Below are 71,750 nucleotides of genomic sequence, written 5' to 3'. Positions count from 1 at the left end.
TCACGGACCCTACGTCCATCTATATATACAGTCTATGGTCTGAACCTTGTCCTCTCACTACTGGGGTCCCTCAAGGTTCCGTCCTGGGTCCCCTCCTCTTCTCTCTGTACACCAACTCTCTCGGCTCTGTCATTCACTCACATGGCTTTTCCTACCATAGCTATGCTGATGACACCCAACTAATCCTCTCTTTTCCCCAATCTGAAACACAGGTAGCAGCACGAATCTCTGCCTGTCTGACTGACATCTCTTAGTGGATGTCTGCACACCACCTGAAAATTAACCTTGACAAGCCTGAACTACTTTCCCTTCCAGGGAAAGACTCTCCCACCCATGACCTGACTATTAACTTTGACAACTCTGTGTTAACCCCCACTCAGACTGCTAGGAACCTGGGTGTGACACTCGACAGCCAACTCTCCCTTACTGCCAACATTACTGTAACAACACGTTCCTGTAGATTCATGCTGCACAACATCAGGAGAATACACCCCCTTTTCACTCAGAAGGCAGCGCAGGTTCTGGTCCAGGCCCTGGTCATCTCACGCCTAGACTATTGTAACTCCCTCCTGGCAGGTCTACCTGCTAGTGTCATCCGACCTCTGCAGCTCATCCAGAATGCAGCAGCACGACTGGTCTTTAACCTAAATTCACTCGCACTACTCCGCTCCTCCGCTCCCTTCACTGGTTACCAGTGGCTGCCCGCATCCGTTTCAAAACACTTGTACTTGCATACCGTGCTGCGAACGGATCAGGTCCAGCCTACATCCAGGACATGGTCAAACGTTACACCCCAGCCCGTTCACTCCGCTCTGCATCTGCCAATCGGCTTGTTGCTCCCTCATTGCGAGCTAACCCCTCAACAAAATCTCGACTGTTTGCTGTCCTGGCTCCTAAATGGTGGAATGAGCTCCCCATTGACATCCGGACATCAGAAAGTTTACACATCTTCCGCCGCAAACTAAAAACACACCTCTTCCGACTATACCTTGAATAAAATTTTCAAACTATCAATTTAGTAGCACTTAAATGGCACTTGCTTATAGCACTTTGTAGTTTTGCTTTTTTGAAGAAATTGTACTTTCTTGATTCTTGTTGTTCTGGGTTTGTACCCTCATGGTTGAATGCACTTATTGTAAGTCGCTTTGAATAAAAGCGTCAGCTAAATGAAATGAAAAAAAAAAGTTCAATACCATATTTTATAGATATTTTACTTTTGTTTCTGTCACCCAGTGAAATAGTTCTTCTTTTCTTTCCCTGAAAAGATAAAACTGAAGAGAAAAGATGCCTAAAAACAGTAATGGTCTGAGAAGTCAGATGAGTTTCTATAACACTACCTCTCTTTATTTTACTTGTCCATTTGCTACTCACTGATGTAATTATAGTAGTGGACACATTTACAGTTTGTCAGAATTGCAGTGGGATGGTGTCATGATTACTAGATTTTAAAGCATACTTACATGCATAAAATCTTTAGGTCAACATGAAATCTAAATTGTTATGATTGTTGAAAGATGCAATAGTTTATTTATCTAATTCAGATTTGCATGCTCAATTATAAATTTGACTTCTTTTGGGAGATGCAGCCACCGTCAAATATAACAACCTTCCAGGATTTTCCTTTAGATCTGTAACAAGACATCTGTTTGCAGTGAAGATATAAACGTGCCAGAAATGATCATTATATTATTCATTACTATTGTAATGATCACATTCCAGTGTGTCTATGAACCTGTCAGTGTGTCTCTGAGCTTCATGCTCCTCATTTGGCTGACTGACTGTATTTGTAGTGGTGATGTATAACTGGATACTGAGCGTGAACCGGTGATGTTTGGCTGCCATCTAATGGTTGAGTCAAATCCATTTCAGAAGTGAGCTTCTTCATTATTGATTTGACTTCTTTGCTGTCAGTGAAAGTGTCTTTTCTGTTCACTTGTACACAGATGCCAACTGTCAGGATTTGTGTGACGTTTGTTGACGTGAGCTTTTTGACACGTATCATATTCGATGTTGCTTGTGTGAGCGTGAACAGGGTAAGCTGCAAATGAATTGCCCTACTTGGGATTAATAAAGTTGTCTGAATCTGAATATTTTTAAATGTACCACTTTAGGCTACATATCAGCATTCGAGATTCATCACATTCATATTAGCTGTTTGCTGTTTCATGCCAGACAGCAAGCGTGTACTCGACCTGCCACAGCTTGTCTTCTGAAAACAAATACCTGTGTTTAAATATGAGAGGCGATGATGGGAGTGAGACTCATATTGTGTTGGGCATTGCTTCATACAAATAATCAGCACTATAATTACTAAATATATTTTGCCATGGAACGAAAAATCTAACAATCATAAATATAAACTCCAGAAATGTGCCTGACTTTTCTTTTGTCATGATCCAATAATTAGTCCCTAGGAAATCAGGGAAAATGTCAATAAAACGCCGTATCTCACAATGTTAAAGAAAGTGAAAAGAAAATCCTGGATCTACAGCACATTTTTACAGGGTTTTTCAATGAGACACACCGCATCCTTCCGCCATATTTCGTAGAAATCCGTTCAATTCAATTGTTCAGACAGAGGGGAGTGAAAACAAAACTCACAGTTTAATGCATGCATTTCATGACTCTCTATAATTAGGAGGTTTACTGTTACTCTCCACTGTTGGGGGCTTTCTGCTCAGGTTTTTTTACACATCTTTCAGATTTCTCCTGCCACACCAATATCGGAGGAGAATAAAACGGTTTGCTGCTCATTTAGAAAGATTCAACAGCCATTTATCTTCCTGGAAACAATATCCTACTTGATTTGGATAATCTGCAAACGGCAGTGTGAGCTGTTTTTATTTGTCCCTGTGAGACTCATCCTGCAGTGAACTGTCTGCTCCTCATGTTTTGCGTGCCTGCATCATGTTACTTTCGAGGTCGCGTACAATTCACTCACTGTCGTCCACAGTGGCTCTTTTGTAAATGCAACTGCTGTTGTGGCTGCAAATCTGTGTCTCCAGAGGAATGTTGTTTTTTTGTGTAGACATGACTTGTCCTTCAGTATAAATGTATTAGGGCAAAAGCAAGTGTGCAAATAATACAAATTAAGACGATGAAGAAATGCATGTCAGCCATAATAATTTAATGAAAGTGTATTCAAAGTTTCTACAGGCTGAGCTTCAGGTGCCTTATAGAAGCATAACATTACATTGTCACATTTTGCAAACTAGCAAGGAGTCAAAAATAGTTGTGTTGTTAGTTTTAACCACATTAAGAAGGAGGAACATAACGAAATAGCTCATTAACAAGCTTATTTACAGATGGGAGAATCCAAATGATCACTGTTGAAGCAGCATTCCCTTGTTGGCGGTTTAACATAAATTCACATTCTAAATCCTGTTTGAGAAGCTGGATGATGACCAGAGTAGAAACATCAGTAAAGAGCTTTTTACTTGTCTGCCTAACTTTGAAAACATTTGGCCCAATTAGCACCAGTTTCCTACTCTGACAAATATGTACTGTACATGGCTCTTTCTCCCTCTGCGTCTCTCCTCTGGCTGTGGCTCAGTCCAGACTCCACGGCAGAGAGAAGCTCTCACCCTCCATCTCTTTGCAAATGACTGATGTGAACCGGGCCAGCTGCTCTGAGCTGAAATGTTCTTTCCAGTCTCCAGCAATACCTGACATGAGATGACACACACCAAGAAACACACATTAACACAACAGATCTCCGGTGAGAAACTGTTCAGTAGAAATTCAAATGTAAAGACAGGCAGTTTTATGGAGACTGAAAATCCTCTTACATGAAGGGTTATAACTCAATAAAGATGTCGACCTCAACCAGGTAAGTATTTAAATCCAGTCAGACAGTTTAAATGTAATTCTGAGCAAACTGCATTGGAACTTAAGTTAATGCTTATTTTTTAACATTTCAATTTGCAGAAATTACTCAACTCTACAGTCAGTCAGCAAAAAAAATTGCCATCAGTACATGAGCACAAGCAAAAAGTAGAAAATTAACAGTTGTTCATATAATCAAAATTCTGCCACACCTCTAGCTGTTTATCATGGACACATGGAGCCTCACCTTTCCTGAAGAATGGAGATTTGTCAGAGTCCATGTATTGCTTTGGGACCAGGCTGAAGTTGGACATGTTGTTGGTCTTCATGGTCTTGAAGGTGCAATGCTCTGTGACCTTCTGAATGGTGTCTTCACTCAGGTCAGTGCCCAGGAAACCAGATAAACGCCTGAGAGACGCAGGCAGGTCCTAGAAGGAAAGCACATGGACACATGTACTTTCATTGTGGCTTTTTGAAGCAGCAGTTGTTATTTTTCATCTCAAGATAGAAATTCTCTGACTTTTCTGGATGATTTCTATGATGAAAGATCACCAAAGAGATGGTCTCTGTGACGTCACTCAGACTGGACATTTTACTAAGAACATGAATTACAATAAGTGATTTGGCCCTTTATCCAGTAAAATACCAGACATTTTCTCATTACAAATTATCATATGGAAATATATATGGATATAATATATATTTCATAATATAATAAACTTTAAATATTTAAGGTTTGGGAAATTGTCACTTTTCAAAGAGAGCACTCTGTCATGTTTATTTTTCCATATGTGCAGTATTTTTGGTGTCACCTTTCCTGTTGTACCTTCCTTCCCTTGTGTGTTTATTTTATCAATTTATACAGAGAAGGGTCATTGAGACCAAACTCTCTTTTTCAAGGAAACTCTTAAGACAAAGTCTAGTCTGTCTGTTCCCTTTCCTCTGAGCCAGTTCTTCTTATTTTATTTTTGACAAGTGTACCAGCCTTTTTGTCAATGTTAGTCTTCCTGGTTTTTTGTTCTTTGCCTTGTTCCGTTGACCTCACCTTTCACCTTGCCCCCCAGGGTTTGCCTTGTTTACCAGTAGTTACTTGCAGTTCTTAATTTAAACAACAAAGATAATGTGGAACATTGTGTTTTTAATAATATATCACCATTTACAAAAACTCATAATTCGCTTGTGAGAGTTTTACCTGAACCATTTCTTCATATGAGATGTACATGATTCTGTCTCCCAGCTCTGTGTGTCTCCAGCTCTTCACATGGTCCGTCCATTTTCCAAACATCACTGCAGGTTGTAATACAGTACACATTAAATGTAAACAACCACTGCTCTACCAGAAATGACAATAGTGACTTTGTCTTTCACATTTTTTACCATTTTGCTCATTTGGTAAAACACTGACATGCTAAATTCAATACTTCTGATATTCATACACTTCTCTAAGTAAACTTTTTAGGATGTGACTTCTGACCTCTGCCATCCAGGAATTTCTCTATGAACTCATCAAAAGTTCCTGGATCCTCGAGGAATCCTGCCATCTGGTGGAAGTAGTAGGAAGACACCAGGACATCCTTTGGGTTCCTGACAACATAGATCACCTATGGCAGAGAAACAAGTCAAAAAATGCAAATAACAGAGGAGGGGAAATGTTTACTATAGATGTTTAATAAAGGATTAGATAACGAGAAGTACATAGGGGAATATCTCACTAAGCTTCCACAGGTTTACCTTGGCTTTGGAGGTGTGAAAGGATGCAGGCATGAGGTGATAAGGAAAATGAGTGACTAGTGCTCGCGGAGATGTCAATTGATCCACAATAATGGACAATCTTTTCTCCTCCAGCCAAGGCACCCTGTCCCAGTTCGGAATGGTTTGGATTGGCTTCAGGTCTCCCCCATTAAGCACCAGTGGCAGGATCTCCTGCATCCAGACTGTACCTACAGAACAATACAGAAGAGTGAATACTACATGGCTAAGGAAGCTTTGATTTCTCCTTTCACCTGTCAGTATTGGCTATAAATGGCTGAGAATGAAAAAGCCTTTTGGATATACTCACTAAACACAGTTGAACGACATAGAATAAAGTCTTTCAAGTTATTTGTGATCTATCCCAATAAGCGCAAAGATTCCTTGTACTTAGTCAAAACACCTACTGACAATAAAAGAACCATAAACTGTTCACTAACAGCAGAATTCCAGCTTCAAAAGTTTTGCAAGAGCTGTCAAACGTCCGACTGACCCACTTTGCTTACATAAGCATTCCACAGTGAGGCTAAGTCAGCACAGAGAAACATGAGCCTTTAATTCAAAATTATGTAGTGTGTCTGTTTGGCAATATGGATTCAGGCTCACTTGGTCAGTAAAGTAAAGTTTGTGTCCTAAAGAAAATTTAAATATCTTGAGATTTTATGATCTTTGTCCATATGTTGGCAGATGGTGCATGTATGTTACTTCCAACATACATGTTGCATCACTACAAGGGTTGGAATCAATATTCAAACATTATAAATATTGACTGGTCAAAATCTTTCACAAATACTGGACTACTCCAAACAGAGACTGCCCAGACAAGTGTCCATGAACTCATTTTTTATTTGATAAAGAATTTGTCCTATTTAGAAGTAAGGCCAATAAACAATGCTATGATTATGTGCTGCTTGACTCCAAAGACCACCACAGCTGACGGTGAACCAAACATACAGATGTGTGACACTGACATAAAGGTGATGGGCCTCCAGAACACCAGCTTCCATTCTTCTCAGAGATATTCTCTCACTTGATGTTTTGATGATGGTGGTTAATAGCACAAGTCCGTCTCAATTTTCCCATAGATGATCAATTTGGATTCCCACATGCACGACGTAAAATAAACCGATCTTTATTCAGTATTTTGATTTCACTTCAACCCCCCAGTGTTAAATCTCACAGCTTATTACTCTGCTTGCATTGAAATCACAGTCTCGTGTAAAGCTACAAAACAGAAACACCTCGAACCAACGCATCAGCGACAGTTCGCCAGGACCCGGGCTCCTGTGGTTCATGTTGGATAAGGCTTTTAAATATCTCAGACTATCAGTCAGAAAAAACAGATCCGGGTCTATTGGCAGAAAATGTCTTTAGTAAATTTCAGACACACAGACCTGACTTCGGGTACGTGACAGCCACGACGTCATCGTCTTTAAACCTGAATGTCTCCGCGAACTCCAAGCTCTCTGCGCTATGAGGCTTCGTGGGAAGTATGTATCCACGATAGTCCAAGTACATCTCTTCAGAGGTCATTGTGGTGCGAGGGTTCAAGCAAAGTTCAACAGAGTAGACACACTTCACTTCACGATCCCTCTGAAGGAGGCGCTGTCAGCAGTTGCGCCTGTTGGATGGTCCCTGCGCACTCGTCTCTCTCTTTATATACAGTGTATATGGCAGGGGCGGCTCCTGGCATAGGCGACATAGGAGGTTGCCTAGGAAGCCAAAGTGCCGAGAGGGCGGCACAAGAGGCTGATTTATCATGACGTGATACATGCAATGTTAACCAATGCGTTAACGTCACACCATCATCCGTTAACCCCGGAGACACACCGGAGGCAGAAGCGCTACGAAGCGCCACGAAAAGCTGTCCGCCTCCTTTCCGCGTCCCGTGTTAATCAATTGGGCTATTCACACCAGCAGCGAAGCGCAGGGATGCGACGTGAAGCTCCTGGAAGCGCCGTGGCCGGTTCACGATCTGCAGAGATGGTTTCGGGGTCTGTTCTATTTTTTCCGCTCGCCGCGAGCGAATCGGGCCAGAAGACACACTGAAAATCGATTTTAAACGATATAAGTGATATATTATATGTTATATAAATGATTAAATATGCATCCCATACTTTTGATTTCCCCGCTGTTTTCCTGGAGTTTCAATTTCCCCGATTATTGCCCCCACATGATGAAATTTCCCCATCTTTAATTATGTACTTATTCCACACATTTGTCAGTTGTGTGTAAACAGACAGACACATACAAGCACACAATCTCTTGTGGGAGGAGGGGGGGGTTCACCTTTTTCAAGGACACTCTTAAGACAAAGTCTAGTCTGTCTGTTCCCTTTCCTCTGAGCCAGTTCATCTTAGTTTATTTTTGACAAGTGTACCAGCCTTTTTGTCAATGTTAGTCTTCCTGGTTTTTTGTTCTTTGCCTTGTTCAACTGACCTCACCTTTCACCTTGCCCCCCAGGGTTTGCCTTGTTTTCCAGTTGTTACTTGCAGTTCTTAATTTAAACAACAAAGATAATGTGTAACATTGTGCGTCGTAGTCAAGAGCTCTCTGTGCGGCGGCGGCGGCGGCGGCAGCGGCGGCGGCGGTTACAGCCTTCACAACCGCAGCGGACGCATCCGTGCGGGGGATGCGCTCCCTTCGTGCGATGAACGGAGTCACGAGAGCCTTTCCCAGCTGCTCTAGGAACACCCTCCGCTTGTTCCGCTTGCCCGGCATTCAGTCTGGATTGATCTCTCTCCATATCACGAAGGCGTTGTAGGAAGAGACGTCGAGAATGTTGTGAAAGACGACCAGGGGCCAGACGCCGTTGTCTTCGCCGTCACCATCGTCTAAGTCCTCTCTGTCTTCTTCTCGGTCTGCTTTTCTGTCTGCTTCTCGGTCTGCTTCTCCATCTCCTTGTCCGTCCGCTTCTCGGTCTGGCTCTTTCGCGTCCTCTTCGGGTTCAGAGGATAGTTGCTGGGAGAATAGCTGTTGGAGAACCTGTTCTCTGGTGAAACGCTCCTGACGTGACATCGTGCCATGGTCCGTGAGAGAGTGGCACACTGAGACTTATATGTGGGTCTAATGTACCCCCCTTGATTTCAATTGGAATCAGATGTGGGTCTAAATGACCCCACAGAGCACCACAGCGCCCTCTCTGGGGGTCTAAATGACCCCTCCCATGACAATCGAGAATGACAATCCATTGGTCTCAATTACCCCAGGAGAATTGGATAATGACAATCCTTGGGTCACCCTAACCCTAACCCTGACCGGCCAGGGCTTGCGTATGATCACACGCACGCACTCACGCACGCACACACACACACACACACACACACACACACACACACACACACACACACACACACACACACAGACACACACACACTCTGGGTCAATCCGAAACAGGAACAACACGAGGGTTAAATAATAATCAGTGTTGTGCCAGTTCACACTTAAAATGAACTAGTTCAAAGTTCAGTTCATGCAGATGAAAATGAACTAGTTCACATTCATTTGTTCCATTTTTTATTGGGATGATTTACAGGAGGCGACAAACTTACGAGGCGACAAACTCATGTGTTTAGTTATTAATTGATGGTGTTGGATCATGTCTGCGTGTCGCTCCGCTCACTTTAGTTTATTTTTGACAAGTGTACCAGCCTTTTTGTCAATGTTAGTTTTCCTGGTTTTTTGTTCTTTGCCTCGTTCCGCTGACCTCACCTTTCACCTTGAGTTAGTTATTAGTTCACGTTGTGTTTAGTTATTAATCGATACATGTTTAGTGTTTAGTTGTGTTAAGTTATTAATCGTGTTTAGTTATTAATCGATGGTGTTGGATCAGGTCTGCGTGTCGCTCCGCTCACTTTAACACTGAGTCCTGACTGTGAGCGTCACATCTCGTGTTGTACGGAGCACAAAATGTTGACGAGTCATTTTTCATGATGTTTATAAATATAATTATTCAGCGACGGGACAAAGCTAAAAACAACATGAATCGATTATGTTTTGTCTCTGTCTGATCGATAAAGACTCGTCCACGTCGAGATGTATTTAAGAATGAAGGATTTTTTATTAATCGATGGTGACGAGTCATTTTTCATGATGTTTAAATGCAGTCTCATAAACTCTGGAGCGAATCAAACAAACACTGTGTTACTTCTTGTACTGATCAGGTCCTGATAACTAGTGATGAGTGTTTATTAGTTACAGTGAGAGCAGGTCAGAGTGGAGGAGGAAGGTTATACTACAATACTTAGTTTGAATGAATGTGCTTTTGCATTATTTTGATCACAGTGTTTGATCTGTAACACAATCATTTCCCAATTTGGATTCAATACAGTACATATATCTACCTATCTATGAATATGCAAATATAATGAATGTAGGAATAGAAACTTGGCAATCCTCTTACACTTATAAATGAACAGTACACACGCGGCAGCACAAATATTGAAAGATGGAGTGCATTCTAACCCTAACCCTAACCCAAAGCAAGTGTGCAAATAATACAAATTGAGACGATGAAGAAATGCATGTCAGCCATGATAATTTAATGAAAGTGTATTCAAAGTTTCTACAGGCTGAGCTTCAGGTGCCTTATACAAGCATAACATTACATTGTCACATTTTGCAAACTAGCAAGGAGTCAACAATAGTTGTTAGTTTTAACCACATTAAGAAGGAGGAACATAACGAAATAGCTCATTAACAAGCTTATTTACAGATGGGAGAATCCAAATGATCACTGTTGAAGCAGCATTCCCTTGTTGGTGGTTTAACATAAATTCACATTCTAAATCCTGTTTGAGAAGCTGGATGATGACCAGAGTAGAAACATTAGTAAAGAGCTTTTTACTTGTCTGCCTAACTTTGAAAACATTTGGCCCAATTAGCACCAGTTTCCTACTCTGACAAATATGTACATGGCTCTTTCTCCCTCTGCGTCTCTCCTCTGGCTGTGGCTCAGTCCAGACTCCACGGCAGAGAGAAGCTCTCACCCTCCATCTCTTTGCAAATGACTGATGTGAACCGGGCCAGCTGCTCTGAGCTGAAATGTTCTTTCCAGTCTCCAGCAATACCTGACATGAGATGACACACACCAAGAAACACACATTAACACAACAGATCTCCGGTGAGAAACTGTTCAGTAGAAATTCAAATGTAAAGACAAGCAGTTTTATGGAGACTGAAAATCCTCTTACATGAAGGGTTATAACTCAATAAAGATGTCGACCTCAACCAGGTAAGTATTTAAATCCAGTCAGACAGTTTAAATGTAATTCTGAGCAAACTGCATTGGAACTTAAGTTAATGCTTATTTTTTAACATTTCAATTTGCAGAAATTACTCAACTCTACAGTCAGTCAGCAAAAAAAATTGCCATCAGCACATGAGCACAAGCAAAAAGTAGAAAATTAACAGTTGTTCATATAATCAAAATTCTGCCACACCTCTAGCTGTTTATCATGGACACATGGAGCCTCACCTTTCCTGAAGAATGGAGATTTGTCAGAGTCCATGTATTGCTTTGGGACCAGGCTGAAGTTGGACATGTTGTTGGTCTTCATGGTCTTGAAGGTGCAATGCTCTGCGACCTTCTGAATGGTGTCTTCACTCAGGTTAGTGCCCAGGAAACCAGATAAACGCCTGAGAGACGCAGGCAGGTCCTAGAAGGAAAGCACATGGACACATGTACTTTCATTGTGGCTTTTTGAAGCAGCAGTTGTTATTTTTCATCTCAAGATAGAAATTCTCTGACTTTTCTGGATGATTTCTATGATGAAAGATCACCAAAGAGATGGTCTCTGTGACGTCACTCAGACTGGACATTTTACTAAGAACATGAATTACAATAAGTGATTTGGCCCTTTATCCAGTAAAATACCAGACATTGCCTCATTACAAATTATCATATGGAAACTTTTTGCTTTTTCATATTATAATAAACTGTAAATATTTGAGGTTTGGGAAATTGTCACTATTCAAAGAGAGCACTCTGTCATGTTTTCCTTATTTTTCCTTCCCTTGTTTGTTTTTTGGTTTTTTGTTCTTTGCCTTGTTCAACTGACCTCACCTTTCACCTTGCCCCCCAGGGTTTGCCTTGTTTTCCAGTTGTTACTTGCAGTTCTTAACTTAAACAACAAAGATAATGTGGAACATTGTGTTTTTACACAAAAGTCTGAATTACGGTTCCTGTTTATGTAATAGTGTGTACATTTGATGCAGTTAGTTTTGTGCTGTCTGATTGGTTTATGGACAGCGTGCATCTGACATTGACATGTTGTCAGTTCTGTGTTTAGCACTTTCTGTTTGCATGGAGAAAAAATAATAAACAGATTTATTTTGTTGCCACTATACTGGCATTATGATTGCTTGTTATCGAGCCAAATTACAATGAAATATTTGGTCTCCTCCTCTCCCCACGTGCTACACAGCTTGTAGTTCAACGTGTGATGAGTCTGCCCCAACTTATTGTAAATAGTCAGAAACTGTGAACCATCCAAAAAGTACTTTAACAATACAAATGAACCGAACAATGGTTCTGCTTTTTAAGAACACCTCTTTTGGTCTGAACTAATTTGAGTCCTTTGGTCTGGGCCAGGGACGTGCACAGACATTTTGGGTGGCACGGGCTCAAGTGAGAAAAAGGGCATTTATCATTATTATTTAGAGAAAAAAAAAAAAAGTTAAGTTAAATTATAATCAGTGTTGTGCCAGTTCACACTTAAAATGAACTAGTTCAAAGTTCAGTTCATGCAGATGAAAATTAACTAGTTCACATTCATTTGTTCCATTTTTTATTGGGATGATTTACTGGAGGTGACAAACTTACGATCATGTGTTTAGTTATTAATTGATGGTGTTGGATCATGTCTGCGTGTCGCTCCGCTCACTTTAACACTGAGTCCTGACTGTGAGCGTCACGTCTCGTGTTGTACTGAGTAGAAAATGTTGACGAGTAATTTTTCATGATGTTTAAATACAGCCATTTAAACTCTGGAGCGAATCAAACAAACACTAAGTTACTTCATGTACTGATCAGGTCCTAATAACTAGTGATCAGTGTTTAATAGGTAAAGTGAGAGCAGGTCAGAGTGGAGGAGGACACAGAAACTCCAGCTCGGAACAAACCAACTGCAGCTTCTGCTCCGATCACTGAGCAGCTGATCATGAAGCAAAAACTTGCTGAATTCATATTTATGTTCATGGATAAACGGGACGTCGCTTCTTCTGCAACAATGAAGTAAAAACACTGCGTTGCGTCTCAGCCCTGATGTCCTGACTGTGCACGTCACATTATATCTCATAAACTCTAGAGCACAGGTCTTCCACAGGGGGTCCGCAGAGGTACTGCAGGGGGGTTGCGAAATTTTTGGTTCATTAGACAATTTTTTATATTTTTAAAATGTTTTATTTTTTTATTTTTCAACCAATTTTTTTCCCACATATTTAAATGTCTTTAAATACACATTGACATGAATCCAACATATTGTAGCGAACGTAAGTGGAGGCAGAAGACGTTATCTTTCAGTCAGCAATGCACACATTCAGCGATACACAGGAGCTCTCTCAAGCTGGGCACCGGTTCACTCACAGCAGAGACTAGCCTAGACCTGTCCCTCCAAGCCTCCTGTACACAAAGAGGAGGACCCGCCCCTATCGCTGCTGTGCCAATCACGAGGCCGCATGTTACACGCTGGCTATGTCAGGTTCTCCGTGATTGGCCGAGAGCCTATTCAGTCCCCAGCTGACTAAGATCCCAGGCACAAGGCCGCACGCTGCAATATTATTGAAAAGAAGATACCTTTGTAAAATAAAAAAATAGAACAAATAACAAATAAAAAAACGACAACATTTAGTTCACCCACGAATCCTTTTGCAATCATTTTTGCAAGACATTCCTGGTCTAAAAACACTGCAGCTCCTATCCACAACAGCCAGTACTGAGGCCAGTATATTATTATGCCAAGTGTATGGACATTGTTATTAGCGAAAAATTGATCCTTTTGTAACTCGACCAAAAAACTCCACAAGCACAAGAGAGATACCCTCCACCTCAGAAACCACCGGGGAAAATGCAAGTGGCGAGGCGGCACCTGCTGCTGATGTAGCAGCTGATAAGGGTAAGCGCAAACGAGAGACGACCCGAAAATATACAGATAATTATCTGAAGTTTGGATTTACCTTCAAGGAGACAGATGGCATTGAATTACCAATGTGTGTCATTTGCTCTACTGTGCTGTCAAACGAATCTATGAAGCCATCAAAGCTGCAGCGTCACTTGGAGACAACCCACAACCACTTAAAAGACAAACCTGTTCCAAACTAGTCTCAAATCCCTCCAAGGTCAACAGACATTGATGAGAAAATCAGCCAAAGTTGGTGAGCTAGCTTTGAAATGCTCTTATCAAGTTGCTCTTCGGATTGCCCAGAAGAAACAGCCATACACACTTGGAGAGGATTTAATATTGCCTTCAGCAACTGACATTTGTAAAACAATGTATGGGAATGATATTGACATTAATAAACTGTTCCAGTGTCGGACACACCCATTGCTCGCCGTATTGACGAGATGGCCTCTGATGTGAGGGTGCAACTGATAGAGAAGCTGAGGTTGGCAGATGCATTTGCATTACAATTGGATGAATCAACAGATGTGTCAAAGGACGCCCAGCTTCTGGCGTTTGTGCGCTTTGTCGATCAAAAGGAAATGCAGGAGGAATTTTTGTTTTGCAAGCGGCTTCCTGAACGCACAACTAGTTCTGAAATCTTCAAAGTGATTGATTTTGATTTTTTCAGAGAAAATTATATTCCATGGGCAAAATGTATTGCGCTGTGCACCGACGGTGCAAGAGCCATGGCTGGTTTGAAAAGTGGACTAATCACACTTGTAAGGGATGTGGCTCCCCAAGTGATTTGCTACACAGGGAGTCACTTGTTGCCAAAGACATGAGCGCTGAATGTCTTCTCTAATCTCTGTGCTGCTGAGGGAGAAGAACACACTGCGCTACTGTACCATTCTGAGGTTCGATGGCTTTCACGTGGAACAGTGTTGTCACGTGTGTTGGAATTAGGCACGTCTATTCAGGAGTTTTTACTTCTCCAAAAGCGCACAGAGCTGGCTGCAGTTTTCAGTGACAATGTCTGGGTCACCAAACTTGCATATCTTGCTGACATTTTTGCTGAGCTGAACAAACTTAACAGTTCTATGGAAGGTCGCAATACACATGCCATTCAGCTGTATGACAGAATGGAAGGCTTTCTCAAAAAAATCAGAAGATGGAGGGAGCACGTCGGGGAGGGAATATTTTCCATGTTTCCATCAGTGGATGAGCTGGGAGATTCTGCTGTGCTCTCTAACCCTAACCCTAACCCCCAAGACATGGATACAGTTTCCATTCAGAGACAACGCAGCAGACGGCAAACGCCTGACAGTGACAGAGGAGGATCAGCTCATCGAACTATCCACTGACAGTACGTTCAGAAACATATATGAAACTAAACCACTCACCCAGTTCTGGATCTCTTGCCAGAAAGACTTTCCACAATTGGCAGCAAAAGCTATGATGAGCCTTAAACAAATACAGGTCAAGACTGCAGCCTGAGGCTGATATGACCCTCTGCCTGACAACCTCCATCTGTCCAAGGTTAGATAAGTTGTGTGCTACTCATCAGGGTCAGACATCTCACTAATGTGGGAGTATGTGTGCCATCCACAGATGGCTTGAGGATTCACTGTCCCTTCTACATGTATGTTTAAAATAAAAACATGAATCTGTGAATTATTTTAATAGCTCAGTGTTGTATGCAAGATGTATGTTTATAAATGGCAGTGGCACGGCCACCCTGTACCTTGCACATGTTTAAAATAAAAACATGAATATATGAACCTGTGTATTATTTGAATAGCTTAGTATTGAATGCACAATAACAGGGTAGCTATGTTTATACATTGCACTAGGCCCAGTTTAATATAAAACACAATTTTAAACGATATATATAGTAGGGGGTCCCTGCTCCATCTCACCATCAGTTTGGGGGTCCTTGGCCTGAAAAACGTTGAAGACCCCTGTGTTAGAGTGTAAAGTGAGCGCAGGTCAGAGGAGTGAGGAGGAAACGGACTCCGACAGAGACCCTGACACAGGACGACTGGACCTTTTATGAGCGTCTGTCCTGGAGCAGTGGTGTTATAATTATTCAGCGAAGGGACAAAGCTAAAGACAACATAAATCGATTATGTTCTGTTTCTGTCTGATCGATAAAGACTCGTCCACGTCGAGATGTATCTAAGAATGAAGACATGTCCACAGCTCTAGTGCTCACCACTGTGCAGGAGACGTGGAGGGAGGGAGGGTAGAGAGGGTATCGGAACTCATCAAAGTCTAATCTCCTGACCTGATATTTTGATTGTTAATTCAATCAATATATTTGTTTGACAGGGAAGCTGTTTACAAACAGGAGTATAATATTACTTTTTTTTTTAAAAGAGCATCTCAGAAAAAGGTCACTTTCTATTGAGAAAGAAAAAGGGCAGGGGCTCAAGCCCCCTTTGATGTCTATGTGTGCACGTGCCAGGTCTGGGTTATGATTCAAGGTACCTTTCAAACTGTAGCAGACACTCTATTAACTTATATTGTGAGTTAACCATAAACTCTGGCCTAAGGAAGTAATATATCACCATTTACAAAAACTCATAATTCGCTTGTGAGAGTTTTACCTGAACCATTTCTTCATATGAGATGTACATGATTCTGTCTCCCAGCTCTGTGTGTCTCCAGCTCTTCACATGGTCCGTCCATTTTCCAAACATCACTGCAGGTTGTAATACAGTACACATTAAATGTAAACAACCACTGCTCTGCCAGAAATGACAATAGTGACTTTGTCTTTCACATTTTTTACCATTTTGCTCACTTGGTAAAACCCTGACATGCTAAATTCAATACTTCTGATATTCATACACTTCTCTAAGTAAACTTTTTAGGATGTGACCTCTGACCTCTGCCATCCAGGAATTTCTCTATGAACTCATCAAAAGTTCCTGGATCCTCGAGGAATCCTGCCATCTGGTGGAAGTAGTAGGAAGACACCAGGACATCCTTTGGGTTCCTGACAACATAGATCACCTATGGCAGAGAAACAAGTCACAAAATGCAAATAACAGAGGAGGATAAATGTTTACTATAGATGTTTAATAAAGGATTAGATAACGAGAAGTACATAGGGGAATATCTCACTAAGCTTCCATAGGTTTACCTTGGCTTTGGAGGTGTGAAAGGATGCAGGCATGAGGTGATAAGGAAAATGAGTGACTAGTGCTCGCGGAGATGTCAATTGATCCACAACAATGGACAATCTTTTCTCCTCCAGCCAAGGCACCCTGTCCCAGTTCGGAATGGTTTGGATTGGCTTCAGGTCTCCCCCATTAAGCACCAGTGGCAGGATCTCCTGCATCCAGACTGTACCTACAGAACAATACAGAAGAGTGAATACTACATGGCTAAGGAAGCTTTGATTTCTCCTTTCACCTGTCAGTATTGGCTATAAATGGCTGAGAATGAAAAAGCCTTTTGGATATACTCACTAAACACAGTTGAACGACATAGAATAAAGTCTTTCAAGTTATTTGTGATCTATCCCAATAAGCGCAAAGATTCCTTGTACTTAGTCAAAACACCTACTGACAATAAAAGAACCATAAACTGTTCACTAACAGCAGAATTCCAGCTGTAAAAGTTATGCAAGAGCTGTAAAACGTCCGACTGACCCACTTTGCTTACATAAGCATTCCACAGTGAGGCTAAGTCAGCACAGAGAAACATGAGCCTTTAATTCAAAATTCTGTAGTGTGTCTGTTTGGCAATATGGATTCAGGCTCACTTGGTCAGTAAAGTAAAGTTTGTGTCATAAAGAAAATGTTAATATCTTGAGATTTTATGATCTTTGTCCATATGTTGGCAGATGGTGCATGTATGTTACTTCCAACATACATGTTGCATCACTACAAGGGTTGGAATCAATATTCAAACATTATAAATACTGACTGGTCAAAATCTTTCACAAATACTGGACTACTCCAAACAGAGACTGCCCAGACAAGTGTCCATGAGCTCATTTTTTATTTGATAAAGAATTTGTCCTATTTAGAAGTAAGGCCAATAAACAATGCTATGATTATGTGCTGCTTGACTCCAAAGACCACCACAGCTGACGGTGAACCAAACATACAGATGTGTGACACTGACATAAAGGTGATGGGCCTCCAGAACACCAGCTTCCATTCTTCTCAGAGATATTCTCTCACTTGATGTTTTGATGATGGTGGTTAATAGCACAAGTCCGTCTCAATTTTCCCATAGATGATCAATTTGGATTCCCACATGCACGACGTAAAATAAACCGATCTTTATTCAGTATTTTGATTTCACTTCAACCCCCCAGTGTTAAATCTCACAGCTTATTACTCTGCTTGCATTGAAATCACAGTCTCGTGTAAAGCTACAAAACAGAAACACCTCGAACCAACGCATCAGCGACAGTTCGCCAGGACCCGGGCTCCTGTGGTTCATGTTGGATAAGGCTTTTAAATATCTCAGACTATCAGTCAGAAAAAACAGATCCGGGTCTATTGGCAGAAAATGTCTTTAGTAAATTTCAGACACACAGACCTGACTTCGGGTACGTGACAGCCACGACGTCATCGTCTTTAAACTTGAATTCCTGCGCGAACTCCAAGCTCTCTGCGCTATGAGTCTCCGTGGGAAGTATGTATCCACGATAGTCCAAGTACATCTCTTCAGAGGACATTGTGGTGCGAGGGTTCAAGCAAAGTCCAACAGAGTAGACACACTTCCCTGATCGATCCCTCTGAAGGAGGCGCTGTCAGCAGTTGCGCTTGTTGGGCGGTCCCTGCGCACTCGTCTCTCTATACAGTCTATTGTGACTCTCAGCCGACAGCTGCACACAGACCAGTGTTGTGCCAGTTCCCTCAAAATGAACTAGTTCACGTTCCTAGTGGATTTTGTATTGGGAGGATTTTTAATAATCGATGGTGTTGGGTCATGTCTGCGTGTCGCTGCCCTCACTTTAACACTGAGTCCTGACTGTTCACGTCACGTCTGGTGTTGTACCGAGTTGTTTAAATGCAGTCTCATGAACTCTGGAGCGAATCAAACAAACACCGAGTTACTTCATGTACCGATCTGGTCCTGATAACTAGTGATGAGTGTTTATTAGTTACAGTGAGAGCAGGTCAGAGTGGAGGAGGATGGTTATACTACAATACTTAGTTTGAATGAATGTGCTTTTGCATTATTTTGATCACAGTGGGATGGAGGGCATTTTGCACACAACCCCTCTGTTTCTGCTGAACCTGTGACCTCTGAGCCCGGCAAAGATACCCCTTGTATTGTGAGTTGTGCAACAGCCCTAACTAAAGAGGCTATAGGTGAGTTTGGCTAACTCCTACCAGATATAGGAGGGTTTAGGTCTGGAAAATGTAGGGATCCGAAACTGCAAAATGCAACAATAAACTGAGTTAAACCCACTTTTCAACTACTGACCACTGGGAAAGGCTCCTAAACCAAACTTCAATCCTTCTCAGAAGAACTAGTTGAGATGGATAAGATGGCCTGTGTGTTTGAGTCAGTACTGTACGTCTATTCGTGAAAGTAGGGCACCTTCTTACATGGCTTCAATGTCAGAGACCTTCCGGTTAAAATTAAGCAAAGTTAAGCAAAAAAATCTTAAAAATCGATGTGGTTTTGCATAACCACCAAAGGTCTCCTTGTGTTTCACATGTTGTTGGTGCCACTACACTTTCTTATAAAAACATCAAGACCATTAAAAACGAACACATTTTTCAAACTTTGTGTTGTAGTATAACCAGCAGGAGACCATTGATGTGTAATGTGATTTTGGTGAGACACAGTACAAGAGTGTTTTGAATATTGTTATAATATCTCTTTTTGGCCCTTTGTAGACGGTCCCTGCAGACTGGTCTCACAGCTGTACATAGAGACCAGTGTTATGTGTCCAGTTTGGCTCGTCTGGATGGACATAGGCTTGTAGCCCGTTGTCTACCTTACTTTGGTGGGAAATAAATTGTATTTTAACAAGGTTTCGCTTATGACTCATTGAGCACTGATTTACTATCTGCATGTTTTTTTGTTCTATACACGTGACAACATGATCAGGGATATTACATACTATCCACCAAGAGGCGCAAATGTGCCATTAGGGTGAATACTGGTGAAAAGAAACATGCCACGTGAGTAAAAACAAACTTGTGCGCAAAAGTTGGAAAATACATCCCAACACATTCCCTGGAGAAAAGTGGTGCTGCTAAAAAGAGACAAGCGGTTAACGTGTGAAATGCACTCTACCTGATTTGGGGTAAGTCACAGCAAACACATCAGTGTCCTCCACGGAGAAGCGCTGCGCGTACTCCAGGCTCTCCATGCTGTGCGCCTCGGGGGGCAGGAGCAGGTCGTGGTACCGAATGAACTCTGGGTAGGATGACATGGCGAGTGCGGCTCCAGGCTCTGGAGCTCTGATGGGGACTGGTCGCACAGTCGATGCTGGTGCACACTTCACTGTCTGAGCCTGAGCTACAGTCTGCGAGTTTCTTTTTCCTGCTGCACACAATCCCACCGTATAATCCCTGTCACCTGAGCTCCTCGCGATGGCCCACCCAGCTGACAGGGCTGAACCGCGCTCCTTGTTTCCTTGTACAATGTATTGAATTGCAACCATCAGCTGCAAATCATCAGCTCTTTTTTTAATTCCAGGACTGGAATCTCCCGAGGACTGCAGACACACCCTGGCTTAAACAAGCCCTCGTGAACCATATGATTCAAACAGGGAGTATATGATGTTGAAAATGCTCTTATTCTTTTTGGGGAACCTCATGAATCCCCCTTTTCTGACTGTGGGTGTCCAACATATGACTGAGGTGGTAATAAAGAAGAAAATATGATTCACTCTCAACCTCTCTAAATACAACCTGTTGTCCTCAGGGATGTTTTTAATGTACCAACATCGAGGGCCAGAGGAAGGATTAACTAGCTCCCTGGAGTCACACTGTTCTAATTCTCCATGGAATACACAAGGTCAGTGTGCCACCTCCATTAACGCTTAGTGAGCGTGAGTATTTTTTTTCTGCAGCCACACACAAATAACAGCAGTGTATGGACAGAGAAAGTAGCATTAGGTAACAGCGAAGCCCATTGTGGCGTTTCAATAATGAGAGCTTTGTTGGACTCCACAGGGCCCAGCTGAGAGAGGAAGAACGAGAAGAATCAGAAAGAAACCCAGGCAGAAAGAGGGATGGCAGAGAAAATGTGAGGTGGAATAACAGGGGAAGTGTGCTTTTTGAAAGTCATCCTTTATTACTTTTCTTTCTTGCAGAAAGATTGTGAGAATCCCACTTCGTACAATGCAGTTTTTTACATTCAAATCATGTTCAAATTCACTGGAACTGTACTAATAGTTTAAGGAACTTTCCGCTTGTTTTCTCTGATTTATTCAGGTTTCCTCTCCAATGAGGAATACTGTGATAAAATCTAAATAATAAGAGCATCTCCCACTTTCTGTTTCCTTGTTAACCAGTTTGTCCTCATCTGATCGGTTTGACTTGACGATAACTTCATCATTTGACAATTATGATAGTGAACCAACTAAACTGATTCAATACTGGCCCTAACTCTGGGATTGAAGTGTGATGCATGCCGCTTTTATTTGTTTTATATACAAATGAATGTCAGAGCCAATATTCAGGGCATCATATCATTAAGTTTAAAGACGACTCAGTTATTGTGTCTCTACTGAGTAGAGACACAATAACTGCACTTGCGGTGGCAGATTTCACAGACTGGTGCAAAAACTCCTTCTTAAGCATCAATGTAGCAAAAACAAAGGAGATTATTGTGGAAGAATCCCATTGTCATTGATGACCCATTGTCATTGATGACCATGTTGTTGAGGTTGTATCCCAGTATAAATATCTTGGCACTTTTATTGACCATCAGCTGACCTTCGAGCCCCAGGTGGATGCTATGTGTAAGAAAGCACATCAGCGTATATATTTTTACCGGAAGCTCCAAAGTTTTAACGTTGATAGAACTTTTATTAAAATGTTTTATTCCCTGTTTTATCGAATCTGTGCTCACATCCTCACTGGTCTGCTGGTACTGGTCCATCAGCCTAAAAAATAAGAATAGACTACAGGCTGTAGTCAAAGTGTGCAGCAAGATTGCAGGCATAACTTTGTCTGACCTGCCCAGCCTGTACAAAGTCAGGACTTTGAAGAAGGCTCGCTCAGTCCTGATGCTAGTCACCCACTGTCTAAGGAGTTTATGTTGCTTCCCTCCGGCCGCAGATATTCTCTGCCAAGATGCAGGACCAATAGACTTAAAACCTCATCTGTCTCTACTGCAATTGGCCTTTTAAATAGCTCTATGTAAGTTGTTGTTTTTGTTTTTGATGTTGTCTACTATCTTTTATTTATTGTTGTCTTTTTACTGCTGGCTGTAAAAAATTACCCCTCGGGAGTAATAAAGATATCCTTCCTTCCTTCTTTCTTTCCTTCTTTCTTTCTTTCTTTCTTTCTTTCTTTCTTTCCTTCCTTCCTTCCTTCCTTCCTTCCTTCCTTCCTTCCTTACCTTTATAAACATGGTCCCATCACAAAACATATAGTTCAAAGCCTCCAGACTTCAGCTTGTCTAATTCACCACACATGACACTGGGATTTCTGGGATAATCCAATATGTTGAGGATTCGATTTCTCTTCATCTAATAATTGTAATCACTCCTTCTTACAGACATTTTGTGCAATAAGAAGCAGAGTAAATACATCTCTGCTCTTTTTTTCATCAATCTTCATCATCAGAAGGAAATGACTTGTGGGACTTTTCCTCTGGCTGTATGCAAGGTAGAACTTAAGGTGAGGTGAGGTGAAGTTCAATTGAACGACCTCGTTCCACTTCTTGTTCTTCACCCTCCACCTCCCCAAACACAGACAAACACTGAAGATTGTTCTCGAACACCAAAAAAGGCGTTTTGAAACCAAACTCTTTTGTGTGACCGGTTTCTTCCACATTCGTTGGAAGTGTTTTGATTCACTCCCTCCCTGAAATGAAAGGCTCTCTCTCGGTCCTCCTGCTCATGGCTCTACAGTAATGTGATAACAATTTGAACTTTTGGCTCTTTGTCTGGAAATTGCAAAATCCAACTAAGCTGCTGCAGTGAGCCAAGCTGTTTTTGGACATCAGACATTAAAATTGTTACAAATCTGAAAGGTTCAACATATAGGAGATATCACTGTTGATTTTAAGGGACAGGAGAGGGATGGTTACACACGATGCCTGGCAATCAGTGCTAATGGTTTTAAACATAAGCTGTGTCTAGGTTCAGGGGCTGCATCCTGCGGAGGGCGCGGTCTACCCTGCTCACTAAGACTGTCTCCACAAAGGCCAAACTGAAATAAGATGGTCTGGTCCACAGACGATCTCCGTGATCAGTGTCACTAGCTCGAAATGACAGCTCCCAAAGTTTGACGCCAATGTTTCTCAATTGCCATCTGGTGGCAGACTGCTGAAAAGGTCAAGAACCCTGCTTCCTCAATGTTCAAACAGGTTGAAACATCATGAATGACAGCTGAGACTGACTCACAAATGGTTGAGTTTGTGTATCGGCGGGACCTTGCTATCGCGGCTCCATCCCTCAAACCCTGCTCCAAATGTGCAAATGGCAGATTTCGAATGTGGGATATTTTGGCTTCATTTCTGGGTAGTGGGAGGAAGTGCACATGCGATGTTTGTTGTGGAATTCCTGACCATCCTCACACATTACTGTATATGCCACTGTATATTATGTATATCACACTATACCTGTACAGGAGAACAGCGCCTGTCTAATCCCACAGATACTCCCTTCTCTCTCTAAGCAGTACCCAAGGTCAGATTATACATAAAGGGCCAACCGGTGCATTGTAGTGTCTATGCTTAGTGACTTTCATATCTAACTCACATGCGCCAGACAGAGGCACCAACTTCAACTCTTTTCTAAATTACACCAGGGGCAAGACGTAAGGACACAATGTGATTTAGGCTTAACTATCCAATAGGATGCGAACACCTACATGTAACATAGAGAGTGGCAGTACATCTAGCCATTCATGGATGTGCTGTTAGAAGGGGTGATGCAAGTAGAGGGAGATATACTGGGATGCTCAGGGAGACCTCTTCAGACTTGGGGGTGACAATTGCTCGTTACTCTGTTAGCGTTTGTATATTGTTCCACCTTCTGGTCTCCTTGATGCATGAAGTCTACATTCAAATATTCTGCATGGGACATCAGCTGCTGCCTGAGTTCTCCTTTCACCAGCTTCCAGAAAACTTCCATAACTATGTTGATTTGAATATACAGACTATGGTTTAAGATGTCAGTATTAAAAATTACATAAAAGGCAGAAAGAGGACTTTACCCACTCGACAGTCATGAGATGCTCTCGAGTCAGGAAATTTACTCCAGCTTCAGTCGCCAAGATAAACACGGGGGTCAGAACAGTGTAATCTCTGAATACATGATAGCAAAGTTCACCATCGCTGAAAATAATCACGCACAAGACTGTCCCTGGAGTAACTTTGTAACTGCAAAGACAACAAAATAAAACTAATCATTCCCTTATAACTGACTGATGACTCATGAAAAAAATGAACAGTCTGGTCAATCAAGATATTCACAGCGAGTTTAAACAAGAGAAAAACTTTTATGTCAAAATCACAGATGTTTACAACTCAACATAATATCACGATGCTGAGTAAAGCTCAGTTTATTAACATTAGTTGCTTTCAATTTAAAACAATATTTTCAATTATCAAAACAATCTGTCTACAGTTTTATTTTAACTACTTGTACATTTATTTGAATATAAATAAATTGATACATTTGTGGCCACACAATTAACTATCAAAGAGCTATTACTGTCATCCATCTGTTAGAAATCCACTCAGTGAATCTAATCTAAGGATTCAAACTGGCACATCGGAGAACAAATAGAAAAGAAAAGTGTTATTTATAAAGTCTCATTTGTTTAATTTAATCTGTGGTCATTGAAATACAAATTCCACCCTTTCACAAACCATTACAGCCAATCAGAAGCCTCCCGATGTCACCATTTGTCCTGAAATGAAACAAAGCTGCACACTGAGTTCATGTTTCCCATCATCAGACCATACAGTAACTAACTGGATAAACGGGTTAAATGACAACTTGTTGGCTCGTATGTCAGCCTGGTTTTTGTAGATTGGATCACTGAAACTATGGAATTTCAGCGAGCCTTTTTCAGCAGTCTTTGGGGTTGTATGTTGAGACTAAGACTGATATGGTGTCAGGGGTCAGCTTCCGATTCATGACAACCCCCCTGGTCCACTCAGGACCCAACAGAGTGTTGAAGGCTTGTTCCGCGCTGCTGTTGACTTAGTTGCTGTGGACCAGAGTGACGAAAAGAAACAGCGAGCAGAGAGAGATGGCACCAGTCAGCACGGCCTTGACCAGCAGCACTGTCCAACTGCCGAGGAGGAAGACATGGACAAACAACCTGGAGACACAGACAGAAACATAATGTAAGCTACAATTTAACAGGACAAAAGCCCCCAAAAAACAAAGCATTGTCACTGCTAAAACCATCCATCACTGCGACGGATGAGTAATTAACTCAGAAGATATTTGGCCCACCATATATCACATATGATCTCTCACGCTTTATGCAAAACAACACAACTTTCAGTGATTTTATGGATAAGTAAGTACATGTATGCTAATAATACATTACGACCAAGCAGATTACAAGTACAAACAATTTAAAAGAGCTTGGTAAATAGATTTTAAGTATATTGAGTCGTGTGAGTTAATGTCGTAGCTAGAGTACATTTTTAAAATTACCTTAATTGCCTGTAAATTAGTTTATTGTAAATCTAGTGTACCTTGTACCATTGTTGGTGTTGTTGCTGGTAACTAGTGCCATCCTGTGGCTTACAAAGTTAAGTGCGGTTACTCTGCAGGTAGTCAAACCTTGATGGAACAGAATAGACTAACATGGGGAATACACTTTCAACAGACTTATATCTATATATATATATATATCTATATATATATAGATATATATATATCCCTTGGTAAAATGTCAGGACAATTAAGTGAGCTCATGTGAGAATAAAACAGGAAAATTCACAGTGACCCAGTGGCCTGATGATGATTCTAAACACGCAACGATGCAAAATTGGAAGAATACACAAGTCTCAGGATGAAAAGAGGCACCACCAATGTAGAAGACACTTATGAAGAAGTCAACTTGGAATAGCAACGAGATTCGAGAACTTTTGGTGATAAGGGCTGACGCTGGTGTCGATATGCCGTTAACAAAAACCTGTGATTTCCACGGCAGAATTTACACGTCATGTCCTGCCTCCTGAATGCTCTACCCAGGCGTGACCCCTCGTATAAAGGTTCCAGACAGAATCTCCTGCTGCGTTCTTCTTATGTGAAAAGCAAACTCCAGAAAAGATCCACACCCAATTTTCCAGACATTTCCAGAGTTCATGTCTAAAAGCAGCTTGATAAACAGATATCGTTCTTGTTTGTTTGCTTGAAATCAAGTCACATAAGCTTTTTACTTTTTAAAAAAAATACTAACAGCAATGTCATATCAGTGAAGACACAGAAACAGTTCTGTTCTGTACTCTTGTCAGTGTGTCTACAGGTGTGTGTAGGTGTGTGTGTGTGTGTGTGTGGAATAAGAGTGTGAAACTTACTCCATTAAGAAGGACTTGTAGACACAAAGAGCCAGCAGCACAGTGACAGGAAGCCTGAAGCTCTTAGGAAGGTCGTATCGCGTAAACATCCACACCACTGCTGCCATGGCAATATAATGGACCTATATACAGTCATAATAATCACTGGTTATGGTTTTTTTAACACACTCTGTTGCTATACATAATATAACAGACCTAAGATGAGACAAGAGAAAACAGGAAGCACTCCGAGTATGAAACATTTAGAAATCCATCATTATCTGAACATGCAGACTATTACTGTCATCTATTCTGTGGACTGTTGCTGCCAATCATGAAAACACTTCTGTAAATATATTGGAGGTAGGTAAGAAAACTCATTAAATGAATGACAGAAGATTGGAAACACAGGAGCAGACGGAGAGGAAGAACAGCTACTTACCAAACTGATGTTGGAGTCAAAGCTCATCTGGATGTATTTCCAGTCAAACTCGATCCCTCTGGCTCCGACCCACAAAGGAAGACACCTGAACAACCCCAACAAGACACAAATTCAATGTTTAGATATGTACAATAACTTGATCAAATGAAGCTGATGTTTCTTCTGCACAATCCGTGTAATTGTTTACCTGGACATGACGAGTTCTGCGGTTGCCCAGCCCATGGCAGCCACCATGATCTTGTACTCCCCTTTACCGGCATTGCGTGACATGACAAGATGGAGGCCCAACAGATCTGCCAGGTCCACTGTTGACTTCATAAATTCCTGGAGGATATGTACACCAATATTTCAACCTCCTTCACAAACTGGTATTTTATGTGTTTTTTTTTTTTTAAATCGGACAGAAAAGTTCAGTTCAACACTCACCCCTACAAAGTCATACACTCCAGCTCCTCCTTCCCATGTGGGGAAAAATGTAGCTAAGAACAGCATCTGAAGCGCAAAAGGAAAAGATATGCTTAAACTCTGAAACACAAAAGGAGCTAATGACGGTATAATTGGTTCTTTATCTGCAATCCCCACTCCTTTTCTTAATTTTATTCCAGGCATAAATGACAAATCATTCGATCATGGAAGATCTCCCTCACCTTACAGAGCTGGACAAACAGATAGGTTGCACCCGCCTGGACACATCTCCAGAAGGCATTGTACTCTGAACTAAAGGTTGAACACACAAACAGAGTTCAAATGCTAAAACTGTAAAAGGATGAACTAAAGAATGCAATATGTAACAGGTTATTATCAAATAATCTAGGCAGAAATGAGCAGGATTCAATGTTGCTGTTGAGAACACGTACACTCAAATAAAGGAACACACTAATAAGAGGATTATGTGGACCCCTGCCAAATGTCCGACATTGCTAAGAAGATTATCAACAGTTGGTAACATTAGTCTCTGAGCATATGTTACTGCAACATTAGAACAGACCAGACACCATTTTAACAATGACATAACATTAGCAAACAATGTAATTCTAGTTTAGTAAATTGAATTTGACTTCCAGTGCCTCCCTCCCTCCCTCCAGTCACAGTTATTTGTCCTTCACCACCCAAGTAGCAATTCCCCAGATTCATACAGATACTTACAGGCCGCTGCACTTGTATGTTATAAAGTAAGGGAAATACGCAAGAGCAAAGCAGTTTCCAAAGTGAAACAGTGTCATGATGACTGTTCACAGTTCTGCTCCCTGCAGAGAGAGAGAAGGAGAGAAGGAGAGAGACAAAGACAGACAGAGAAAAAGACAATAGATTATTATCTGATTTTTTTAATGCCATGCTATTTTGACACACACACACAATCAATGACGTAAATTCTAAGAGACTGTAACACGTTTATATCTCTCTACAATAAAACGGTGTAGGGCAAGAAGATACAGAAAAAACAAGATGCAGACATGCACTGACAAACATCCAGTACAACAATAATGCTAAAAAAATTACAAACAATTCACATGTCAACCCAAAAGACATTTAATTTATAATTAAATTAAGAAAATACACCTAGTCCCCCTCATATGCTTGATTAAACTAACAGTGATCTTGCTTTCAAATTTGTGCCCGAACACTATGGAATACTCTCCTTATAGCTTCATGTTCTGCATTATCTATTGAAACCTTTATCAAAACAACTGAAACCCATAAACTCACATTGGCTTTGGTCTCACCATGACCATGTAATGATTGAACCCATATGTCTTTACTTTCTTTCTGTTGTTTGTCTAGTTTTACGCCATATGTTTACTGTGTATTACCACTTTCTGGTGTTATGTTATTCTAATGAAGCCCTTTGGTGATTTACACAATGAGTCTGTCACAGCCGAGTAGAATGTTCGACCAGAGGATTTTACAGAGGATTTGCGGAGCTGATGCATCGTGTAATGTCACTAAGGGAAATGAACAGTCTGTACACCAGCTAGCTAAACCGTGAGCCCCCTGCACACGCCGCTCCAGATCCCGTCCCACCCCGGGTCTCTCTCGTTTTACAGGTTCAACACAAACTATGTGTCACTAGTTCTCTTGTAATCCACATGACAGCAGCTGTAACACAGGGTTTAAATGTCGACACTTACTGAGTCAGAGGAGCCGAGAAGAAGAAGAAGAAGCCTGTTTTACTACGGGCTCGTTGAATGACAAACGGAAGTGAATATGGTTCCACCTGGAAATGCCTCCGACAGCGTCACTGGTAGGAACATAATAAATTGTTCCGCACGATGGCCTCCTTCAACAGAGTTTCCAAGATGAACTGTAAGTAAATCATTTTTTGAGGTAACACAGTCTGGTTAACATATTTATTTCAACATGTTCTGGATTCAGGAGGGACCGACCCCCCCGAAACAGGTAGTTATGATAGTTTACAAGTAATACAGGACCATTAATAGACACAGGTAGTGTATTGACAGTAAATAAACTGTTCGTTGAGGTGGATTAGCTTCAGATTTGTGGCCCACCATTTTGTGTTCCTACAATATAGGTCTAAATAAATGAAGGGAAATCAGTGGCCGCCTGTGGGACAATCAAACTACATGTGAGCACTGTTTTCAAAAGGTCTGAAACGACCGAGACAGTTATTTAAATTGTAGAAGAACATGTTCATTTTATTTTCTTGCCAATGTAGCATTCACAGTGAGAGTAGTCTAATATCTCAATAATTACATGTTTGTGTATGTGTGTGTTTTGTGATATGTGTGTTTCTTCAGAAAACAGGAAATTCATTAGTATTTACAAGGATTTAAAATGTCTGGTTTTCTTTACTTTGCTTTATTTGACCAAGTCATCACTTTCAGGTGTTATTTTAACTGAAATGAAATCAAAGTCTGACAGTTCTAAAGGTAAAAACACAGTTGAACGACAGACAGTCCCTAATAGTACACATACACCACTGTTTGGTTAAAAGTCATTTATAGTAACTAATGTTGGTTGTTACAATTTGTGTAATACACACAGCTTTGCTCTTACATCTAAATTTAAATCAGATTTTGAAGAAAAACAACAAAACAAAGCAAAAATTCATGTTCAAAATGACATGAGGCAATATGGACTTGCAGTGGCTGATAGGCATTCAGTCAGAACAAGTTAGCAAAGAGCAAAAGGAAAAAGATTTTGCCACAGAATTTCTCTTGTTGATATATGGAAATGTATGATATGAGTTTTAAACTTGGCCCAATTCTTGAAAAGCTCAATCAGTTAATTTACAGATAAAACAGGCATTAATATTAGAGAAAAGTTTTAAATTTCTCTGCAAATTTCATTTTCTCTTCTCCTATCAGCCTGCGCCTGTGGCAGATGAAGTTTCTTCTCTCTGAGCAGTCCCTGGTGCTCCAGTTGTTTGTGCCATGTTTTGACAGAGTCCCACAGTTGTTCAACTGGGACGGACACTCCGGCAGCATCCCCTGGTTGTCCGGCTCCTCTCCGTTCATCCACCTCCACTCCCCTCCCAGGTAACATAGACCGATCCACACCTGAGAGACAAAGGTAGGTGTTAGATGTCAGTCGCTCTCACATTCATTTCAGTTGTATGGACAGCAAATCAATCATTTGAAAGACAATCCTTAATCTTTCATCTTGTTTAACTGTGGAGTAAATTAGGTCAGGCACGAAGAGACCAATGGTTGAAAATTAATGTGTCAACTTTGTTTTAATCAAATAATAATTGAATAATTAATTAGGTTCAGCGCAATGAATAGAAACAGACCATATGTAATAAATGCTTGTGGCTGTCCGGTAGAGACATGTCCACATCCTGGTGTTTAGCTGTTGGTTTCATCTTGATTTTGTGTTTGTAAAATGAACCAATAAGAAGAAGTATAAAGCAATTGGATCAATTTCAAAATGTACCCTTGCACTTATTAGTTACTGAAATGAATTCGATTTTCATTTACATAATAATGACAAAACTCAAAGCAAAAAACAATAAATTATATTTACTTATTTCGATTTTGAATCAATGTTTCAATTTTAATTTTGGGGGCGGCACGGTGGTGTAGTGGTTAGCATTATCACCTCACAGCAGGAGGGTCTTTCTGTGTGGACTTTGCATGTTCTCCTTGTGTCTGTGTGGGTTTTCTCCTGCTTCCTCCCACAGACCAAAAACATGCAGACTGGGGTTAGGTCAATAGGAGACTCTAAATTGTCCATAGTTGTGAATGTGTGTGTGAATGGTTGTTTGTCCCTATGTGTTGCCCCTGGTGACCTGTCCTGGGTGTCCTGCACCTCACGCCGCCCAATGTCAGCTGGGGTTGGCTCCATCTCACCCTGCGACCCTCAGAGGATAAAATCTACTGCATTTACAGATTTAATTTCAAAATTAATTTGCAGTTATAGTTTGGCTAATGTTTTACAAAAGGCTTTCACCATGACATGATAAAAATGTGCTATATATTTTTCCTTCTATTGTTCTTTATAAAGAAGACATTCTAGGTAGTTTTATTTCTGTTGGCCTCAAAACTGATGGAATAAACTATGACTAAAGAGAACATCAGTCTTTGCTGGAACTGCTCACAATCTATAGATACTGTATAAGCACCATATGACCATATGATGCAGAGTAAACTATACATTACACTGTAAAGGGTTAGAACCCAGCACTGTGTGGAAAAAACCCATCTTCCAACCTCATCAGTCGTGGCTCTGTAGATCCGCTCTCTGACATAGTCGTAGTCCCGCTGGTTGTGCAGACTCAGCATCTTGTAGGTGCACACGCAGGACTCGGGAGAGTCAGCACATGGGGTTGTCATGGCCTTGCAGTGCCTCAGGGCCTGCTCCCACATCTTGTTCTTGTTCACCACCACCAGGTTGTCATCATAGCAGACAGGCTCCAGCTCCTGGGAGCACACTTTGCTGTACCACTTCTCAGTCTTAGGATCAAAGGAGCCACAGTCTGTGGTGAGTGGCTCTCCTGGTGCCCAGTTTCTATATTTAGAGGATGAATTTCCGACCCAGCTCCAGCGGTGACCGGCCCGTCGGAACAGTCCGATCCAGCCACTGTTATCTAAATCATTTCTGTTTGATGTGGTGATGGTGGCGAGGTTACTCATCAAAGCCTGACAGAGCTGAGAAGCTTGGTGCCAGCTGACGTTATTTTTGTAATGAAGTGTTTCACCTCCTCCTGAGCAATAAACATTATATCTACTTGAACAGTTCACACTGTACCACATTAGATCATCTCGTACGACTGCACAGTGAGCGCTCTGCGACCCATCAGCCCAGTCACTGCTCTGTGAGAGGTCAGGTCCTGCAACACCTTCTCCACTTCTGAAACAGACAAACTGAGGATATCTTACATAGCAACTGCACATTCAAGATTTTGTAATGAACAATACAAAATAAAATAAAATAATCTCAAATAGGATACTCACTTTACATTTATCCACTTCCAAACTGCGTCTTTCTCAGGATCTCGATGTAGGCCGATCCAGGCTTCCTTGACATCAATTTGGAACAACCGCTTACTCAGCCAGACTCTGTCCACTGTGTTCCAGGTAACTAGGTCAATGTGGTTCCTCTGGCAGTGCTGCCTCGCCTCTGTCCAGGTCATCTTCTCAGAGGGACAGTAAATGGTCCTTTTTATGAGAGCAGCCTCCAAGCAAAGAGCAGTAGTGAGCAGGAAGCAGAGAGGGAGCTCGGGGCTGCTCTTGTTCCCCATGACTGGTCCTGTCCTCATATCAAGTCAATGCTGCATGTGTTTGCAGGACCCCAGTCACAGGCCAGTTTGTGGTGCGCTCAGTAGCTGGTGAGGAGCTGTCACTCTGCTCTTTTAACAACTGCGGATACCTGGTCACTCCCACGTGGACACTCCTCCCCAGAATCAGCTGACCAGTCGCACCTCTCCACACCTGCTGTCACAGTTCAGATGGAGACGTACCAGTATTTTTAAATTCTGATTATTATAGATTTTTTTTTTATTTTTCAACCTCTTTCTGCATATCAGGTCTTTCTGAAGTCTTCATTTATGTGTTTTAACAGCCCTATTTTTATGTTTGGGCCAATCCAAACACCACCTGGTAAACAAGATTTCCTGGGTTCCCAGGATCCTCAGCTGGGAATCACTGCTCTGATAAGATCGTGCAGTTGCTCAACAAATTGATACAAAGAAGTTACATCTTCACATTTGTGTTAGGAGGAAAGTCTGCCATGCCTCAATCATCATCAGCAGTTGTATCACCTCATCTCTAAGATTTCAGTCCTGCTCGATTCTGTGACACACATGGTTTATTTTCTCACACTCTGTCAAACATATCGAGCCATCTCATCTATCAGAGGGCTACAATATAAGCCAAACTCCTTATAGGTCTATGGAGTTGTTGTACATTGTACAAACATTATTTTTGCAGCAATGAGAATGGCCAATAGAAATCCCTCCCTGATTTTAGATGCCTTGGATATTTCCTTCTCTTTTCATTTGGTTATGGATGATGAGAGAACACAAACAATATTTCCACAGAGTTCATGCCTCTGCATTTTTCTTCCTTGCCTCTCCTCTTTGGACACTTCCTCATTTCTTTGTATTCAACCGCTTTCCATCAGTTTTTCTCCTTCACAGTAAACTGAAATCTCCATTTTCCCTCATTCAGACTAGTAATAATTGGATCAAATCTGCATTTGTGTACCATGCTGTATTCATGCTTAAAAACTCACATTTAACAATGGTCAGGAATATTCAAAAGGTAAAAAATTAAATAAACAGTTGTGTTGGCTTCAGTATGCTTGTCATGTTATTACATGTACTAAGGATGAGGGGAAAAAAAGATTAAGAAAACAAAGTGGAATCAAATTCAGCCATGTGTGGGCAGCGAGAGCCTCTGTTCCTCTGCATCTGTACGACTGATTCAAATCTTCTGGATTCAAAACTTTCTAGCATCCCTGCTTGAATGGGGAAATCAGGCTTCAGGCAAATGACTGGATTTAAATCTTCTTGGTCAAGTGATGCTGATGACCAAGCCCTTGTGCTGACCTCTGTCTACCCGACTACTCTTACGTTAGTTCTATTGGCATGTTATGCTTTTAAACAATATGCAGTTTGGTGTTTGAATTAAAAGGTAGAGCAGGTCAGAGGAGTCGGAAATGAAGATGTCAGAAGAGAGATTAAGATTAAACACTGAGATACAGCGTTTTTTAAATTTTTTTGTTGATTTCTCAGAATAATTCATGGATCTTGATTGAAAAATCCGCTACATTCAGGGGAGTAAGTGTGTGCAGTTTGCTGCTGATCAAAATAAAAATCCAGATCTAGTTAATTTAAATGTTTGTTATAGGAGGACTGTTGGGCATTCTATTCTAGTTTTGAAAATGTATTTTCTTTATTTTTTCAATGCAAGGTCTGCCGACATTCAAAGGGACATGAGTCGTCCCAAAATACAACCTGTGGTTTAATCACATTTGTCTGAAATATTGTATTGATTGTTAAAAACTAGCAAACAGTTCCTCTATGGAGAATGTTCGGGCTGTTTTGTTAAATTGAATGTGAAATAGGGCAAATAGACAGAATGACTCTCAGGATTGCAGCTGTGATGTGTTTTGTTTTACATTTTATGATTGCAACAACTTTAAAAAGCTCCACAATTATTGTTTATTGACATTTGAAATATATTTTAATAAGTATAATAGAACATGTCTTTTATTGTCCATCTGAGGAAATGACCTGGACAGAGGTACCCTGACCCAACCACAGTGAACAGATTCTGGCTCACTGAGTGGCTGGTGTATGTATATTTAAGGGAGCCTAAAAAAAATCATTGATTGTTTACCAGTGTTGATTTTCATCTTATTTATATAATGCATATAAAATAAATATGTAACTTGTATGCAATGTATTCTGAATTATATATCTTTCATTCATGGATGTTGTGTCTTTTGTATTTTTATCTACGCCATCATGATTTTCTATAGTAACACACAGTACAGAAATTAGAAATTAAATTAATGTATCTGTAGAGTAACATCTTGGTGTCTCAGCTCAAGTGGCTTTCAGTGACTCTGGGGGTCTCTTAAGCTAAGACGTTATTTTAAAAAGTAAAATATCCATACTTGCAAACAGTTTTTCCTGTTGCAGTATGATCAATTTACCAGTAGGTGGCACTGCAGCACAAATCATAGTAAAAATATGATGGCTTTTTAGGGGAAACATTTCTTCTATATTAGGACACAGTCTGTATTCTCACCAAGACTCGCTGTACTTGTCGTTTTACCTTCTAATAATGTGTGTATATCATTTGTTGGGGGTTACTGATGCTTTTATTCATAATTACTATTGCAGGTGGTCAATAAGGATTTAAAAATGATTAGTTTTAGATTATTCATTTAGTGTTAAGATAGTTTAATCTAATATTAAATATGCTTTACACGTTTCTATGTAAAATCGAAAATATGTCACTATTTTCTCAAGTTGTCAAATAAATGCTGTTGAGTAAAACATACAATAATTCCCACTATATTATCGTGGAGTAGAAAGTAACATGACATTTGGAATACTCAAGTTGAGTGAAAGTTTAAATTTGTTCTTGGATGTGCACAGTCTTGTAATGTTCTTAGTTAAAGTGAACCACCGTCATGTACAGGAGGTGTAACAGGACACGTGGTGTCACAAAGGTTTGGTTGTAAAGAAGAATGATAGGTGTCTCCTTCAATTTAATATTTCTGTCCTCACTTCCTCTGTCCTTGGCCAATGTTCTTATCCATAAAGTTTTAATGCACATTTTATAGTCTATAAATTGCTATGATGCCTCCAACCTCTATCTGGACAATATGACATAAATATTTATGCTAGAAAACATAAGTGCATTTGCTTCTAATCCCCTCGTGTTAAGTGCCCCCTAGAGGTTAAAGTCATAAAGCTTTACATTTCTTGTGTCTTTAATTAATGAGCCATTAATATTTTTTTTTAAATGTTAAATGTTAAAATTAGGCCTGGGCAATATGGCCAAAAACTGTATAAGTAAACATTTTTATATTAGTTGATATTGATAACTATCACAATACATGTCACATTATTATTTCTCTTAAGTTTAAAGACAGGTTTTTGCTCCTGAGTGAATGCTGTGGTTTTAAACTCTTCTTTATGAGAAGGAAAATGACACTTGATAAACAGCAAAACGTTTTACGTATCTGTGGTAGATCAATTATCCGTTATACCACCTCTCTGTGCTTATACAATTCATTGGCATTATATCAATATCTTCATATTGCGAGTGATGAAAATCATATTGCAGTAATTATTGATATTGTTTTATTGCCCAGCCTTATGTTGAATCAATTTTTTCTTCAGTGTGTCAGTTCAGAGGCTCCATAGACAACAGTGAACAGATAACATAGAAACTTGGACAGCTTGAGGTTTTCAAGTTTTATTTCTTTGTCTCATTACTCTTTAGTGGAGTTACAGTAGCTCTACCTTTCAGCTTCCTCCTTCCACTGGTGATTTAGCCTTTAAAACACACCAACAGGGTGATGGATACAGTAGTTACCATAGTAATGAGCCATAACGACACATCTAATGTGGCAGAGGGAGGTGGAGAGGGGGGCACACAGACACAAATACTGTCACTGACCAATCGTCTTGTTATTAAAGGAAAAACAAACCAAACATTTAAACACACTGTTGCTGCTGCCTACGTATGCTGTAGTAGAGCTAAAGGCTGTGATGAAAGGACTTGGCTATGGGTGGGGCTTGTGTGTAAAAGAGAAGAGGGCACGGAGGATGGTTGGGGTGGTCCCTTTCCTGACTTCCTTTCTCAAGAGGAAGTGTCTACTCCTTGGAGTGCATGTACAACAGCAGGTCAGCGACACGGTGGCTGTAGCCAAACTCGTTGTCATACCTGGAGGGAGGGAAAACAAGACAGAACAATAGAACGATTAAAGAATTGCTATTAAAAGATTAGTTTTGAAAAGACAAAAGTTTTTCACATGTGGGGACAGACTGAAAACTCACCAGGAAATGAGCTTGACAAAGTTGTCGTTGAGGGCAATGCCAGCGCCAGCATCAAAGATGGAGGAGTGGGTGTCACCGATGAAGTCAGAGGAAACCACCTTGCAAAACACAAAAATCAGTTACAAGTCAGATATTGTGTAACCAGGCAATACATTACTAAATCCAAAAGGAAACAGAAGTCGTGTTGTATAATATATCTATATATTTTTTTAAATAAAATAAATTAAGTTAATTTTGATTTTAGTCCAGTGTATGTGAATTGATTCTGTCTTACCTGGTCCTCGGTGTAACCCAGCACTCCCTTCATGGGCCCATGTGCGGCCTTCTTGACAGCCTCCTTAATCTCAGAGTAAGATGCGGACTTGGACAGACGGCATGTCAGGTCGACCACTGACACATCAGCCACTGGCACCCTGAACGCCATGCCTGTCAGCTTACTAGAGAGAGAGAAAGAGACAAAATGATGAGATGAATGTTTTTGGTCTTTCTCAGCTTCATGGCCACAAATAATAAAAGGTGATTATAGGACTGATAACAAATGTACTTGTCCTTACCCGTTGAGCTCAGGGATGACTTTGCCCACTGCCTTGGCGGCACCAGTGGAGGCTGGAATGATGTTCTGGTGGGCACCGCGGCCGTCACGCCATGCCTTAGCACTGGGACCATCCACTGTCTTCTGAGTGGCTGTGTATGCATGGACTGTAGTCTACAGAGGACAGTGTCATATTAGATACATTAAACAATCATTTTCCATACTATCTTTAGCATACATGCAAGCATAAATATACAGCACCGCCTACAGTATGAACCACAAACACAGATTAAATATGACTTACCATAAGAGCCTCCTCGATGCCAAAGCTATCATGGATGACTTTGGCCAGGGGGGCCAGGCAGTTGGTGGTGCAGGAGGCATTACTATAAATAGAATGATACAACTGGTCATATTTACACAATAAAAAATTGATGTGCTTCACCTAAACCTTGAGTTCTGGTGAAGTTGTGGAACATATTTGTATGCATTTCTATTATAAATGTAGTGACATGCATGTCCGCCACCACAGGTATCTTACCTGACGATGGTCATGGAGGAGGGGTCATATTTGTCCTCATTAACTCCCATGACAAACATTGGAGCATCAGGTGAGGGGGCGGACACAACCACACGCTTGGCTCCACCCTGGAGGTGAGACTGTGATTGGCCAGAACAGAGACAGAGAGAGAGAGGTTAGAAACAGGACTGTCTGGGTCAATTTGTCTTATGTACATGTGTTTGTGTGTATGTACATACAGAGGCCTTCTCCACACTGAGGAAGACTCCGGTGGACTCCACAACATACTTGGCTCCAGCACTGCCCCAGGGGATCTCTGCTGGCTTCATACTGGAGTCACAGAAAGAGAAGTGTCACTTAAAGATTAAATGATTATGGTACAGTTATGTTAAACCTGGGGGACAAATAAAGTGACAACAAAATTCCAAAATTACCACCCTGCAGTTGTATATCCCACCAGCCAGTGAAGTTTCAGTCTATATACACATCAGACTCATACGAGGTCACTGTGACTTTTGACCACTGAAATCTTCTCAGTTAATCTTTGAGTGAAAAATGGTCAAGAAATTCCCTGAAGGCAGACTTGAGATATCATGTTCAAGAGGCCACTGTGACCTTGACCTTTGAACACAAAAAGTGAATGTTTTTTAAATTCCTTCCACTGTTGTTGAGTTATCGCGTTCACAATAAAAGGGACGGACTGACAGACAAATAGTTGACCAATGTACATACGGACAAACCCGAAAACGTTATGCCTCCGCCTGGAGGCATAACAGCACCAGTGCGTACTGCACAAGTTAGATTCAGTGAGAGGTGGGGGTGGGAGCTAATCTTGTTAGATAAGTACATCCTGCACATTCTAAATTAGTGTTCAGAGCCTCTTTGGATGATTTCGTGTTTGCAATGAACAAGAATGGAAAATATCACAATAGAGGAGCTGTGAAACTGAATGGAATGCCTCTTGTATAAGCTTCCTTTTTGTTGGTACGGCCGTTTGCAGACATGAGGCACAATTAGTCAATGGACTAAAAAAACAGCCGGGTGGAGGGGGGGCGACAGGAGTGAGGCCTGAGGCAGCAGACAGCCTTGTTCCATTGCCAGGAATTCACTCAGGATATTAAAGACAAAATGGCATCAGCTAGATCACCTTGAAACTGGAAAATCAATTCCCAATTCAACATGAACTTTTAGATGGCTGCCTCCATTACAGACCTCTCTGCTAAAATTAAAATGCTACTGTTGTGGATCTGATCTGTGCAGCAACATCCACTCAAACCCAATCATCATCTTCATCACTTACGATTGGAAGACAGAGATGGCGTTGCCATCGACGATGAGCTTGCCATCCTCGTGGGAGACCTCACCCTTGTGACGGCCATGGGTGGAGTCATACTTGAACATGTAGACCTAGGAGGGGAGAGGAAAACAATGGGGTTGTTAGTGCAAGGCTATAAAGAGGTAAAGGGGTTTCTGTTTGTTTTATCACAAAAATGTATACTTATTATGGCACTATATTATTAATACATAGTCTTAATACAGCCCTACATATTAATTTAGAATAGAAAGCTGTATTTTCATTGTACAGGATACAATGAAAGTAGCAGTGCTTCTCAAGTTTAAAAACAACATCAACCACCTCACACATTCATTCATCAGAAGTCACAAAATACAAATTAAATAATTTCCAGACATAATGATTATGTCCACATTGCATTTGAGTAAATGATCAAATAAATGTAATGATATTGCACTGCTCGTTATTGATGGTTAAGTGTTCTTATAGCCCAGGGAATGAAGCTGTTTTCAGTCTGGTGATGCGAGCCTTGACAGACCTGTAGCGCCTGCCAGAGGGCAAACAGGTCAAACATGTGGTGCGCTAGATGGGAGGAGTCCCTCAGTATGTTGTTTGCTGCACACAACAGCGTCAGTTGCTGTACTTCCTCCCTGTAGGCCAACTTGTCTCCTCCAGAGATAAGACCGACCAGGTTGGGGTTGTCCGCAAATTTGATGATGTGTTGGTGGGGTGGGTGGCAGTGCAGTCATAGGTGTAAAGTGCATATAGTAGAGGGCTCAGCACACACCCTTGGTGAGAGCCGGTGCTGAGTGTGAGGGAGGAGCAGGGGTTGGAGCTACTGGAAGTTTTTGGTTCTAAGTTATACTAAAGAATTACAACCAAAGTACAGAGAAATCAAATAGAGAGGAAAACTCACATTTATAATAGCTATTGAAAAAATGTCCCCAGACGTGTAACTGTGGTTCAGTTTATCCGTTTTTTTCCATTTCCTATTTTGTAAAGCAGCCTCTTCCAACAATATACACTGTAGACTTAGATGAGCATGAGCGTTTTCTCACCATGTACTGCAAGTCAATGAAGGGATCATTGATGGCCACAACCTTAATGCCCTTCTGAAGACAAGCCCTCAGGACCAGACGGCCGATACGACCGAATCTGCAGTGAGGAGAAAGACAGAGTGAGAATTGTGGTAAAATGGTAGGGAACTTCCCCAGGATGTCAAACCAACCCTTTGACCTCACATGGATCTAATGACAGCCTTAAACAGTACTGCACTGATCCATTCTATCACATCAGAAACTGTTAACTTGTAATTTAATCAAATGCTTTTTTCCCCCCTATATATACTAACCATTAGTAATAATTCAGAAAATGGTGAACGCCCCTTGTCCCCAATGTCCTATGTTAACCATCGTAAAATCAGTGTGAAGCGCCTGTGTGTGTTTCCAACTCACCCATTGATTCCAACACAAAGGTCTGACATGGTTGCTGCTGTTTTGGGGTTGTGAAGTTATCTGAGAGAAAAAACACAAAACAATGACATTAGAAACACAACTACAACATGTAAATGTAGGATATCTAATCTCACTTTGTAATGTCCTCTAGCTGGCCACACACTCAGTCAGATGCATCTGGTGTCAACACTGGAAGTCGCTGAAGCTTAATGACGTGCCAGCAAATGTCACAGACTTTAAACATCAGACTGTAAGCCTGGCAGCAAAGACACAGGCATACACTCTGACAGCAGCCAACTGTTGTCCTGACAGCAGGAGGTGGCTTTAATCAGGTTAATCAAGTTGTTGGCAATATGAAGGTGTCTTTGTATGCATTATATTGGTGTAATGTGACTAATCTGAAGCTTCTGCTTCTCCAAAACCTCAACAAGTCTATCTGTGGGATGATCTGAGCATTTTTAGACTTAGTATCATGGATAAAACAGCTACTGATTTCAAGGTATAACATGGTAAAATTTCAGGCGCTTAGTTGTACCATTTAAAGTTTAATTACCATAATGATTTGGTTTATACTGTCCTGCATCAACCAAAGTAAGCCTGTCTGCAAGTTGCAGGGGCAGTGAGCAACGTGCATTTGTTGTTTGTTGTAAAAATGTGACAGAGGGAGTGGCAGGCAGGAGGGGAGCTGCTGGTGCTCTGGCCATAGTTAGCAAATGCTAATAATGAGTTGTCAACCTGCTCTCCACCGCTCTGATAAACAATACAAATATTATCATCATTGTTATTAATAATAAATAAGTTATTTAAACTTGGTGAAATTACTTGAGTTTGTGTATTAGTACTTTTCTCATCAAAGATGAGTAAAAATACCGTGATAACTGCAATATTTTTGGTCAATATAAATGTGGTACAACATTTTCACGCCATTTCATTCTTAACTCTATTTAGTTTATCATTTTCTTTTGTCGTGTCAACTGTAATGTCTGAATAACATAAGACAGACTGGTAGCAGAGGCCTCACAGCACAGCCAGTCTGACGCATTAGCACAAAAGAGAGAAAACAACACCAAGGTGTTAAGTGAGCTTAGTAACTAGTAACTAGTAATATAAGTCAGACACTATGGTTGAAAGTAGATTAATAAATGAAAAAGGTTGCAAGGGTTTTTAAACTTAATTTAGGGAAAAGTACAGAGCGACAAAAGGCCATGTTTTACGTGCACCTGATGGAAAGGTAGGGAGGTGTATCATCATGCAGGGACATGTTTAGAAAACAGTGGCATAAGCGGTGAGGAGAGAAGTGCGTTGTAGGTATGTAACGACAACAAACAGAGACTTGTCTGCTGACTGAACAAAGAGGAAGCTTGGGCTGGACTCAACTATGTGACCTCCTTTCTCCTCTGCTTTCCTCTCCTTTTCATAATGTAGTCTCCACACCTCTGTCCTCTCCTCCCACTTTTCCTGCCCCTTTCTTTTCTACCATTTCCTTCCACCTCCTTTTTCTTCTCATAAACTCCACCTCTTCCTCTCCTCTTGTGTCCCTGGTCTGTCTATCATGACAGGGATACAAACTTTTTGACATCATTTTCAGCCTCTCAAATTTATCCCAAGTCACATTGTGACAAGTGATTTTTTTTCCACTTAAGGTTTTGTGTGCAGATAAGGTCACTAACATGCTCATTTAAGATTAAAAGTCAATCCTGTCATCAAAATGTGTCATTGTAAACGCTCACTAGCTGAGGTGCTTCTACAAATCTGAATTCATTTATGAACTCATTTAGGGTTCCGGAAAACAGGGTGTGTGGGGGGGTGACCGAAACCAGACAGATAAACTCCTGTGACCCATCATTGGGTCAATACTCCAGAATACAACAGACAGATTGAAGGCCAGTTAAAAGTTGTTTTAATGAGGTATCATTAACATGTAAATGCAGTGGTTATTTACTAATACAGGTGAACAGAAAAGGTAAGTCAGTAGTATTTACCAGTTAGCCTGACCAGTAGTGTGGTGTGTGTATGTGTGACAGGCACAGGTAGCGTAAATAAGGGCAACGTGGATTGTCCTTGAAACTGGTTAGCCATCATTTAAGACTACTGTAATCTCTTAATCTATGTGTCTCTGTGGGGAGCATGTAGGACAGGCTGTCAATCTGGTGAAATGCATTGTGGGAGCACTTTAAATAAACATAACGGGACAACCAGATTAGGACAAATCATCTCCCTCGATTCTCCCACACACTCAAATATGAATGGAGGTAAATAACTTGTGTTTATCATAACTAACCTAAATTAATTAACTTGTCCAGTCTGGAGTTAAAACAGTATTTGTTTCAGGTCAAAATCAATTTATTGATCCGTCTGCCACAGTTTCAACTGATCTCTTAACGCATCATGTCTAGTGTCGTTATTATCTTTGTGTGCTTCTTTGTGGTACCTTTCATCAAGGGCAGAGCTGCTGCAAGCATAATACAAGGTCACCAATGGAGAGAGAGAAGGACAAAGAGCAGTATGACCATGCTCTCACATTTCTGTCTTTCTGCTCCTTTGTACTCTGTTCCAACTGTTAGCTATTGTGCATTCACCAAACTCTGCACAGTGACCCCCTGTGGCCTCTGCACCTTTTCACAGTTGGTCTCACTCTTGCTTTTCTCCATCTGTATTTAAATGTCTCCATTTTCTCAGCATAGAGGAGTTGCCCCTGGTTTTCCAACACAAAATGGCTGCACTGCTGACAAACAATACAGCTTTTTTTGAACAGTGAGCTTCACCAAGGAAAAAAGAAAAATGGGGCTTGGCTGAGATCACAGGAGCCACATAATAGGTAGATCTGGTGACTAGCAACGGGGCTCAGCTGTTTAAGTTAAAACTATAAAAATGTGTACGATGGGTATGTTTAAAAAAAACTGATATAGGCAAGCACTAAATACTTTACCAAAGGGCAGGTGCATGTGTAAGTGTTTGTGTGTTAGTGTGTCTACAGTTACTTGACAACCCCCCCTAAATGTCCGTTACTGTTGCCAAGCAGCAGTGCGGTGGTTTGGCAAATCAATGGGAGAAGAGGGAGGGGTGACAATGGGAAACCAGTGCTCTGGAAGAAATCCATTTCCAGCACTTGGATGGACTTGAACTCTTGAGTTGAGGTGAAAGAAAATCCTGGTTTATTGTAGGAAGTCAAAGGTTCATCATTAGTTTCTGCTTTAACTTAACTTCCCTTTTAAATCTTTTTTTTGGACACATATTCTCACGCTGATAAGTAGGTGGCGCTATGACAATGAGTTAATATTGACATATAGAGCTGTTCAGGCCTGGACTCCGATCATGTGACAGAATTTAGGGGCCGGTTGGACAATGCACATTGGTGTTAAAAATAACTTCCTGTTTCATGGTGAATCAGTAGGTGGCTTGATGATCCCGCGTTAATATTGACATATGGAGCTGTTCAGGCTGGGACTCTGATCATAGGTTTTAATTCAATGCACAGTGCAGATAAATAAACTTCCTGTTTCATGTTGAATCAGTAGGTGGCACTATGACCCCGAGTCAACATTGACATATGGAGCTGTTCAGGCCGGGACTCTGATCATAGGTGAGAGTTTTGGTGCTGACTGGACAATGCGAATTGGAGTAAAAAAAAAGTCCTTTTCACAAGCGAAAAGCAATACTTGCACCGTCGGTGTAGAGTCCCTAATAAGCGATATCAGACACAATTTAATTGCTTAACACAGATCTTAAGTTAATTTCACAAAAATGATATACATTTGTTCCTTTATTGCTTCATTACATTCTCTGAGTATGCATACCTTGTATATTAACTATATTTATTTCCCTGAAAAGCCCTACTTCCCTTTTAAATTGCACAACCTCTTTTTAAATTGTTAGACTTTTCCTGGCTTGTGTTTTAATGTAATATTGGTTTTTTTTTGTGCATTATCTACAACCATGGACTTTGTTGCTCTACACGTGTACAACTGTGCTTTACTACTCCTCAAAAGACTCATAGTCGTCACGAGCCTCAAGCAGTTGTCTGACTGATTGTACCAATGGTGTGGTGCGTTTTCTCTTACATTGAGTAGCAGGTTGTCTCTCCGCCACCAAGGGAAAATCGCTCTGTATTGAGAGCACAGTTGGCCTTAAGGTCCAGGAGATTCAATGAGATTGTTTCCTGGGGGCTCTTTTTTCCTTTATTCTTAAAATGACCATTAAATGGACGATGTCATATAGTGATTTATTACAGTTATTTAATGACTGCGGACGGGGTTTGTACTGTTTTTACAGTAATAAGCTGTAAGCTGCAAGTCAATAGATGAGGAGAAGTACTTCAAAGTGTAAGACGTGCAAAAAACAAGACATTTCATGTTGCCACCAGGGGGCTCTGTGATTTAAGTCATGATTTCTGTGTAGATGTCATCCAGCCGAGACTTTTGTCATACATGTCCAATTTGGAGTAGATTGGACCATGCATGTCCGAGATACAACAACCTCGTGTTTTGATGGCGACTCATCAAAATTTGATGCAAAGTTTTAATCGCCATGTTGTTTAGATGACCCTCACTGATTTTGAAGTTGATCTGATCAAAGCTTTAGGAGGAGTTTGTTAAAATACACAACGTGTAAAACTGCCAAAATCCAAAATGGCCGACTTCCTGTTGCGTTAATAGTATTGGTGCCTGGGACTTTTATTTCCATCCGGTCATGATACACTACAAATTTCTTGAAGATCGGTTAAACCAGATGGAATTGCTGCGTTTTAAGGGACGCTGTTGAGCCATTTTGCCACGCCCATTTCGATTTACTCCAGCATACGTACATTTGTCAGGCTTGACACGCCCGCGAAATTTGGTGAGTTTTCGTGCATGTTCAAACCGTCAAAAATGCGATTAATTGTCCTAAATAATCAAACGAAAAGCACCGTCGGTGCTCGGGCCCTAAATATGTGAAATGTTACTTTTAGAGAATAACCGCATTATTCATACACATGACTTAAGTTATATCCCCATTGTAGCAGAGGGAAACTATCCATTGTTTCTGTGTGAAGTAAACTATTCAATGATATATTACAATAGGAAAGTCGACTCCCTAGCCAGCAGCTCCCCCCACTTTTCAACCACACAGTCCTGCCCCTTTGACTGAGGACCAATCAGCCCCGATCTGGCATCAGCGCACCCTCTATGATGAGGGCTCACAGAGGAGGTATTGTGCAGAGCAGAGCAAAGAAGTTACACGTTGTTAACTGCAGCTGGCAATCTGCTGACACTCTCATTAAAAAATGAGAAGAAGAGGCAGACAGACGGCCAGACATATGTACACCAGTAAAGCACCATGCACTACCCATCGCAGATTTACTTTCAGTACTTTAGCATGGAAGAGCTGGCTGTAAGAGTCAGGTACTGAAAGCCCATTTGATGATAAATCAACTGAACAGGAGCTTTCTAAAATTAAAACTTGACTCGAACCCAGTAATTCACAGAGAATTTAATTTTGTCAATGTAAATTATCTTCAATGGCATCGCCTTCATGTGACATGGCTTGTGTGCACCACTGGCACTGGGGTAAGAACAACAAGATTCAGATTTCTGCAGTGCAGCCTCCTCCCTGCAAGGGGCTGGTCAGCGGGTGAGACTGATTGTTCAAAGAGGAAACACTTAGGAGCCGATATTAGGGGGAACATTTTTTGGATGATATGTTTTAAAACAAATTTCAGCAAAGATTCCTACGATTTTTTAAATCAAACCCTTATGACGATGTAATTGAGGTTTGATATTTTACAGATGAACTATAAACTACTGTAAATAACTATAGATAAAAAGAAAACACAACAAAATATTTAAACTTGAATTAAGAAAACAGATTTTTTAAACTTCAAATAGGAATGCACATCTTTTTTCTGTATTCTATAAAATAAAAGGTTTCATATTAGCAAAGCTAAATGCTGATACCTTTATGTTTGTGAAAGGCTCATATCAGCTGATATTATTGGCCAATCAAAATATCGGTCAGGTTCTACTTAGGATTAGACTAAAGCTTTCGAGTACTGATTGGTCAGTGAAAAGGGAATGAATAATCTTCACTTCTAACAAATTTTTCCTCTCTTCTTACATCTATAATTCTGTTCCTACATCCGTTTAGCCTAACACTACTTCTTTCATTCAATGTTCTCTTCTTTACCTCCTATTTCTCTCAGTGCTTTGTCTCTTCCTTGCTTTTTGAGTATTATCCCTCCCCAAGCCTTTTACCCACTAATCATTAAAATTCATGCCCCTATTTGTCTGTCCTCCGTGCTCTTTGTCTCATGGCTCCCCCTCATTTACTGCCACCCTACCCTCCCTCTGAGCTGCGACCCATTTTCCTCACACAAACGCAGTTTCACCAGCAGGGGTGCAGGACAGGGTCATCACGGTTATGTGTATGCATGTGTACTGCAGGGAGAAAGATTACTTTATTACCAGTCAACCAGGAAATGACAAAGACAACAGGCTACATCTAGAACATGGGACAAAATCTACTGAATGAGGGAAAGAGTAAAGGAGATGAGGACCAGCACCTCCTCTGATGTCAATCACCAACACTTGACCAAACAAACACAAGAGGTGAAGATAGACTACTGTACATCTTTACAACAGTATTACAGACAGACAAAACCATTCACGTAATCCATGATGGTGATGTGAGTTGTGACTGGCCTGCTTTCTGTTTGTTGTATACTGAACGGCTGAAGTTTAATAGTCATTCTTTGGTCTTACTTTTCCTGCCCACTTTACCACTCCCCCTGCCTTCCTCCTTCTACCGCCCTTCTTCTCTTAGTGGCTCTACAAAGCTTCCTCTTGCTGTCACACCCTCTTTCTCTCCAGTGTTTTTCCACTGCAGTGAGTTGATTGGCTAGAAGCCAGGCAGACTATCCAATTAGGTTACGTTTTCTCTTCTTGCCTGCCACTTAGAGAATCAAATAAATCAAACACGTAACAGATACTTATACATACAATCTTTTATGCAAACTCAAATGCAGGTGGGCAAAACTTTCTGTTTTCAGCAACTTACGAAACCTTGGTTCTGCTCATGATCATCCCTTCCGTCTTCCCCCCCCTCAGCAAAGTACCTGCTTCCTTTCTTTTTATAGTCTTGTCACTGAGGCAATGTCACTTTGCTGCCGTGACCTAGTCAGTTAAATGTCGGACACCATCACATCACCAGTGCACACACACAAGACCACAGGCTGCGTCTTACCCAGCAGGCATGGCCTCCTGCTGACAGGGACAGACAGATAAGCGCTCCATGACATTCAGGCACTTGGTTTAGAGACAGGCTGGTGTTATTCCTGCATTTCTGCCAGTCGCACCCCCGCCGGTGCCAGGGTACCAGCTGCAGGGTCTTCGGCAAAATGTATAGAGTTAAGAGGTGATTGCTTTATGTATTCCTACTATCAAATACACAAACGCATACCTGGGTTTATGAAATTAATAAGGTGAAGCCTGCTATTGTGGTGTAACCAAGTCATGTTCAGGCACGCAAACATGCCTGCACACACACACACACACACAGCCTTAACTACTACTTCTATTAATTATATACACACACACACACACTACTATTAACTGTTGAAAACATGTCTTCACCTTAAAATGTATTGATAAACATTATATGGGGACTTGCTTTTGTCCAGTTAAAGAAGACACATTCCCATAACGTGACTGTTTAAGCACATTCAGGTCCCCACAACATACCTGGTATACACATTACACACAGACACACATCATGAATTAGTAAAGAGTGTGCTTATCAAACTGCAGGGGTCTCAGTAGGAGACATGTGACCACTCTGCAGAGGTAATGCTGGAACACACGGCTGTGTGAGCTTGTGTCAGCAGGTAGATGACAGATATCCTTCCTGAGGCCATGGTCTTGTTTATCACCTCCTCTCCTCTATCAAGCCACAGTACACCTTCATGCTTTGTGTGCTACCCGCTCTCATTTCATGCTAGATTTGCACACATTAGAATTTTTAAATAAGTGCTTTGTACAAAATTAGCAATGCAAAACTGCGTTGTTGCACAAGTAGGGGACTATTATAGCCCAGTTATGTCCCTTCCATTTGTAATTTTTCCCTTAAAATTGCAACAGTTAGTTGGCACAGACTTGAGTGCTGAGTCACTCCTCTCTTACACACATCCTGGACATAGATTGGCTGGTTGAGTCAGCAGCAGAGAAAGATCGAGAGGGACACTCATCGTAACCATAGTCTAGTAAAAATCCAACGACCTTTAGAGGAAAACGTGTGTCAATCTAGAAAATGAACAACTTATAACAACCTCATGGGATGAATGTCTCAAATATTTATGTAGCTAACCCAAAACTGTCTTTGAAATTTGTGATTAACCACTAACTGCTGTTAACTAACCTGTTTTTTTTTTTTGAGTCCAGGCAACCTGCTCTGTACACCAGAGTAACCAAGTTCTCTTTATTAACATGGCTGTAGTCCATGTTACGGAGAAATAACACATCCTGTGTATTGTTGGTGTGACCCAGCTAATGTCATCACCTAATAGTTTTCTCCTTGCACAGCATAGTGGCAACATGTTGGCCACACACAGACGCTGACATTTACATTTCAGACATTTAGCTGACACCTCACCTAGAGCAGCAACAAGAGCAGACACTGACACAACAAGATAACTTCTGTGCATGACGTGGAAATAATGTCCCCGCTGTGTCTAAGATAAAATAATGATGCACAGAACATTCACATATCAGTCATCCCGATGCATCAGTCTACCACAGGAAATCAAGTAAATGAATTCTCATTTATCACAGTCACAGTAAATTTTAATATGTAGAATTTATAGATCTTAATATATTAACAATGACTAGACTGGCTGTTGGAAAAGTAAAGCCTATTGAACTTAGTTTGATACATAACTATTATCTGCTGATGCATGGCATGTGGCTGCTATGTTTCTTTAATTCCAGGCATTTTAACTATAGTCCTCAGAGGCCTGTTATTAATAACCCTCAGCTATCCAGAGGCTGAGGAATGAGAAGTAACCCCCCCCCCTTCTCCAAGTCCAGTATGAACGACTCGTTTCTGGTCAATAAACTGCAGTATGAGAATAAGGATCAGGGGCATCACTGCAGCAGCTCTGGGCCTCTGCTGTGACCTTCCTCAGCTGGAGTGATGACCTTCAACACTGAGAGGAGGCCAGACATGGCTGCATCCTACATGAAATCAATAACTTAATGCGAATCCTGGTTGCTCCAATACATTTTACAATAGTGTGTGTTTTTGCCATTATAAATACTTTGGAATATCAAATGAGATTATGAGAGACAATAGCGTTGTATATATTTGTACCAGAGGACCAGGTGAGTCCATATCGACTATGCTTTTTTTTTTTAAAAACCTTATCTTTTCCCTGCTGAACACGTTTGCCCTTTCAGTTTTCTAATGAAGCCTTGTTGCCTGTGCATAAAGTATGTCTGGTTTGATGGCTGCATAAATCATGGTGTAGTTTAGTTTTAAGGAACCAGGCCTAGTCTTTGCAAACCGCATCAACAGGTCTGGTGAGTCTGGAGTCGAACTGCGGCAGAATCCTGCGCCTCTACGCGCTCTCTGTGCCCTTCACTTGCATCACGGGAATTAGAGTTTCCACCTCCTCTCCTCCATCTTTTCCACATCCGACACGGTCAAGGTTATTCATCCGTCATTTCTCCTTCCTCACATCACGGTGACATCTGCTCACCGTCTTCATTACCAGAGCTCAATTCATCCCTTAAGTCTAATGGCGCAGCCACGACAGACTTCATCACGAGGACGAGAGGAGGCACGTAGCTTCACCTCAATTCACGAAGCGGTTCCGCCCTGTGTAGCAGCTTTATTACGGCTCAGTGCAGCGCTGCGGCGGCTGTAGTACAATCAGCTTGTACTGTCAAACTCATCTTTATCACAACTTCTTCCTACGTAGTCCGCTCATGAGTTTTCTGTCGCGGTACAAGCGGTAATATATATATTTTGGTGCTGTGTTACATAACATGGAGACTAATCCACTTCCGCAAAGATGCAGCAATGGGAGATTCCACTATCACGTTATCCGCGCAGGAGGGCGATCGAGCTTCAAATGAATGAATGATATGTTAAGAATGAACCATACTTAGAACACGCAGATTTCCTTTAAACTGTGGCACGATCCATTACCTGTTTAATACTGGAGTGACTTTGCTGCTCTGGCGGATGGAGCTGAAATCTAAATGATGCAACTAACCGTGTCAGTCAGAGAGCACATTACACAAGAGGCAGCCCGTCTGCACACTGCGAGGCCATGACTGCATCCCCTCCCATCCTCGCCTCTCTCTTCCTGTGCACGTACACACAGCATGTATCTTCATAATGCTAACGTAGCTTCTCTTCCTCTTTAAAACGGATACGTGGCCCATCAACGCAGAGATGGCGGTCAAATTCACCACACAGACGACATGAGGGCCGCAGGCTTTCACACGTCGCTCGGAGCTTTTAGTAGTGTCACCCTCAGGAATACACTGCGGCATTTCTTGCGGTAAAAATGAAGAATTGTAATTTAGCATTAACATTAGGTAACAAAGCTGGTGATGGCGCAGACGGAGACGCTAACATTTGAAAGTGACGTGCAGATTTAATAGTGTGAAACAACAGAAATGGCCTGAGTCTGGATAATTGAAGCAGATGAAGGTGAGCTACACACTGAAGGTCTCTGCAGCAGCAGCTGCAGCAGCTTACCTCTCTGATGAGCCTGGAGTCTGTGTGCGCACCGCCCAGCTCTCTCTTCCGCTTTTATACGGGACACGTGCCGCCGGGAGCCCGGTCGCCCTGGCGACGTGACGTCATGTCATCCTTTGCAGTGAGGATCCATTCGGAACGAGGGTCTGGTCACGGCCCCTCGGAGGCTGGGCCGCGGAGAGAGGGAGGGTGGAGGGGCGGACTCGTTAGAACAGCTTGTTCCTAACACACACCTCAGGGCTGTCTGTGGTGAAATACACTTTTATTTACCGGAGAGAAACACACACACACACGGTAAGAGACTGATCCAACGTGGAAACGAGGAATGACGAAGCAGCAGACTTCCCACCATGCACCCGGCTCGACACGTGGATATGATGAAACATAGCTCGATAGATGCGTGAAAAATACGATCTAGAAACAAAATAGGCTTTTTTGACCAAATTATTTTCCAGTGTTATTAAGCACGATGCTAAAACGTTATGGAAGATATATATGGACATAAATAAAGACAGCAAAGACAAGAAATCATAAACACAGTTATATACAAACAAGAGGATTCAACTATGCATTCATGAATTATAGAAGGATTATTATACACAGGCATTAAGAACTGATCCTCCATGTCTTATAATAAAGTTGTTTAAAAAAAGACATGCTCGACAGTGAAAGGACAGCTATAGATCACATTCATGTATGTGATAGGATGACTACTCTCTGCATGTTAGACTATGTTCTGTGAACACACATTTTGTATAGCCAGTGCTCCATTATGCAGTGATCTATGAACGACTGCAGGCTGGCTCGCCTATGGATGGAGTGTGTGTGTGTGTGTGTGTGTGTGTGTGTGTGTGTATGTGTGTGGGTGTGTACATGTATGTATGGATGCAGCACCATTACGTAAGAAGTCATACATCTAACAAGTCAAGTTTCCATGGAGACAGGATGTTCTGCTGCTAAATTTGGATATTTGCATGTACGTGTATACAGAAAAATAAATAAATCTACGTTTTAGAATGTTGAATCTATTATTTTCTGTTGCATCCCCCTCCCCCTCTCCTCCTCTCTCCTCATGTCACAGCACGTGTCTCACTGAGAATGAGTGTACGTGACGGAGGATGCGTACAGTAGTGTAACATGGGAAATCCCTGTGGTGCAGTGCAGGTGCACATGGGAGAAAATGGCCTAAAAGGCATTCTGCCAGAAAAGCTTTTGCCTGTGGTCAGTGTTGGGAAATAGTTTTTTTTTCTATTTAAAACGAGATCATTCTGTAAACCAAACTGTAACTGAAAAGTGAAGCCAGAAAGCAGAGCTCCCTGAAGGCAAACCTCTCCCAACGGCGCTGTAAATAGGAAGGCAGTCTCATTGACCAACAATTGCACACATCTTCCTTTCTAATGTTTCGTCATCTCTGGTGTTTGATTCCTGCATCACAAGCCAACATTATGTTGTACATTTGACCACAGTGGTCTAGCTCCCATTTTTTGGGGGGAACCTGTTTTTATTCATTGAACAGGTACAAAAACATATAATGAATACTTTTGTTTATATTTTCTGTTACATACAGAAATAGGGCTTTTCTGATTCAGGGGGGTGTCCAAAATTGTGTTGTTGGGGAGTGGAATTAGATAGTTGTTGCAAATGGGACTGAGATTAGACAATCATTGCAGTGCTAAGCCTGAATTGGGACCAGGTTTGAGAAGTGCACACTACAATTGGGTTGCATGTAAATTGGGTTGGGCGAATAAGCAGTTTAAATGAGAGTAGGGCTACAAGTGAAGTAAAAGGGAATGATTTGGCCTCAAGCTCACACCAACTTATTGTTGGCTCCTGAATCCAAAGAACCATTTTGTGTATATTTGCTGCCCAGGAATAATTTCTGAAGTCAGGACATACCAATCCACCTACATGCCTGTGTAAAAACTAGCCCTTGATCCTAGGGGAAAGAGGAAATCAGCTTGTTGATTATTTGAAAAAAGGATTTGGTTAAACATAATTTACCCTCCCAGCAATGGATATCTATTCCACCTTTCCATGTCAAGTTTAAGTTTGACAACCAAGGGCGGGAAATTGTTTTTGTAGAGGTCTGACAGTTATCGGCGGATGTTCACACCTAAATATTTAAAGTTATTTCTAGACATCTTAAAGGGGAAATATGTATCAGGAATTTGAATGGCCAGATTGTTTACCGGAAACATTCGCTCTTCATGTGCATATAGTGAAAGTGTGTGTTTGGAGCCATGTCTGAGTATTCTCTGATTGAAACCAGTGTACAATGGATAAGGGTTCAATTGCCACAGCAAATAACAATGGGCTCAGAGGGAAATCCTGTCGAGTTCCTCTCCCGAGAGTGAAATATTGTGATTTTCTACTTTGGGGGAAGAATATAAAAATGTTATCCAGGATATGAATTTGGGTCAAAAATTTTACATTTTCAGGACTTCATAATGATACACCCACTTCACTCTGTCAAACGCCTTTTCAGCATCCAAGCAGAAAGTTTCAGGGGTAAACAGCAGGACTCCTTCTTCAAACATAAAAAAAAACAACAGAAAAAAACATAAAATGCCCTCATACTGCTCCTGCCGTGTCATTGAAGTGTCTGTAAACCCCGATATTCAAATTCGACTTGAAACGGCATCATTTACACCATGTTTTTGCCTAAATGTCCACTACCAGAAGTAGCAATGCTACCGGAACTAGCGATGCTACTGCACTCCCCGCGCATGCCCTTGGACAAGAACTTGCAGTGTGTGCAGTGTGTGCAGTGTGTGCAGTGTGTGCAGTGTGTGCGTGCTAACGTGAACGTGGCTCCAGAGGAGGATATCAGAGGACATTTAGGCTGAAAAGGAGGCCTTTAAGGAGGCTATATCATTAGAAAAGGAGTGTTGGTTTTTCATAAATCTGGTTTGGTCTGGTGAAATAATATTCGGTGGAGCTGATTCAAGCCGTAGGGCTAATGTATTGGCAAACATTTTGTGGTCCACATTTAGAAGTGAGATGGGATGGTACCAGCTGCAATCAGAGGCTTCTTTACCCATTTTCAAACTATAACTGCTTTAGTCTTTTTGTTTTGTTTTGTTTTCAGAAATCTAGATATAAATACTCTTTTCTACATTAATGATTCTTTACATATAGACCCAGAACTGTCTATGAGACCATCAGGCAACAGCATCTATGCAGAAAACCTTAGAAAACTACTATTGGAAAACATGATCTCAGGTCATTTTTAATTCATTCAATTTGTTTAAAGGGGACATCGTATGCCCATTTTACCACAAGTTGATATGGTTCCTTGGGGTCTTAATGAAATGTCTGTAACATACTTTGGTCAAAATACCACAAGGATCATATAAAACAGCACCCTTTTTACCCTGTATAAAACAGCCCTCCACAGAGTGACCTGTTTTGAGTGCCTGTTCCTTTAAATGCTAATGAGCCAGCTCCCCTCCCCATGATTTTAAACGATATAAATTACATATTTTATATGATATAAATTATCAAATATGCATCCCATACTTTGTATTCCCTTCTGTTGTCCTGGAGTTTTAATTCCCAATCACATAATTAAATGTCCCCCTCTGCCCATCCACTACAAGCACACAAGCAGACAGACAGAGAGAGAAAGGGCGGGGGAGGCCATGTAGGGGGACTCAGTGGGAGTTCATTCTCATTCCAGTCACTCAAGCATGACATTTCTGACTTAGAGGAACCATAACAAAACGCGCGAGTGGTTTTTTTCCAGAGTTTTTGGGTTGGTAGACATGCCAGATACCCACATTAATGTGTAGAAGCACTAACAAAGTGGAATTTTCATAATATGTCCCCTTTAAAATGTACCAATACCCAATATTGGGTGTTATTTTCATGCACTTATTTAGTAAAGTATGGAGTAATTTAAAGTGGGCTATTTAATTTTTCTTTTATTGTTTTGTAATTCTGAACATATTTGAATTGTTGCAACACCATATGGCCCACCGAGGCCCAGAAGTGAAACTCTAGCGCCCTCTCAAGGACAAACCACCCTCTTACACTCCAGGATTAGTGCGCCATCTTTAATTCAGATGTTCAACCAGGATAAATAAGAAATCTGTTTTTTCAAGGCATTTCAAAGGGAGGACGTTTAAATGTGCCTAATTACACTCTCTGACACCTCTCTTACATCATTGCATCACAGTTTGGACAACGAGTAAATGCAGCATGAGGAAGGGGAAACACTTTATTTATCTGTTACAAGTTTCATAAAGAGTTCAGATTTACAAAGACTGCAAGATGTTGCATAGGCAGCAGCATGTTGAGCCAGTCATAATGTTCTGAGCCTGCTGTAATACTGTAAAGGACTCAGATGCAGCAGTGCATTGGAGAGTGGAAGAGCAGTAGTTCAGGAAGAGTTGGTGAACGTTGTGTAAATTATAGACTGGATGTTCTTGTTAGTGTTTGGAGGTGCATACTGACGAGGATATGGCTCATCACTTTGTGAATCCAAGTGAACTATGCATCCATATCACTTATCTGCTTGGCAGGGCTGGACTCTGGAGCCAATCCCAGCTGACACTGAGTGAGCGGCAGGTTCACCCTGGACAGGTAGTCAGGGCATCACAGGGCCGACATACAGAGACAAACAAACACCTACAGTCAATTTAGAGTCTCTGACCAACCCAACCCTACACTGCATGTCTTTGGACTGCCGGAGGAAATACTTCGGCAAAACCAAGTGAAGCAGCTTCATGGTAAACTACAGATCAAAATAATTGCACACATGTCCCTTTCTAATGTTTCGTCATCTCTGGTGTTTGATTCCTGCATCACAAGCCAACATTATGTTATACATTTCACCACAGTGGTGAAAGTTTTTATTACAGGTACAAAAACATACAATGAGTACTTTTGTTTATATTTTCTGTTACATACCTGTTTGCCTAGTTCATCTTCCCAGTCTTTTTGGATATTGTCGAGAAAGGTCACTGTGAAATGTGAGATTTAAGTGTAAAATTTGGAAATAGGGCTTTTCTGATCAGGGGGGTGTCCAAAATTGTGTTGCTGGGGAGTGGAAAGAGATAGATTACATAAAATACTGGTCAGATATATTTTTCTTTAACATTTTCCTTTTCGGACTCATTTTAAATTGGAAACAAACATCATTACTGGCACTGTGAGGGTAAGTTACTTACACTATCCTTGTAATTTATTCTTTGTACACTAGGAGGCAGTCTTGACTTTATAGTAGTACACATGCATGCGGTCGTTTAAACTGAGGGTCAGTGTTATTGTCCATTCACTTTGAGTTGAATCTAATTTACAGTAATGACTGTCTGTGCCATCGGAGAGCAAATCTTAGAGTAAATACAGATTTTAAAAAATCTGTTTCTGATGAAAGTGAAGGAAATCAAGATTTTCAGGTTTTCCAACACTGTTACCTACTAAATGTTCTTCATATATGAATTTAAGCAAACCATAGAATATTCATAATATTTCATGTAGCAGTAACAGATACAGTATATTTAGCATGTCTTGTGGGCAATATGAGGGTTATTAAATGCTCACAAGGAATTTGACCATTCCATGACAAGAACAAGATTTAAAAACAATCACAGGTTGTGAAAAATATTTATGTAATGTGTTTTTCATAGAGTATAAACTACAGACAATAATATTACACTCATTTTATAGTGTATGTTATTTTAAAAGAAATTTAACCCATCATGGATGTAAGCAAACTGCTGTGGGTGATCCTCGCAACTCTGCTCCTTACATTTTACATGAGGTCTGCCAGCTAAATTATGATAAGTGTTGCCGAGAGCTCTGCATCGTGTTCAGGTAAACAAAAAAATACTTTCTTCCTCGCAAAATATAGACTATACACACACAATACAGAACAAAACAATAGTTACCAGGAAAAAGGTAAACAGGAAGCATCACGGTCTGCACTTAAACCTCAGTAATTTGTTCAAAAGTCAACAAATACATTTGCACATATGATGTGGTTTATTTATTGCTAACATATGCTCACAGATTAAGAGAAACCTTGATGATATTTGTAGAACATAGATCACAGTGTGGTAGAGCCTCGTTTTCCATTATAAAGTCCTTTTTTCTTAGGTATTTTTCATTATTTCTTTCCTCTGCACGCCATCGATCATGTCCTAAAAACGGAAAGCACCTGTGAAGCAGAACAAGGTATTTATTGATATTTAAACTTCCTTATATAAACTGTTAGCTGAGACGGGCCACTAGCCAAATGACAAATCTTTCATATACACCTCCTACCGCAACTTAACAGGAAATTTAGGTCTGAGCAGAGGTGTGTGGGCGTGTGTGTGGGTGTGCGGATGTGAACATATGAGAATTCAGGCCTTTTTTTCATACACAACACTGAAAAAACAAAGCATTTGTCATCATAATTCAGACTTTTCAAATAATTTCCACATGTTCCAGTTATGTCAGGGTTTTAATAGCCAGAGCATTATGGCTAATTTTCACGTTTACGTTACTGCACACACATATGATTACATCTCATATAGTTTTTCTTCACATTCTCAACCCACTGCAAGTGATTTAAGACAAACCTAATGCTGTGAGCTGGAGCAGTTCAACACACTGAGCCCATGGTACCATTAAAACAACCTCCTGACCCCCTCAGGCAGAGTGCTGGCCCTCTCTGATAATATTTTCATAGGCTGTGAATTATAAGTGTTTAAAGGGGCACTAATCGCAGAGTTACACTCACGCCAAGAGCTGCTTAGCATCAGTAAACCACAACGTCTGAATAGGGCCTGGAGAGCCAGGTTTTAGCCAAAGTTAAAACATTCATTATAACAATTATTTTTTATGGCATATCTGACTTGTAAGTATGAATTCTGTGGAAAATAAAAGGAAAGATGGGGATGAAACACAGCAAAAAGCCATCTTTAGTCTGATTTAAACCTCTGACACAACTTATACGTAGCGTGTGCCTGCAGGCTGCTGCATTTCCAGAATTTTCCAAACTTTCTAGCTGAGCCCAGAAATGGTGAAATGCAACCGCAGCCAAAAGGTGAGGAGACCGCTCGAAGGTAAAAGGTTCTTGGCTTGAACAAAGTGTGTGACTCTCATCACTGAACAGAGACAAGAGCATCTGAAGAGAGTGTTTTACCTGCGAGCAGCTGCATGGTGGTTAACAGGATGAGACTGGGATTGAAGCTTCTATCTGTATGAATGTGAGGAACAAAAAAAGAGTATGAGAAAGGTTTGACTCAGGTTGAATTATGAGACACATTTAATATTGGCCTCAGTGATATAGGAACTTCGAATGCCACATCAGAGGTATATTACTGCAACTTTAGCTCCAACAAATGTCCAAGTTCCTTTGGAAAATCTGTTTTTTAAAGCTCATTCTCATTGTAAAGGGAATTAGTTACAAAACATTGAAATTAAAATCTCTCACTGTGAATTTTAAAACATGCTGAAGCATATGGAAGCACTTTTAACTTTTACGTGCAGTATTATTATGCACAAGTCTCTCTGGAAAACAATGACTTGATCTTCATGACTATTCCTCTTTTCTTAGTGATGTGAGCATGGTTGTAAAAAAACAACAACAACAACTGAGCAGATTATTATGAAACTTGGTGGAAGGTTGTGGTTGAGGTCAGAGAGGAACCCATCAAATTTTTATGTGGATTTGGATCGGGGGCGAATCATGGAATTTTTTTATTTCACTTACGTCATGACATCGGGGGGTTTTCAACATTTTGAGTTTTCCCTTTGAATAATCGAAAAAACTGAGTGTCATTCTAGCTTTTAAATTGGTTTCGCTAAATGTAGAACATGCATAAAATTTGCCTTCTTAAGTGGACACATTTACTTCGCTTGTCAAAAGTGACGCGCCTTCATCCCCATCTTCCTTCCTACCAACCTGTCTATGTACTGTATGCAGTATATCTCTTCCACTTCCTCTCCAGCCTCTCCCACTCCGCCATGTTTTCTTTGGCCGTGGCATGGAGGGGCTGGAAGTGTCACCTCATCACAGCAGAGTTTTGTTTCCCTTGGAGGCGGCAGTAGGATGTCTGTTAATCTGATCTGAAATTCTCAACCTGGATTTGGCAGCTTCTTGCAAACACCGCTGGCTCTACGCAGGCCTTCTACAGCGTTGTCTTTCTGTGAAACCGACTGCCTGTAATAACTCTACAATCAGTCCTGTGTGGGACTCTGCCAACCTTAACCTTTCCTTACCTTGGCTGCTTTGTGTTGTGGAAGCAAACCAAGATATTGTGAAACACAATTGTTCTCAGATTCCACTGAGCTGCCACAGAGATGGATTTAATAAAATATGTTTTAAAATAAAAACACTTGAGTGAGGAATCCACCAGTCATATACAGAGCAGTCGGCAAACAATGTTTATTCTGAACAGGAACTTAATTGTAGCTGCTAAGGACCTGACAGCAGCAGATTATAGGAAATCACAATCCACTCTCCACTGTCAAAACACTGTTTGAATGTTTGAGACAAAACTACTGTTCATTCAAATTATTTACAAAACAATACTTCTTAGAGAACTGAGCTGAAACACTACACCTACTTGTGCTGGCCATGTGTTTTACTTGTTCTGATTACAGTCAGAATTTGTTATGTAAGAACTACATCCTCCAAGAGACTTAAGAGACAGTGATTTCAATTGAGGTGAGCAGAGTTGAATTAAACCGATGTTTGCTCAAATCGAAAGGGGACTCCGTCAAAGTTGGCTTGTAGATCTTAGTTATAGACAAAATCGGCGGAGAACTCTCATACCTGAATGACAGTGAAATAAAATGTGAAAAAATGGAGCAGAAGACCACACAAACCTCGACAACAGCGGTGTGACACATAATTTAAGTTCTGTTTTTCTTTTCTGTCTTTATCTCACTTTCATGTAGCTCTTCTTTCTTGTTTTGTCTGTTTGTTTGTTTGTTTGTTTATCAAGAAGATTCAAGATTCTTTATTGTGATTTGCACAGTAATAACAGGCGTTGCACTGTACAATGAAATTCTAACTTTCCTAGTAAAGTTGAGATTGAACACAAAATATTAAGGTTAAGCATAAATGCAGTCTAGCTCAAATCAAAATATATTCAAATATATATAAAAATATAAAAACTGAATTTCTGTGCACATATATACAGATTCATATGTGTACACATGTATTTTCTGCAAAGATCTATAGCAGCAGCAGAATCCTTGCTGAACATTATTGCAACAGGTTATAAAGTGCATTGTGCATTGTTGAGTGGGTGATAATGTTTGATCGGTAATGAAATGTGTTTGTGCCAGGAGGACTAGGCAAAGATGTCAGCCACCATGGGCGCCATATTGACACAGTTCTTCTGTTAGTTAGCAGGATTACATGAAAACAATCGGGCGATTAACCACGTAAAGTTGGTAGAAGGATGGGAACATTTTAGTGTGGATCAGAATCCTGGGATTAAAATTTTCTTTCAAAACTAATATTGCAAGACATGACATTTAAAAAAATATTCTACTTGCATTTCTCAGAGAATAACGCATGGATTTTGATGAACAAAAATCAGGCATGTTTGGGGGACTGATATTTATGAGCCTGTGCAATTTGGTGCAGATCCAAAGAAAAATCCAGATGTTGTCCATTTAAATGTGATTTCACAAGGGGACTGTTGGGTCTTGGCAGAGGTATGCCTTCTAGTTATCTGAACTTTTCTGACTTTCAATGCATTTCATTTCTCTACGTATGTCAGTGCATTTCCTCAGGCCTCATTTTGTCTCTGTACAGTGATTTTCAGACCACTTTGAGTCAGGTGAGATCAGCAACAGTTTACTTTTTTGTAGATAACAAGGTTTTGCTGTGACAAGAAAAACAGTTGCAGTGTGCTCACATGGACGGAATGTGTGTGGCGTGTAGTGTATGTTTTGTTTGTGCATGTACAACATCTAACTAGTTTTCCAGTTGGGGAGTTGATGTGCACACACGAGGTTTATGTATTGTGTTACTTTGTGTGTGTGTATGTAGGTATGTTCGACCACTTGCCGCGGTTTGAATCCAGCACAAGAGCAAAAGTTCATTCGTATAGTGGTTTGGGTGAATATCAAGGTTAAGGTTTGACGAACGGGCCGAGTCAATGGAGGGCCCTCGCTAAAGAGAGTGGAACGTGATGAGCGTGTGTGTGAGTGCGTCTGCGAGTAAGTTGCGGTATGGCAAGGCTAAGACGACATTCTTGCGAGTACAACGTGTCTCCTCTCTCTTGCTCACCTTCTGTCAGAAGCATCAGGTGGGTCTCGGGAGAGATGAGGAAACGTTCTTGGAGGAGCAGAGAGCGAGGTAGAGAGAGGCGCAGAGAGGGAATCAGCAAAAGAAAGAGAAAGATGAGCAAGCTCTTACCAGAATAGATAATGACTCTGTTTCTGTGTAACAGCTAATTTAAACTGACCAGTTGCTGCCGATCCAAACACAGTGGAATCAGTTCAGCTGACATGCTTTTTTGTCATAATAGTGCTACAACCAAAACTAACATATTACTAACAAGTCCGAGTAGGTAAAAATCAACAACAAAAACACATGTGTTCTGAGTTTCTGAACAGCTGTTAAATTTGACAGTCACAATCTGTCACAACAGTGATTTCAATGTCACTGCTTTTACTACAGGGACCAATGCAATAACTGAATCTAAGTCATTTATATGTTCTTATTGTTCCATTAATGATCTGTTTTGTCATAATGATTGTAAACTGACCATAGACGATGGACGAGGCTTCTCCACTTCCTCCTCTCACTATCCAGACATTAAGCTAAAGCATGCTGGATACGAACACAGCCATCTTGCGCATTTGGAGGCAGAATCTGTGCAGTAGCGATCTGGGTCACGAGGTCCCATCTCAGACAGGCTCAGTCTCAGCCAATCAATCATGACGTTACACCCCGTTTTTATAGCATCAAATATCTAATTTAAACCAAACTTATTGAATATACATAAAAAAAAATCCTTGTGTATTTTCTTTTATTGTTAACATACACCTGTAACATACAACATGTTGTATATAGAATAGCAACCATGTCTGCAGAGTTGGGAATGAAGTCAAATGTATTCCTGTGTTAAACCACTGAAGGAAGTTAGGTTTGTTCTAAGGATGAATCCTAAAGAAAGCACTTTGAAGAACCCAACGTCTTTCAGGGGAATTTTAATAGATTGATTTGAAAGTTATAACGAAATGATTTATAGAAGCGTATATGAAAAATTGTAAATTCTTATTACATTTTACCGACTAAAATTCAGGATTTCAGAGTAAGAGCTGTATATATAATTATAATAATAAGTACCACAACCTCATTCTTTAAAGACAACCAGACACCACAGATTCTCTCCTGCTATGCACCCAGTTAATTATCATCTGCACTGTAGACTTGTTGGGGAAACGTCGCCTTGCACCTTTTGGATCGCATTGTTTTCTCGAAACAGCCCCTCACAGGATGGTATCAGTTGCTGCTTGAATGACACATTTTAATTTGACTGCATATTTCAAATTAATCTGAACCACTTTATTCCGTCAGATCTTCAATATATGAAAAGGGCTTTTTTTAATGTGCAAAGTGGAGAATATGCTATTAATAATGAAGCACATACACACAATAAACTGTGAGCTACTATTTGTTTAAACAGCTGCTAAATTGGAGTCTCTCTCCAGTCGACCCAGCTATATATACAGCTCCCTTCTCCTCCTCTTTCCTCTCCTCCACTGTTTTTTTCATTTCTCTCCTCTATTTCTGGCTATTCATCTCCTCTCTTCTTTCACTATTGGGATCTACCCTCAAATATATTAATACCTTGACCTTACTCAACGTATCCTCCTCTCTCTTCCCCGCTCGCCTCCTCGCATCAACACCTCGTCCTGCACGCAGCCTCTCTCTCCTCTGTTTCACTCTCCATCTCTCCTTCTCTCTCGTCACTGTCACATCTGCCACTTAGTAAATCAGGGACTGCTAAGTGTATTAAACACAAAGCGTGCAGCGGCTGACCACCCGTGAAATATATCTGATACTTTCCCTCAGTTTCCCTCCATTTTCTTCTTTGTCCGTCTCATTATTTCTTAGTGTCTCTTTCTCTCTTTTCCTCCTGTCCTCCTCTTCTCTTTCACCTAATGCTGCCTATTTATTTTTACTGCCTTTCTTTGCCCGCTTGTCTCACACTTCATCTCTCAGTCTCTCTCAGCACTGGTTTCTTTATGTCTGTGTGTGTGTGTGTGTGTGGCTGTATGCTGATGTAATGTGTTTGCATTGGGCAGCTCTTCACTCTTTGACATGTATATGGACCAAAACATGTGATAAAGTTTACCCAGACATCCTTAATTGTCTGTTTAGATGTCCAGATACAATAATTCACACTTTTAAATTCTTGAGGACAAGGACCAACAACTGAGCCAGTGAGTGAGAGCTGCTGTTCAGGTTCATAAGCATATGAACTTTGAGACTCATTGAGATTATTACCTCCACTAAGGAGGTTACATTTTCCTCCCTGTCTGTTTGTGGTCTGTTTTACTGTTGGTTTGTTTGTTTGCAGGCAAAATGAAACGGAAATATTGGACAGATTATCATGAATCTTGTGTGGTATGGGTCAGGGAAGAAACAATTAAGTTTTGGTACGGATCAAAGATTTGTTTCTACGCTTTCCACTTTCCACATCTCACAATGTTAAAGAAAGGGATTTTACACGCTGTTATTTCCATTATTTCTCTGAGAATATTTCTTGGATCTTAATGAAAAATAAAAATACTGAGGAGGGGGACTGATATCTATGAGTGTGTGAAATTGTGGACGATCCAAATTTAAATCCAGATGTAGTGAATTTATAGGGGGTTTGATAAGGGGACTGTTGGGCATTGGCAGAGCTGTGCTCTCTTCTGAGTGCTATTCTAGTGTTTTAAGGAACTAGTGCAGTGCCCATTTTAAAACCTTCCTGTTTGGAGTGGGCTGTTTGGTTGACATGTGTTTTCTTTCTGAAGTGACCTGCAGTAATTGAACCACAGCAAACAGCTCACCAATTTATTCAAGATTCAGTGAAACTCAACTTAATACGTAGAACCCCGAACTTGAGAATCAGTTGTCATATCATGAACGTGCTGTTATGATAGACAACATGTAGAGAGAGCTGGTCGCCTGATTATTTAAAGTTTATTATGATTGAACTTTTCCAAATACCACTAAATATAACACTGCATTTCATTGGGTCCTTAACACTACATATGCCAAGTGAAGCCGATAAGATGAATATCCAATTGCCTGCAATTACAGTATGACAGGTTTGAACAGCACCTGAACAGCACCGACACACTGAGGGATGCTTCCTCCCTGCTGCTCGGGCTGTTCTACTGTGTTCAGAAAAGAAACTGATTTTTTATGGCCGAATACAGCAGTGTGTCATATTTGTCATGATCCCAGGGGCCTCCCCCCCTCTCACACCTCCCATCCTGCACCTCCATCAAACACACCAGTAAATCTGTTCTGGTGTGATTGAGGTTGACATGGTTGTTCTGTCAGGCAGGAATCCGACCTTGACCACTTCGTGACGCTGAACCACCAACAGTAACAACCCTGAAATGTGGATTTGTTCTGCAAACGTGAAGTGGAGTTGTTGTTTGACTGGAAGTCAAATCAGTAGTGTAACTGACTCGAAACGGGTCCTTGGGTTATTTTGTGGTTGAGGGAACAGTAATTACTGGGCCCCTACAATTAGGACCCTAGTGTCCACTTCTGACAGCTATGGTACAAGGCAAGAATTCAAAAAAACATTGTATGTTGTAAGAAAACATTCAATTTCTTCCAATAAAGAAAAAGTGGTCTCTTATATTCAGTAGTGGAGGAAATAGTCAAACATCTTACTCGAGTAAAAGTACAAATAAATAGAAAAATAATTTTCTCAAGTAAAAGTAAAAGTACCACATTCATTTTCTACTTGAGTAAAAGTATACCTAAAGTTTTAAGAGTAAAAGCACTTCCTGAATGTAGCATGCTCCCTAATGCAATTGTCTACTACATCCTTATGGCTGAGTCTCTGCCTCTTCTGAAGGCATTTGGGGTTTTTCTTCACCAGTAATGCTGCTGCTGCAGGAGGCGGGTCTAATGTTACCTGCCCACTCTGATTGGATCAGTGGAACAATTCCCCTCTCCTTATTGATTACTTAATATAAATATAAAAAATATTATGAACATGTAAATCAATGGAACATAAAAATGTAGTGTAGAAGAAAGTACAGATATTTGCTGATGTGTGTAATGGGGTAAAAGTACCTGAAAATCAAGCTACATCCTGTCACTGTTTATGTTAAGCACAGGCCTCAGCCACAGATCACCTTGTTAGTCTTGATTTCAGAATTTGACCCAAACCTGGAAGTTCTCTCTGTGTGATACACTCCAAGGCTGACTGACGCATCAGGTTGCCATAGATATGTGTGTGTGTGTCTGTATGTTTGTGTGTGTGTGTGTGTGTGCTCCTTGGCAGTCGGCTGTGTACATAGACACTATGCTGCATTTATGTATATGTCTGCACCTGGCTTTGTATTTGTACACGTGTGTGGATACTGTGCGTGTGTGCGCATGTGGGTGTATGTGTGTGCTTGCGTGTGTGTGTGCTGAACCAGGGCCAGGCATGGGTTGAGGAGAAGGATTGATGGTCCTGGAGGGACCCGGCAGCTGGAACACGGAACAGCAGACGGACAGACAGACGGACGGATTTAGAGAAAAGGGGGAATAAATCAGAGACGGAGAGGAGAAAAGGAAGGATTGCTGGAAGTTTGGAGGACGGAGAGAAGAGAAGAGAAGAGGAGAGGAGGGAGGAAAGGAGAGGAGAGGAGAGGGGGATCATAAAAAAAAGACATTTGTCCAGCCAAACAAATTCTTCAGAAATGATGTGATGTAATATTTCAATAATAGCCCAGTAGGCTGCAATATGTGCCATCATTCAGAAATGCCAGGAGACCATAGGAAATATCATATAATACTAATGTATCTGACCACAACCATTCTTGACTATGTGCAGATGTAGACAGACAGATAGACAGATACACACACACACACACACTAACACACACACAAACACACCTCATAACCCTCTCTCCCTCTTCCTTTCTTTCACTCTCTTTTCTTCTTTTTACCACATCCCTTCATTTCTCCCTTCACTACTGCTGCTAACCCTTTCAACACACACACACACGCACACACAGACACACACGCACTTGCCCACACGCTATATGCCTCGCTCTCCTGACCACATCCCCTCCTCTCTCCTCTCCTCCCAACCTCAGGTCGTGTGGTAATGAGTGTGTGATGGAGCCTCGTGGCTACCAGACTGGCAGAGGTATTTTTAGCACTTCTGGTGGTTTCCATCACTAAATATGCTCCAACTTCATATTTCGAGATTGAAACCAACCTCAAAGGGCAGAAATGGATAGTTTGTTGCAGTTAGTTTAAGCTATTAGACGTCGCTGTGAAGCGCAGAGATTTGTGGATTGATGGGCAGGAAGGTAATTGGTGATAACTGAAAGAAATAACAAGATGACGTCAGAAAGAAAAAGTTGAAAAGAGTGAAAGCATGAGGTAAAATAAGAAAGTAGCAAAAAAAAGTGACATTACCTCGGTGCTACAGTTACGTACCTTGAGGGGAAATAACGAGTGGAAACAATCATCACATCCAATCAGTCAAAGCGAAGAGTTTGCCTCAAAGTGGCAACTGTTTTTATTTTAAACAGACGCAGTAACAGTAAGTCAGTTGAACTTGGCACAAGCATTTTACCTGTCCACATTTAATCACAACATGACAATACACTGTATGTCCATACACCTATAAAGGTGGCGACCACCCATGACAAGAGCTAATAAAAAGCATAACAGGGAGTGGTGTGTCGTAGGTTTGGCCCCATTGTTTTCAGAACCACAATGAAAATACAGCAGAGCTCCTGAGAGGCTGCTCGAAATCCCTTCGCACCATTTCTCTGGATGATGCTGGAAGTTTGAGGGAACGTTAAACAACACTAAAGATTTGACAGATTTGTATAAAAAGACAGTAATCCTGAAAAATTCTGAAAGATCCCTTTGCCGTTGGGATTCAAAAAAGCTAAGAAGGATCAGATGAAAGCTTAAGAGTTTGGTTGGGATCAGGCAGCTCTGAAATCAGGACTGGTTTATATTAAAGGCTGAAATCTTTCCTGACTCGTGCCATACAGGTATTGTGTTTCCTGTGGTTTAACCATAGGCAAAACATGAGCCACGACAAAGTGCGTTCCACACACAAAAATAAAGAAACTGAAAAAAATACTGGCTTCACCAAAGACCTCACCAAGTAACAGCCCTTTCCCTGAAACAATGACCTAACTGTAATAGTTTGAACTCGCTCACGTGCTGTTATTGTCGAGTGCTGCCCCAACCACATTTTGTGCTGATAGAAGAACTTGTCATGCATTGCTCACTTTATTTCTATAACAGCATGTCAGCTACAGTTGCCACTAAATAGTGTATTAAACTCTCCAACACTTAAGAGAAACTCCAGTACCACAGCCAATATGTTCCCATAACTGTCCAACTACAAATTTTCCTACCACCTCTTTTTCCATTTCCAGCTTGTTTTTGTCTTAAACTGTTAAATGCCTGTATTGTGAAACCTCAGAGATAATCCTGCAGATTATCTTCAAATTTCCACCATTAAAACAACAAATTTAATTTTGTGGAACAAAATCATTACACCTATGGTTACTTATTTAGTTTATGTTGTTATAATCACCTACCACTTATACTGACTACAGGGACACAGGTGCTCAAGACAAATGCTCTTATTCATCTACTATATTCTTGTGTGCTGGTTTTTTAAGGTATTCTTTGACATTTCAGGAAATGAGGAGGAAATGAAAACACATTGTCGATATTCATATAAACTGTGTCTCAATTCAGGGGCTTTGGAGGACACAGGCTGCCCGGTCCACGAACACCGCCTCCTTCCTGGGCCACGTAGACAATGAAGGCCGGAAATAAATGAGACCGTCTTGTCTACAGAGGCTTTCAGTGATCAGTGCTGCATAACAACAGGTCTGCAGTTGGACACGATGAGAAAGTTTTGATGCCCCTTGCTTTTTTTAACGTGTACCATAGTTGTTCAGTTGAGTTTAACCGTGATACTCAAGCATTGGATGTCTCATCACTTGCCAGCGCCTTTACCCCTTTGAAAAACGCTTCGTCACTGAAGCGCAATGAATCCTGGCATAGATTGGGCTGGGAACCGTTTGAGCTTTTGTTTCTCAGGAAGAATGTATTTGTCGTCTGCATTTGAAGGAGACATAATACAGACTAGTACGCTGCTGTTACACAAACAATCTTCAAATGCAGCCTCCCAAGGATGCAGCCCTGAATTGAGACACAGGTACAGCAACCGCATAAAGAAAAAGGAAACAGCTAGCCTGACACAGAAAATATGCTTAACTACATCTCTTAAACTCAGTAGTTAACTTTTTTATTGTGATTCCTAACCTGTGCACAACAAAATATAAAATGTAAACATTTAATTAAAATATGGAATATGCATTTAAGATTGGCTGCTGGCTATTAGCTTCATTTTTACCATACACACAAGAAATGTATGCTGTGACCTACAGCCTCTGATTTTGCTGGTCCAAATTAACATTTGTTCTTCTAGCAAAAAGAACGAACGTTCCTTATTGATGGCTCACAGCGGAGCAGAGATCGTATTCTTTCTTTTATTTGAAAGCTTCCATGTCTTTACAGAGTGCTCCATCTCCTCCACCTTTATTTCTGTTGGCAGACTCACCTCATTCTCCCTGAACATCTTTCCCCCTCACAAGGAGGCTCATTGTCCATGGAGGAGATGGTTGCTTTATGATCCATACAGAGACAAGTGGCAGAAGTGCATTCCATATTTTAGGACTCGTAATCCCATCAGTCCACATCTGCCATGGTGTGTTTGCACTATTTGACTGCTTGGGTCAGTTCAATCCAGTCTTTACAAAGTGTGAACAGAAGCTGCTCTGTCTGTTCTCTACATATTTTGTTCCTATCTCTGAACATAATGATATCAATGTAGTAACAACATAAAATATGTATCTGTTTCTATTGTGCCAACGCCAAATGCTGAAGAGAAAGCATGTCGAAAAATAAAATGACAGTGAGTAGACACAGCCTTGGTTGTCACTACATTAATGGCGATCCATCTTGTGTGTCTTTATTGGAAGTATCTTCCATTCGTTATGTGGGTGTACTTCTGGTTTTACTTTCTGTCCATCTGGCGTTCCCTCGGTTTCTCCGGCTGTCTTCTCTGTTTTATCATTTGAGTCCGCAAGTCTTCTGACTCAGTGGGCCTTCTGGGAAATAGAGTTCAAAAGGCTCCAATTCTTTCCACTTGATCCACAGCTTTGTTTTGTATGTGTCTCTGTGTGTGTTTGTGCAGTGACTACATGATAATGATTCATGATTCACAATGATAGCAATAGAAAAATAACAAAGCCTTGTAAAATAAATGGAATCGTATATCAAGTATACGTGCAGACAGTGTGCCGGTAGCTTCTAGCCTCACTCGTTTGTCCTGTGAGAGGTTGATGTTGACGTTGCTGAGTGCTGGAATATCCAGGAGCAATAATATTACAAATCAGAACCAGATTATGGCGTGCACTTTGGAAAGAGTGGTTCCTGAGAGGATCACACCCAGCAAGGAGACCCTCAGTGATGTAATATATTTTTGTGGATTTAGAATATACACTGCAGTCAAGTCATTGATTAAGAAGAAATCTTTTGCTTTCAGGATGTAAAAAGATCTTTTAGGCTGTTTGACCATTCACTGAGACCAAAATCCAGCACTCTTATTGACTTGTTAGAAAATGAGCATACAAACATTTATAACTGTATTATTACCAAATAGAAACGATAAACACCAACCAAAAGGATCTTTTACAATCTGGCAAGGCAAATATTTTTCATGGTAAGAATTGTTTTAGACCCAGGTCTCGCTTCCATCATAGGCACATCTATACAATCAGAATCAAAATGCACTTTGTTGACAAAATGCACATCTTAAAACAGTCGTAGTAGAAGAGCAACTTCCTCCTCTATCCATCTATGCTATTTTATTTTACATATATGTCTTTAGCCTTTTCTCATGGTTATTTAAGGATATGCTGTAGACTACTGACTTCTTGAAGCTAGGATTAAGTAACAGTTATCCCAACTCCTGTCTGAGAAAATTGTTGCAGGGAATGTGCACGGTTGGAATTTTCAACAAACAAACGGAATCTTCGTCAAATTAGATACTCAATTTATTAAATAGTATTCAAGTTCATCACCATTGATGTGCAAAGGCCTTTATGACAACAACCACAGTTTGAAACTAGGACCAAATTTGCTCATCTTCACTACTATGCTATCAGAAGATTCCAACTCTTATACAAAGGGCCCGATAAGTCTGGACCCCAATGTGTTTCATTACCCGTTGAAATGTGTCCATGAGGCTTGTCCTTTCTCTTTTAAGGCAGAGTTGCTCCTCACTCTGGCCTCCTCGGGAAGGCCAGTGTGCGCTGACCTACGCCCTGACCACAAACCTTGCTGTGACTGCTTTGGTAAACTGCTTGTGGAAGTGGCTACGAATCTGTGGCACCCAAATTCCACAGGGTGTATCCTGAACTTACAGCTTGTTAGTTTGCTGCAGCATATCTTTTTCCTCACATACATTATGCATCATCTACATCTTCCCAGAGCAAAGCGAGCTTTGCCAAGTGAACTGACTGCAGAGTAATGGACAAGAACACCAGATCGTATCTTTGGCAGCTGCTGGTCTCCTGCAGAATGGTAGATTGCTTATTGTCTTGGACATCGATATTTGCAAAGATATTTTGCATCTTTTCCACCTTGGTGGGCTCCTGTAACATGACTTTGACCCTCTGGGTTTTTGAATGATGGATCTGGAGGAAATTCAATTTCTTTCCTTGTCTGTTTACATCTTCTTTGGATCAACTTCTACATTTTTTGTTGGTCTCTCAGCAAAGTGCTCTTTATGTTGGTGATGTATAGGATTTGACATTTCAAATGGATATTGGTAAAGTAGCCTGCAGCTTCTCAGTGCTATCATTATTATTCATCTTGACTGGTAACGTAAAAGTCTGCCTTCTTTCACTGATGTTTTTTCATTCCATTGTTCAGAGGGAAAATATATTTATAGATAGAAACTACACCACTGCATATTTGCACTTTGTTCCATTAGCCTTTGTGCCAGAAAATATCTTTTTTTGGAATTTTCCAAAAATGAATGTTGCATTTTTTCAGACAGTGGCAATTTGATTTCATTTAAAAAGTCAAATAGACCCATCTACTGGGAAGTCATACATCCTGAAGAAACAGTTGGTGATATGGTGATGTGAGCGCCTTTAGAGCCACACCACCCACAGCTGTAGCACATTCCAAACAATTT

General features: G+C 40.9%; 4 protein-coding genes across 5 annotated transcripts; all 4 read right to left on the bottom strand.

Annotated features, from left to right (window-relative positions):
- Positions 1–3,110: 3,110 nt before the first annotated feature.
- Positions 3,111–7,243, bottom strand: LOC118113851 (sulfotransferase 2B1). The gene is made up of 6 exons (XM_035163889.2): positions 6,969–7,243; positions 5,557–5,765; positions 5,300–5,426; positions 5,018–5,112; positions 4,073–4,253; positions 3,111–3,665 (listed from the first exon to the last, which is right to left on the bottom strand). Exons 1-6 carry the CDS (start codon positions 7,105–7,107, stop codon positions 3,550–3,552), a joined length of 867 nt encoding a protein of 288 aa, XP_035019780.2. The 5' UTR covers positions 7,108–7,243; the 3' UTR covers positions 3,111–3,549.
- A 2,851-nt stretch (positions 7,244–10,094) lies between these two features.
- On the bottom strand, positions 10,095–20,334 carry LOC118114381 (sulfotransferase 2B1). 2 transcript variants are annotated; one of them, XM_035164828.2, is made up of 6 exons: positions 19,950–20,334; positions 16,822–17,030; positions 16,565–16,691; positions 16,283–16,377; positions 11,051–11,231; positions 10,095–10,643 (listed from the first exon to the last, which is right to left on the bottom strand). In XM_035164828.2, exons 1-6 carry the CDS (start codon positions 20,317–20,319, stop codon positions 10,528–10,530), a joined length of 1,098 nt encoding a protein of 365 aa, XP_035020719.2. In that variant the 5' UTR covers positions 20,320–20,334; the 3' UTR covers positions 10,095–10,527. The 2 variants fall into 2 exon arrangements, with proteins under 2 accessions (XP_035020719.2, XP_035020720.2); XM_035164829.2 differs by lacking the exon at positions 19,950–20,334 and adding an exon at positions 18,234–18,496.
- Positions 20,335–24,314: 3,980 nt separating this feature from the next.
- tmem147 (transmembrane protein 147) lies at positions 24,315–29,044 on the bottom strand. The gene is made up of 8 exons (XM_035164579.1): positions 28,929–29,044; positions 27,946–28,046; positions 27,447–27,516; positions 27,226–27,291; positions 26,987–27,123; positions 26,800–26,884; positions 26,379–26,500; positions 24,315–25,165 (listed from the first exon to the last, which is right to left on the bottom strand). The coding sequence occupies exons 2-8, from the start codon at positions 28,020–28,022 to the stop codon at positions 25,045–25,047; spliced, it is 678 nt and encodes a 225-aa protein (XP_035020470.1). The 5' UTR covers positions 28,023–28,046; positions 28,929–29,044; the 3' UTR covers positions 24,315–25,044.
- A 7,134-nt stretch (positions 29,045–36,178) lies between these two features.
- gapdhs (glyceraldehyde-3-phosphate dehydrogenase, spermatogenic) lies at positions 36,179–51,415 on the bottom strand. Its single transcript, XM_035163857.2, has 11 exons — positions 51,316–51,415; positions 40,579–40,638; positions 40,183–40,279; positions 39,131–39,237; positions 38,070–38,160; positions 37,852–37,970; positions 37,615–37,696; positions 37,333–37,484; positions 37,053–37,215; positions 36,779–36,876; positions 36,179–36,665 (listed from the first exon to the last, which is right to left on the bottom strand). Exons 2-11 carry the CDS (start codon positions 40,605–40,607, stop codon positions 36,596–36,598), a joined length of 1,008 nt encoding a protein of 335 aa, XP_035019748.1. The 5' UTR covers positions 40,608–40,638; positions 51,316–51,415; the 3' UTR covers positions 36,179–36,595.
- Between the last annotated feature and the right edge of the window lie 20,335 nt (positions 51,416–71,750).

The sequence above is a fragment of the Hippoglossus stenolepis genome, chromosome 8, assembly GCF_022539355.2.
Source record: "Hippoglossus stenolepis isolate QCI-W04-F060 chromosome 8, HSTE1.2, whole genome shotgun sequence".
Taxonomy (NCBI): Eukaryota; Metazoa; Chordata; class Actinopteri; order Pleuronectiformes; family Pleuronectidae; genus Hippoglossus; species Hippoglossus stenolepis.
The sequence above is the reverse complement of the archived record's forward strand: the minus strand, read 5'-3'. Positions and strand labels throughout refer to the sequence as shown.

Excerpts from the sequence above, each read along its gene's own strand:
- LOC118113851 (XM_035163889.2), bottom strand. The coding sequence starts at position 7,107 with ATGACCTCTGAAGAGATGTACTTGGACTATCGTGGATACATACTTCCC. Across the intron at positions 5,766-6,968 it reads TGTCACGTACCCGAAGTCAG|GTACAGTCTGGATGCAGGAG; the intron begins GTCTGTGTGTCT and ends ATTGTTCTGTAG. Across the intron at positions 3,666-4,072 it reads ATCTCCATTCTTCAGGAAAG|GTATTGCTGGAGACTGGAAA; the intron begins GTGAGGCTCCAT and ends ATCTCATGTCAG.
- LOC118114381 (XM_035164828.2), bottom strand. The coding sequence starts at position 20,319 with ATGGTTGCAATTCAATACATTGTACAAGGAAACAAGGAGCGCGGTTCA. Across the intron at positions 11,232-16,282 it reads CATATGAAGAAATGGTTCAG|GACCTGCCTGCGTCTCTCAG; the intron begins GTAAAACTCTCA and ends CTTTCCTTCTAG. Across the intron at positions 10,644-11,050 it reads ATCTCCATTCTTCAGGAAAG|GTATTGCTGGAGACTGGAAA; the intron begins GTGAGGCTCCAT and ends ATCTCATGTCAG.
- tmem147 (XM_035164579.1), bottom strand. The coding sequence starts at position 28,022 with ATGACACTGTTTCACTTTGGAAACTGCTTTGCTCTTGCGTATTTCCCT. Across the intron at positions 27,292-27,446 it reads TGTTTGTCCAGCTCTGTAAG|ATGCTGTTCTTAGCTACATT; the intron begins GTGAGGGAGATC and ends TTTGCGCTTCAG. Across the intron at positions 26,885-26,986 it reads GCAGAACTCGTCATGTCCAG|GTGTCTTCCTTTGTGGGTCG; the intron begins GTAAACAATTAC and ends GGGGTTGTTCAG.
- gapdhs (XM_035163857.2), bottom strand. The coding sequence starts at position 40,607 with ATGTCAGACCTTTGTGTTGGAATCAATGG. Across the intron at positions 37,485-37,614 it reads GCATCGAGGAGGCTCTTATG|ACTACAGTCCATGCATACAC; the intron begins GTAAGTCATATT and ends TGTCCTCTGTAG. Across the intron at positions 36,877-37,052 it reads TGGGTTACACCGAGGACCAG|GTGGTTTCCTCTGACTTCAT; the intron begins GTAAGACAGAAT and ends GTGTTTTGCAAG.